General features: G+C 38.1%; 3 protein-coding genes and 1 pseudogene across 4 annotated transcripts; 3 read left to right on the forward strand and 1 right to left on the reverse strand.

The window, feature by feature from the left end:
* Positions 1-15850: 15850 nt before the first annotated feature.
* LOC306645755 (olfactory receptor 1J21-like) lies at positions 15851-16789 on the reverse strand (the record flags this gene model as incomplete). The annotated part of the gene is made up of 1 exon (XM_079113842.1): positions 15851-16789. The coding sequence occupies one exon, from the start codon at positions 16787-16789 to the stop codon at positions 15851-15853; it is 939 nt and encodes a 312-aa protein (XP_078969968.1).
* An 11181-nt stretch (positions 16790-27970) lies between these two features.
* LOC306645580 (olfactory receptor 1J21-like) lies at positions 27971-28977 on the forward strand (annotated as a pseudogene). The gene has a single exon. The product of its transcript is annotated as an olfactory receptor 1J21-like (transcript).
* Positions 28978-47415: 18438 nt separating this feature from the next.
* On the forward strand, positions 47416-48354 carry LOC306645754 (olfactory receptor 1J21-like; the record flags this gene model as incomplete). Its single annotated transcript, XM_079113841.1, has 1 exon — positions 47416-48354. One exon carries the CDS (start codon positions 47416-47418, stop codon positions 48352-48354), a length of 939 nt encoding a protein of 312 aa, XP_078969967.1.
* Positions 48355-67498: 19144 nt separating this feature from the next.
* On the forward strand, positions 67499-68437 carry LOC306644903 (olfactory receptor 1J21-like; the record flags this gene model as incomplete). The annotated part of the gene is made up of 1 exon (XM_079112157.1): positions 67499-68437. The coding sequence occupies one exon, from the start codon at positions 67499-67501 to the stop codon at positions 68435-68437; it is 939 nt and encodes a 312-aa protein (XP_078968283.1).
* Positions 68438-72089: the final 3652 nt, after the last annotated feature.

Raw genomic sequence — 72089 nt, forward strand, 5'->3', positions numbered from 1 at the left:
GCACAAAGCACCTCCCACACTAGCTACTAGATATGGACCAGCTTATTTTATCAATGGCAAGCCCTGGTGATTAAGTAAGGATAATCTGTAAGGTTACTGTTTCTCATAATCTTTCGGAAAAAACAATTTCTGCCTATGCTTTGGAAACTTCTTTGATTTTATAGTCACAAGCCTGTCATGAAAGCCTGAAGAAAAATGTATATAAACCCAGCCTTCCCCAGAATAAAGTGGGAATGATTGCACCAGAACTAGAGTCTGTGTCTTCCATTCTCCATCCATCGCCGACGCTGTCTCCCCATGCCCCCTTACCAGTGTGGAACCCATGGACCCCCTGCTGGGGCTGGACCCCGGCAACAGCATAGTAAGGAAAGAAAATACTTTAGCAGCTGAAGAAGAAAATAAAATAAGTAAAGGAAACAAAGTATCCCAGTACCCAGAAAACTACCAGGGTGCTACAGCCAGGAACCATCTGGGTAGAACCTTTCTGGCTAAATTTGGACTGCTCCAGGGGTCAAAACCCCCTGAATATTCCCATTTCTGAGACCCCACAGATATCCACTGCCCTGGCTCAGTGGGGTAGCTGTGAGACGAACAAAATTCAGCTCTGTAGAGTAATGGCACAAACCCACTGAGAGTACTACACTCGAGGGAGCAGGTGTTGTGTCACAGGTGGGACAGAGGGTGCCGCCCACAGCAACCAGAGGATTGGGAGCCTGCCCTGCAAGACAAGAGGCATGGTCAGTGACGTGGGGCTTCATGCAGGTGCCAGTACTGAGGGCAGCTATACGCAGCTCTCAATGCCCTGCTCTCAGAAATTCAGATGGTATCTGTCTTAACAAGGCAGAGAAAGAACTGGGTGGTTTCCCTGATCCCCAGTCCCCAGGGGCCTCCTGGGCAGTCTTGAGCACAGCCCCACCTGTGGCTGTCAACCTGTCCACAGGGCACCCAGCTTAAAAGGTCTAGAGAGAAACTTCCTGGTACTAATGTGTTCCTCTCCTGGCTGCTCCTGCAACTACGTCAGCTGGGAGAATTCTGCCTGGCTAAACATTAAAGGAATTTACAATAGAAAGCCTGCACTACCGAACATTTTCAGCAAAATACTTCATGAGGAGGAAGTGAAAAACAATAATACAGGTCACCAAAGGGAGGAACTACCCTAAAGGAAAAACCAATTAAAGGAGAAACCAAGTCAAGTTAAAAACCAAAAATAAGTCAAAATGACCAGAAATACAAATCATATCACAATAATAACCCTGAATGTTAATGGCCTAAACTCAATAATCAAAAGACATAGACTGGCAGATTGGATTAAAAAGGAAGACTCAACAACATGCTGCCTTCAAGATTCATCTCATAGAAAAAAACATCCACAGACTAAAGGTGAAAGGATGGGGAAAAGCACACCATTCACATGGACCCAGTAAAAAAGCAGGGGTCTCCATCCTTATATCAGATAAAGTGGACTTCAAACCTAAGACAGTCAGAAGGGATAAAGAAGGATTTCGTACTGCTTAAGGGATGCATAAATCAGCAATCTCAATTTTAAGAATCAAATAGACCAAAACACAATAATAGTGGGTGAGTTTAACACACCTCTTTCACCACTGGATAGATCCTCCAAACAAAAATGAAACAAAGAAATTACAGAACTAAATAATATAATCAATGATATAGACTTAATGGACATATACAGAGTATTTCATCCATCATTGAGTGAATATACTTTCTTCTCAGCAGCTCATGAAATCTTTTCCAAAATAGACCATATGCTATGCTACAAAGAAGCCATTAGTAAATACAAAAAAATAGACATACTACCTTGTAGCCTATCAGACCATAATGGAATGCACTTAGAAATCAACAATAAAATAACAAACAAAAACTACTCCTACACCTGGATACTAAGAATTATGCTATTAAATGATGAAATGATAACAGAAGACATCAGGGAAGAAATAAAAAAATTCTTAGAGGTAAACAAGAACAATGACACAACATATCAAAATCTCTGGGACACTCTGATAGCAGTACTAAGAGGAAACTTCATTGCATTGAGCTCATACATTTAAAAAAAAAAGTCAACGACTAAATGACCTAATATTACATTTCAAAGCCCCTAGAAAAAGAAGAAAGAGCAACACCAAAAATAGTAAAAGACAGGAAATAATTAAAATCAGAGCTGAAATCAATGGAATTGAAACAAGAGAAACTATTCAAAAAATTGACAAAACAAAACGTTGGTTCTTTGAACCAACAAACGTTGGTTCAAGTAAAAAAATTGATAAACCCTTAGCCACACTAACGGAGAGGAGAGAGAAAACTCAAATTGCTGGAATTCATGATGAAAAAGGAAAGATCATAACAAACACCATTGAAATACATAACATAATTAGAAGCTACTTTGAAAATCTATACTCCAAAAAAATAGAAATTATCAAAGACATTGACAAATCTCTAGAGACATATGATCCCCCCAAGATGAATCAGGAAAACCTACACAATTTAAACAGATTGATTTCAAGCACTGAAGTAGAAGTCATCAAAACCTACCAACAAAGAAAAGTCCAGGACCAGATGGATTCTCAGATGAATTCTACAAGACCTTTAAAGAAGAACTAATACCAATACTCCTCAAAGTATTCCAGGAAATAGAAAAGGAGAGAACCCTTTCAAACTCATTCTATGAAGCTAGTCTCACTCTATACCAAAACCAAATAAAGGCTCATTAAGGAAAGAAAACTTTAGACCAATATCCCCAATGAACATAGACGCAAAAATCCTTAACAAAATACTGGCAAATTTTATACAAAAACATATTTAAAAAGTAGTGCACCATGGTCAAGTGAAGTTATCCCAGGGATGCAAGGTTGGTTCAATATACAGAAATGAATAAATGTAATTCATTGCATCAATAGATTTAAAGTTAAGAATCATATGATTATTTCAATAGATGCTGAGGAAGCATTTTATAAAATACAGCACCCCTTCATGCTTAAAACACTAGAAAAAATAGGAATAGTAGGAACATACCTCAACATTGCAAAGGATATCTATGCTAAGCCCACAGCCAACATCGTTCTTCATGGAGAAAAACTGAAAGCATTCCCTCTAAAAACTGGAACAAGACAGGGATGCCCTCTTTCACCACTTCTATTCAACATTGTCCTTGAAACAGTAGCCAGAGCAAATAGACAAACCAAAGAAATTAGAGGAATACAAATAGGAAAAAAAGAAAAACTGTCACTATTTGCTGATGACATGATTCTATATTTAGAGGATCCAAAAAACTGTACTAGAAAATTTCTAGAACTAATAAACAAAATCAGCAAAGTAGCAGGACATAAAATCAATATGCATAAATCTAATGCATTTCTATTCATAAGCAATGAATCCTCTAAAAGAGAAATTAGGAAAACTACCCCACTCACAATAGTCTCAAAGAAAAAAAATACTTGGGAATCAATCTAACAAAAGAGGTGAAAGACCTCTACAATGAAAACTACAGAACACTAAAGAAATAAATTGAACAGAGAAACAACATGTATCCCATTTGTTTACAATAAGAAGAAAAAAAAAAGAAAGAAATTGAAGAAAACCTTTGAAGATGGAAAGATCTCCCATGTTCTTGCATAGGCAGAATTAATATTGTCAAAATGACCATTCTACAAAAGGTGCTATACAGATTCAAGGCAATTCCAATTAAAATTTCAATGACATTCCTCACAGAAATAGATAAAGCAATCATGAATTTTATGTGGAAGAATAAGAGAACTCAAATGGCCAAAACAATCCTGAGCAGAAAAAGTGAAGCAGGAGGTATCACAATACCAGACCTTAAACTATACTACAGAGCAACAGTAACAAAAACAGCATGTTATTGGCACCAAAATAGACAGGCAGAGCAATGGTACAGAATAGAAGACACAGAAATGAACCCACATAAGTAAAGTCACGTCATACTAGAAAGGAGCCAAAAACATACAATGGAGCATAGATGGCCTGTTCAACAAATAGTGCTGGGACAACTGGAAATCCATATCAGTAAAATGAAATTAAATCTGTATCTCTCACCCTGCACAAAACTCAACTCAAAATAGATCAAGGACTTAGGAATTAGACCAGAGACCCTGCACCTAATAGAAGACAAAGTAGGTCCAAATCTTTAACATGTGGGCTTAGGATCAGACTTCCTCAATAACACTCCCAAAGCACAAGAAATAAAAGAAAGAATCAATAAATGGAATATACTCAAACTAAAAAGCTTTTTCTCAGTAAAGGATACAATCAATAATGTGCAAAGAGAGCCTACAGAGTGGGAGAAAATATTTTCCACACACACTTCAGATAGAGCACTTATCTCCACAATTTATAAGGAACTAACGAAACTTTACACCAAAAATACAAAGAACCCAATCAATAAACGGACAAAGGAACTGGACAGACACTTCACAGAAGAAGATATACAGGTGATTAATAAATATATGAAAAAGTGTTCAACATTTCTAGTAATTAGAGAAATGTAAATTAAAACAACTCTAAGATTTCATGTTACTCCAATTAGAATGGCTATTATCAAGAACACAAACAATAGATGTTGGTGTGGATGTGGGGGAAAAGGCACACTTTTACATTGCTGGTGGAGTTGCAAATTGGTGCAGCCACTCTGGAAAGCAGTGTGGAGAATCCTCAGAAAACTTGGAATGGACCCACCTTTTGACCCAGTTAATCCCACTCCTCGGTTTATACCCAAAGGACTTAAAACTAGCATACTACAGTAATGCAGCCACATCAATGTTTATAGCAGCTCAATTCACAATAGCTAGATTGTGGAACCAACCTAAATGCCCTTCAACAGATGAATGAATAAAGAAATTGTGGTATATATACACAATGGAATATTATTCAACCATAAAGAAGAATAATATTATGGTTTTTGTAAATAAAGGGAAGGAATTGGAGAATATCATGCTAAGTGAAATAAGCCAATCCCTAAAAACCAAAGGTCAAATGTTTTCCCTGATAAGTGGATGATGATACATAGTGGGAGTCGGGTGGGTGGGAGCAAGAGAAGATTGGAGGGACTTTAGATTATGTAGAAGGAAATGAGAGGGTGGGTATGAGAAATGGTGAAATGACACAGACATCATTACCCTATGTACATATATGATTACATGAATGGTATGAATCTACATCATGTACGACCATAGAAATGAAATGATGTCCCCCATTTGTGTACAATGAATCACAATGCAGTCTGTAAAAAATATAAAAATGAATAATAATTTTCAAAATAAATAATAATAACAAACCTTGAGATAAAAAAAGAAATAAAAGCGTCCAGCCATGTCCCATTAGAAATCAACCACAGCAGAAATTTTATTTGTGAAAATACATGGATACTAAACAAAACACTTCTGAGTAAACAGTGGGTCACTGAGGAAGTCACGTGGGAAAATCCCTGTACAAAAAATATTTGACAAACCTTAACTAGGCAAACAAAAAGTGAATGCAGACTCAAATAAAAAATAATAGAGGTGACAGGGGAGACATTAAAACTGATGAGAAAGAAATTCCAGGGATGATTAGGGGTTTTGGAAAAAAATGAATTCTGAAAAACTGGAAAGTCTAGAAGAATTGACAGATTTCTGGATATATATGACCTACCAAAATTGAATCGAGGATATAATAACCTCAATAGATCAATAATAGTTAATAATCAAATCAATAATTTAAAGTTTTTCTTTGATACATCACAATTATACATAATAGTTGGATTTATTCTGCCTTATTTGCACATGCACATAACATAATTTCATGAGTCTCATTTCCCAGTACCGTCAAAGGCTCCCAACAAAAAAAATCCAAGCTCTCGAGGCTTCACTGCAGAATTTTACCAAACTTTTGAAGAACGACTACCAGTGCTTCTCAAAACATTCCATAGAATTAAAATAACCCTTCTAAATTTGTACCAAGGTGAGCATTACTGTTACCAATCATGAAAAAACAACAAAATAAGATGAATATTCTTGATGAACATATATGGAAAAATCCTCAACAGAGTACTAGGAAATTGAAAATAACAGCACATCAAAAAGGTCACACACCATGATCACGTTGGTTTCATCCCAGGCATGAAGCATGGCTCAACAAACACAGAAACAGTAATTCCTCATATGAATAGAAAGAAAGATAAAAATCATATGATCATCTCAACAGATGCAGAGTAAGCACGTGATAGGATGCAACACCAATTCATGATAAGAGACCTTATTATGATGGGTACAGAAGGGTCACACCTCAACAGAATGAAGCCTGTGTACGACAAACCTTAGCCAGCTGCACACTGAGTAGAGAAATACTGAAAACACTTCCTCCAAGAACAAAAGTGCGTTTGCCACGCTCACTACTAATTGCCAGAGCAATTAGGAACAAGAAATAAATGAAAGTCATGCCAATCCTGTTTGAAGATGATGTGATTCTGTACATAGAAAAGCCTGAAGACTCCACCAAAAGACTATTTAAACTGATAAATAAATTCAGTAACGTAGCAGGATATGATACTGACATAGGAAAACCACCAGCTCTTCCATACACCAACAACAGAGGTACTGATAAAGATGTTATGAAAGTGATCCCATTCACAATCGTCACAAAAAAACGTAATAAAACACCAAGGAATAAACTCAACTAAGGAGGTGAAAGAGCTCCACAGTGACAATTCCAAAACGCTGAGAAAGCTGAGAAACACTCAAAGCTGGAAAGTCTCCCATGTTTATGGATAGGAAGAGTGGACACAGTTAATGTCCAACTTTACACAGTGATCATTGATTCAATGCTGTCTCTAGCAAACACCAATGGCATTCCTCACAGAACCAGAAAAAAAAAAACTACTAAAATTCCTGTTCTAATACAAAGGAGCCTGATAGCCTAAGCATCCTTGAGGGAAAAAAAAAAAAAATCAAATCTGAAGGCATCACAATAGCTCATTCCAAGACATACTATAGAGCAGTACTAAGTCATCGAACGTGGTATTGGCATAAAGACAGACACATACACCAAGGAGACAGACCTCAGAAGTAAACCCATGTGTCTAAGTCAACTGAGATGCAACAAAGGTGCCAAAACACAGCACTGGAGAAAGGATGGCCTCTGCAATAGGAAGTGCTAGGAATCCTGGCATCCTCGTGCACACACACCCACACAGGACAAGACAGCATCACACACGCACACAGGACAAGACAGCACCTCACACATACACAGGACAAGACAGCATCACACACGCACACAGGACAAGACAGCATCACACACATACACATTTTTAAAACTGTATCTGATATACATTATTTTGTCTATTTATAATTTCAATATTTTTAATAAATCTCTAATAACACCAGTTAAAAGTGCTTTGTTGTTTGAAAAACATTCAAGTGACTTATAGGTCTCAGAATTGGGCCATGCACACATGTAATGTTTAAATTCCACTCCCCCGAATATTGCTAGCATAGCAGCACTTGACTAGTTATTACATCCTTCTTAATCCGAATTTCCTCCTTCACCACCAAACTCTAGATTTATGGAAAAAAGAAATACAAAAATATCTGTCACCATATCAATTTATAGCAATGAAGTTCAACTGCCTTGAACAGAGGCAGTTTTCTCAAAAACTAAAGACAAAATCTTACCATTTCATAATGGAAACACAGGATATTACATGTATGTACCTGTATGTACTTGGCCAAGGAAGAGTCTTTTTATATTTTAAAATAAAATACAGTTGGATTAAACTGAAATGAAGACAAGCTTGAAATCATTTCAGGGTTTCCTAGAGCTCCTGCATCCCTGCCTGGCCATTCTCCAGTCCACACCCAGAAAGGTCGAGCCGTAAAGAATGGACTGCCCGTGCAAATCACCACCCAGATAGACCTTTAAAAGTCTCTCATTGCTGTATCACACGTCCAGATGACCTTCCGAGGATCTGGACATCTCCTGTCACAGTTTGTTCACTGCTGGGGACATGGGTCTCTTCTGTCTGGGACCGTTGTCCTGGCCTTTTCCAGGAAGACAAATCATTCCAATTGTGCCTGTGTCCTCTCAGAAAGAAAAAAGTTATCATCATCTAACACAACCTAAAACACAGAATTAACAATGTGTAAGACAGTAGGAACTGCTTGGGAAAATAGGCAGATAGGGATGGGGAAATGTTGGTTAATGAATACCAGTTATAGTTGTATAGGAGAAATAAGTTCTTGAATTCTATTGCACAGCAAAGTAACAACAGGTAATAATAAAATGATATATATTTCAATAAACTAGAAGAAACTATCTGAACAATTTGACAGAAAGAAGGTATGTATGTGAAGAAACTGATGTCTTCCTTTATTTCAATATTATGCACTTGTATACATAAAACTAAATGTCACATGACCCCATATATATGTATATATGTCAACATTTTATGTGTGCACTAAAAATATATATAAATAAATAAAAATGAATAAAAACAAAATTAAAACTAGGTTTCTAACTAAAGTTACTCAAAAAACTAAATTGGCTTTTATTACAAAATTACACACAAGGAGATTCAAGATGGCGGGACTAGATGGGTGCTGCGTTTCGTGTGCTACAGGACTCAGGACTCAAGAAGAGGAGATATAGAGAGCCTTGGGACCAACTCAAAGCAGCCGGGCGAGAATCTCCCACTGGGCAGGCGCCCCGGACGGGGCAGGAGTCCTGGATGGGGCGGTAGCCCCAAAAGCAGGATCTTTGCAAAGTAGAACGGCCGGCGAGGCGCCCCTCCCCCCGCCGGAAGCAGTGATCGCAGACAGCTGGGAGCATTGAAGAGGGGGCTGCCCAGAGGAGAAGGAGAAATACGGGCTCGGCACGTCGCTTGGAATTGGATCAGCTGCGCCAGGGCTCCGGGCGGCTATCCGGAGGAGCAGCGTGGACTCAGGACTCAAGAAAAGGAGATATTGAGAGACTTGGACCAACTCAAAGCAGCCGGGTGAGTGTTTCCCACTGGGCAGGCATCCCGGATGGGGCGGTAGCCCCCGGACAGGGCGGTAGCCCCCGAAAGCAGGATCTTTGCAAAGTAGAACTGCCGGCGAGGCGCCCCTCCCCCCGCCGGAGCAGTGACCGCAGACAGCTGGGAGCATGGAGAGGTGGCTGTTCCCACAGCGCTTGGACCGGCGCAACCCCCCCGCGCCCTGGGAGGGCTGCCCAAACGAGAAGGTGCTTGGTGAGCTGTTTGGACTGAACGTGACCACCCCCTGAACACAGGGGGCTGCCCAGAGGAGAAGGAGAAATAGCGGGCTCGGCACGTCGCTTGGAAATTGGAACAGCTGCGCCAGGCTCTGGGCGGCTATCCGGTGGAAATCAGCGTGGTGAGTGGTTTGGGTCCCAGAGCATCCGCTCATGAACATAGGGGGTTGTCGGAGAAGGAGGAGGAGCGCGGCGGGGTGCTTGGGCTCGAAGTGACTGCACAGGGCTACGGGAGGCAGTCGGGACAAGAAGAGTGCACAGTGAGTTCTTGGGACTCGTGACGCACAGATCTCTGGGGTAACTGCCTGGTGGAGAAAGTGGTGCGTGGTGGGTCACTGGTCTTAGAGCGACCGCACGGAACAACAGGTGGCTGCCAGAGGAAAGGGCGTGTGGCGGGTCACTGGGACTCGGAGCGATTGTAAGGGGCTCCAGGTGCTGCTCAGAGGAGGGGCCGCATAGCCAGGCGAAAAGTGCAGAGCAGGGTCCCTAGACGGCTTCTTGGTGGAAGGGCCCCACAGACAAACTGAGGGGCGGAGCGAAGGCTCCAGGACTGCAGCAGCTTCTCTGAGGAGAGGCAGCCGAAGGAGATTCGTTGTGAGGGGTGAGGCTTCCAGGCGCAGGAGGTAGTCCGGGTCCCTGGGATCATTGCAGAAGAAGGCTGCCTAGCCCAGGCGGTAGTTGTGAATTGAACAGAACCTCTGGGAGGAAAACCGACCAGCGAGACCTCCCCACCGGGTGACTCCTCCCTGTTGGGTGAGGTTCTCCCAAAAGGACCGTTAAAATCAGAGACACAGGCCCAAACTGGTCTGCATCAGCCCACAACCTACTTCCCTTCTGGATTGACCATTCATCAGCAAGTGAAGGTACCTCTGCCCACTAGCAGGGAATATACCCCACCAGAAGGCCACCACCCCTAGGGAGTCAGCTCCCTTGTGGAGCACTGCATTATCAACTTCCTCCAAGATTTCAGGCTACTGAAGAATAAGAGGGGCTATAACAGAAATCTTCAGGGATATTATAAGACAATAGAGGAAATCTGCAATATCACAGCGGTCAACTGATACCTGAACAATATGAGAAAACAAGGAAAGAAAATGCTGCAAACAAATCTAGATGTTACATCAATGAAACCCAACGACAGCATGGCAGAAGAAATGACAGAAAGGGAGTTCAGAATGTACATAATTAAAATGCTCAGGGAAGCAAATGACGAGATGCAAGAGCAAATGCAGGCACTGAATGATCGCACCAATCGACAGTTAAAAGAGCAAATACAGGAAGCAAAAGATCACTTCAATAAAGAGTTAGAGATATTGAAAAAAAAACCAAACAGAAATCCTTGAAATGAAGGAAACAATAAACCAAATTAAGAACTCCATAGAAAGCATAACCAATAGAATAGAACACCTGGAAGACAGAACATCAGACATTGAAGATAAAATATTTAACCTTGAAAACAAAGTTGAACAAACAGAGAAGATGGTAAGAAATCATGAACAGAATCTCCAAGAACTATGGGATATCATGAAGAGGCCAAATTTGAGAATTATTGGAATTGAGGAAGGCTTAGAGAAACAGACCAAAGGAATGAACAATCTATTCAATGAAATACTATCAGAAAATTTCCCAAATCTGAAGAATGAAATGGAAGATCAAGTACAAGAGGCTTATAGGACTCCAAATATACAAAATTACAACAGACCCACACCAAGGCACATTATAATGAAAATGCCCAACATACAAAATAAAGACAGAATTTTAAAGGCCGCAAGAGAGAGGAATCAAATTACATTCAGGGGGAAACCAATACGGATATCAGCAGATTTTTCAATCCAGACCCTAAAAGCTAGAAGGGCCTGGAACAACATTTTTCAAGCCCTGAAAGAAAATGGATGCCAACCAAGAATCTTATACCCAGCAAAACTTACCTTCAAATTTGATGATGAAATAAAATCCTTCCATGATAAACAAAAGCTAAAAGAATTTACAAAAAGAAAGCCAGCATTACAGAACATTCTCAGCAAAATATTCCATGAGGAAGAGATGAAAAACAAAGAAACAAATCAGCAATGGGAGGAACCATCCTAAAGGAATTGTCAAATAAAGGAAGAACCAAGTCGTCTCAAAATAAATAAATAAATAAATAAAATGAACCAAATGACCGGGAATACTAATCATATCTCAATAATAACCCTGAATATTAATGGCCTGAACTCATCAATCAAAAGACATAGACTGGCAGATTGGATCAAAAAGAAAGATCCAACAATATGTTGCCTGCAAGAGACTCACCTCGTAGAAAGAGATACACATAGACTAAAGGTGAAAGGATGGGGGAAAACATATCATGCACATGGACTCAGCAAAAAAGCTGGGGTATCCATCCTCATTTCAGATAAGGTGGACTTCAAGTCAAAACTAGTCAAAAGGGATAAAGAAGGACATTACATACTGCTTAAGGGAACCATAAATCAGCAAGACATAACAATCATAAACATCTATGCCCCAAACAGTGGCTCATCCATGTATGTCAAACAAATCCTTCTCAATTTCAGAAACCAAATAGACCATAACACAATAATACTAGGTGATTTTAACACACCTCTCTCACCACTGGACAGATCTTCCAAAAAAAAATTGAACAAAGAAACCATAGATCTCAATAACACAATCAATAATTTAGACTTAACGGACATTTATAGAATATACCATCCAACCAAGAGCGAATACACTTTCTTCTCAGCAGCACATGGATCCTTCTCTAAAATAGACCATATATTATGCCACAAAGCTAATGTTAGCAAATACAAGAAGATAGAGACACTACCTTGTATTCTATCAGATCATAATGGTTTGAAGTTAGAAATAAATGAAAGAGTAAAAAACAGAAGCTACTCCAACACCTGGAGATTAAACAATATGCTATTACATGATGAATGGATAACAGAAGATATTAGGAAGGAAATTAAAAAATTCCTAGAGGTAAATGAGAACAAAGAAACATCATATCAAAATCTTTGGGACACTATGAAAGCAGTACTTAGAGGAAAATTTATTTCATGGAGCGCATTCAATAAAAGAAGTAAAAATCAACAAATAAACAACCTAACACTTCAGCTCAAAGCCCTAGAAAAAGAAGAACAGACCAACACCAAAAGCAGTAGAAGACAGGAAATAGTTAAACTCAGAGCTGAAATCAACGAAATTGAAACAAAAGAAACAATACAAAAAATTGACAAAATAAATAGTTGGTTCTTTGAAAAAATAAACAAAATTGATAAACCCTCAGCCACTCTAACAAAGAGAAGACGAGAGAAAACCCAAATCACCAAAATTCGGAATGAACAAGGAAATATCACAACAGACACGATTGAAATACAAAACATAATTAGAAGCTATTTTGAAAATCTATATTCTAACCAAATAGAAAATTTCGAAGACATCAACAGGTTTCTAGAGACATATGAATTGCCTAAATTGAACGAGGAAGACATACAAAATTTAAATAGATCAATTTCAAGTAATGAAGTAGAAGAGGTCATCAAAAGCCTACCAACAAAGAAAAGTCCAGGACCAGATGGGTTCTCAGCCGAGTTCTACAAAATCTTTAAAGAAGAGCTCATTCCAATACTTCTCAAAAGTATTCCATGAAATAGAAGAGGAGGGTACCCTCCCAAACTCATTCTATGAAACCAATATTACCCTGATACCCAAGCCAGACAGAGATAAATCGAGGAAAGAAAATTTCAGACCGATATCATTAATGAACATTGACGCAAAAATTCTCAATAAAATTTTAGCAAATCGCATACAAAAATATATTAAAAAGATAGTGCACCACGATCAAGTGGGTTTTATCCCAGGGATGCAAGGTTGGTTCAACATCCGGAAATCAATAAATGTAATTCACCATATCAATAGACTTAAAGTCAAGAACCACATGATTATTTCAATAGATGCAGAAAAGCATTTGATAAAATACAGCACCCCTTCATGCTCAAAACACTAGAAAAAATAGGGATAGTGGGAACATTCCTTAACATTGTAAAGGCCATTTATGCTAAGCCCATGGCTAATATCATTCTAAATGGTGAAAAACTGAAAGCATTCCCCCTATAAACTGGAACAAGACAGGGATGCCCTCTTTCACCACTCCTATTCAATATCGTTCTTGAGACTCTAGCCAGAGCAATTAGACAGACCAAGGAAATTAAAGGAATACGAATAGGAAAAGAAGAACTCAAACTATCCCTATTTGCGGATGATATGATTATATACTTAGAGGAACCAGGAAATTCCACCAGAAAACTGTTAGAACTCATAAGTGAATTCAGTAAAGTGGCAGGTTACAAGATCAATGCCCATAAATCCAATGCATTTTTATACAGAAGTGAGGAATCCTCAGAAAGAGAAATTATGAAAACTACCCCATTCACCATAGCATCGAAAAAAATAAAATACTTGGGAATCAATCTCACAAAAGAGGTAAAAGACCTCTACAATGAGAACTACAGAACACTAAAGAAAGAAATCGAAGAAAACCTTAGAAGATGGAAAGATCTCCCATGTTCTTGGATAGGCCGAATTAATATTGTCAAAATGGCCATACTACCAAAAGTGCTATACAGATTCAATGCAATCCCAATTAAAATCCCAATGATGTACCTTACAGAAATAGAGCAAGCAATCATGAAATTCATCTGGAAGAATAAGAAACCCAGAATAGCTAAAGCAATCCTTCGCAGGAAAAATGAAGCAGGGGGTATCGCAATACCCGAACTTCAACTTTATTACAAAGCAATAGTAACAAAGACAGCATGGTACTGGTACCAAAATAGACAGGTAGATCAATGGTACAGAATAGAGGACACAGACACAAACCCAAATAAATACAACTTTCTAATACTAGACAAAGGCGCCAAAAATATGCAATGGAGAAAAGATAGCCTCTTCAACAAATGGTGCTGGGAGAATTGGAAATCCATATGCAACAGAATGAAACTAAACCCATATCTCTCACCCTGCACAAAACTCAACTCAAAATGGATTAAGGACCTTGGAATCAGACCAGAGACCCTGCAGATTATAGAAGAAAAAGTAGGTCCCGATCTTCAACATGTCGCCTAGGACCAGACTTCCTCACAGGACTCCCATAGCACAAGAAATAAAAGCAAGATCAATAACTGGGATAGATTCAAACTAAAAAGCTTTCTCTCAGCATAGGAACACTATCAGTAATGTGAAGAAAGAGCCTACAGAGTGGGAGAATATCTTTGCCAATCATACTTCAGATAGAGCACTAATCTCCAGAATCTATAAAGAACTCAAAAAACTCTACACCAAGAATACAAATAATCCAATCGACAAATGGACTAAGGAAATGAACAGACACTTCACAGAAGAAGATGTACAAGCAATCAATAACATATGAAAAAATGTTCAACATCTCTAGTAATAAGAGAAATGCAAATCAAAAACCACCCTAAGATTCCATCTCACCCCAATTAGAATGGCGATTATTAAAAATACAAGCAACAGGTGTTGGCGAGGAGTGTGGGGAGAAAGGTACACTCATACACTGCTGGTGGGGCTGCAAATTAGTGCAGCCCACTCTGGAAAGCAGTGTGGAGATTCCTTAGAAAACTTGGAATGGACCCTCCATTTGACCCAGCTATCCCACTCCTTGGCCTATACCCAAAGGATCTAAAATCAGCATACTACAGAGATACAGCCACATCAATGTTCATAGCTGCTCAATTCACAATAGCCAGACTATGGAACCAACCCTAGATGCCCTTCAATTGACGAGTGGATAAAGAAACTGTGGTATATATACACAATGGAATATTACTCAGCCATAAAGAATGACAAAATTATGGCATTTGCAGGCAAATGGATGAAATTGGAGAATATCATGCTAAGTGAGTTAAGCCAATCTCAAAAAGACAAGGGACGAATGATATCGCTAATAAGTGGAGGATGACACATAATGGGGGGGAGGGAAGGGTTAGTGTTAGGGTTAGAGTTAGGGTTAGGGAGGGGCGCAAGTATGGAGGAAGAAAGTACTGTATAGAGGGTAAAGAGGGATGGGAGGGGTGGGGGGAAGGGGAAAAAATAACAGAATGAATCAAACAACATTATTGTATGTGGATTTATGATTACACAAATGATATGCCTTTGCGCCATGTACAAACCGAGAGACAACATGTATCCCATTTATTTACAATAAAAAAAAATTACACACAAAAACGAAACATGAAGTCACCAGAAGATATATTTTTGTTATCTTGAGAGAGGAAGAAATTGATTTGAATGTCTATATCTGCACAAAATGACAAATGTATAAAGATTTAAAGTGTCTACAGGAAAAGGGTACTATGAGAAAAGAAAGAGTGCATAAGTTGATTTGTTGAGAACTTTCCCATGATTCTCGTGACCAATAAGACAAACACAGACAGAAACTATATCCAAGATGAAATAAACGCTGAGAGGAGAGTGCCACATCAAGATTCACAAACAGCAATTCAGGGAGAAAAGAAAGCATGCATGGAATTGAGGTCTTGTGCCCAATTTATAAAAAAGACAAGTCCCATCACATAGAAAAGGCTCCTCTCCTGAAGATGTTTCCCAGAGCTCCTTTCATATCCCGATTCCTCAGACTGTAGATGAAGGGATTCAGCATGGGTATGACCAGAGTGTATAACACAGACACAATGACATCTTTGTCTTTAGTGTTTTTGGATGAGGGGAAAAGGTAGAGCCCAATAATTGCTCCATAGTACAGAGAAACCACAGACAGATGGGAGCCACATGTGGACAAGGCTTTGCAGATCCCCTGGATGGAGGGTCTTCTCAGGATGGTGGCCCCAATGTGACCATAAGAGACCAGAATGCAGATGAATGGCACAGCAATGACCACTGATCCTACAGTGAGGATGACCAGCTGGTTGATGGTGGTGTCTGAGCTGGACAGTTTGACTAAGGCAGAGAGGTCACAGAAGAAGTGATGCAGAGTGTTGTCTCTAAGGAAAGAGAGGCGGGCTAGGAGGAGAGTTTGCACAAGGGCATTGGCAGAGGATAAAACCCAGGATACAATTACTAACAGAAAGCAGAGGTTCTGACTCATGATTCTGGGATAATGCAGTGGGTGACAGATGGCCACATACCTGTCATAGGCCATTGAGGTTAGAAGAAAGCTGTCAAGATCTGCAAACAATACAAAGAAAAATTCCTGGGAAATGCACCCAGCATATGAGATGGACTGAGTCTGCATCAGCATGTTCATGAGCATCTTTGGACCTGTGACTGAGGAGAAGCAGATGTCAGTGAGGGCCAAGTGGCTGAGGAAGAAGTACATGGGGGTGTGGAGGCGAGAGTCCAGCCTGATGAGCAGGATGATGAGCAGGTTCCCCAGCACCGTGGTCAGGTACATGGCCAGGAACAGGGCGCAGTACATGCCTTGTTCCTCTGGCTGGATGGGGAGCCCCAGGAGGAGGAACTCAGACACACTGCTCTGGTTCTCCCTCCTCATGCTCTTCTTGTTACCTTTATCTGAAGAAAAGAAAGAGATGGAAATGAGAAAGAATGAGAAGTCACTGGAATATTTTACAACACAATCATGGTTTTGGACTAGTCAGTAAATGCATTTGAACCTGAATATCTTGAGCTTGTGGTCACTCTAATTGTCTAGCGATGGTCGGGACAAAAGATTTCATTTGTCTCCCTACAAAACAACTGAGCATCCTTTGGAGACACCATGAGACATCTGAATGATTGTCAGATCCTCCCAGGTTCAGCTTGAGGAGTCATAATGAAAATTTGAGATCCAGGTGGAAGACCATGTTAGTAACAAACTAATAAAAAAAACTAGTAGATGATCTCTATGGTTCGTTGGCCTCATAACCTTCCCCATACCTCTGCAACACACTTTCACTTTTGTTTTCATGCCTTTGATCAAGATGAGAGAACACAGTGGGCTGCTTTGGATTTTCAAGAGAGCGGGATCTGGAGAACTGAGGGAAGAGTCATCTGCGGTGGTGAAAACAAGGTGTTCAGGAGCATGAATGGCAGCCAAGAACAAAATATCTAGTGACAGATTTCACAGTGCACCCGTTGCTCATTCCTTTAAGAAGAGACTTCCCCAGTAAACATTTTCAATGCCCTGCCATCCTTTCTCTGGGAATTTTCATTGAATGTGCAGCAATAGTAGGTTCTCTTTCAAATCCTACTTCCTATATTCCCTCAAATCAAAGCAGGTCATTTTTATGGAAGTCAACACAACACTTGAAATACTTAACCTGCCGAGCCATGTCTTGTACCTGTGAAAGAATTACTCTGTCTGTCTAGCAAAAGCCAATGATATTTTCTCCTTTTTCACATTTCCTCGCCTAGGTTTTATGCTAAAGACTCTTAGCCTGTATTTATTGGTCGGGTTTCTAACATTTCTTCTATGTTGCTTATACTATCATTCCTCTTCCTCTCCTTCACAACAGACCTATCCATGAAAGCAATCACAAAGAATAGGAAAACAGAACATGATAACTCAGCTACTAAGAAATAGAATCCATATCTATATAAAGACTCGTTAAAACTAAAGGAAATTGTTCTTTGAGAGCTAAGATGTCTTACTATCTCCCTCACCCCTCCTTTGGGTGATTAACTAAAATTTATATCAACATACTAATTCTCCCAACTTGATTGAAATCATCCTTAAAACTCCTACAGGAGCCTATGTTTAAAATCCTGTTAATGTGATCTTGTAACCTAGATGGATTATACATTCAGCTATGTTACTGATTACCATGTTGGTAAAATCAGTTTGTCACAATGAAAATGATAATGGCCTGTTGGTCATAAAGGTTGTTTATAAAATTTTGCTATTTCCAAAAATATTGTAATAAACCAAATTTTTCTTGTGCATTTTACTTACTAGCAAATATATCTGTAGGATGAAGTCTTGGAAATGAAATTGGAGGTATCACTGTTTTGATAGCCTGTGAAATTACAAGAGACATGGATGAGAAAACCAATTGTTTATGTGTTCACCAAAAGGAGTCCTTAATAGAAGAACCTATTATAGGAAGATTATCAATAATAGGCACTCTTATTGAGTGTCTGGAGAGGACAGGGATAGGGCATCTGAGGAACAGAGAAAACTCCACACCATGATAAGCCTGGGATTTATGACTTGGAGAATTATGAAGAAGCCCAGTATGCAAGGCCTTTTCTGTTATTTGTTATAGAACAAGAGTAACTAAACACAAACAAGGATTAAGTAATGAGGTGCCTAATAATTTCACAACACTTCCTTTCTACTCAGTAGAGATCAAATTATAGCAAGGTGAAGAATGTCAGCAAGATTCTGAATGGGAGGTACTCCAGTAATTTAATACAAAGTACATATTTGTTGCACCTGGATGGGACAGTAGAGATGGACAAAATTATAGAAATACATAAAAAAAACCCAACAACACAAAATGGGGCTAAAAATAAGAAAAGGAGGTTTAATTTTTGTACCTTCCTTTCAAAAATTTGATGTAGAATCAGTGTGAGACAAATGATGCTACATGGAGTTTTATTTCATTTTATTTTGTTGCCCTGTCTTCACAATTTGGATAGATAATTATTCAAGTTAACTTACTCTCTGTGGAACTGTCTGCCATAGTATGATGTGATGAGGGGTAAAATCTAGGGATTGGTAGCACATGTACACACACACACTTGTGCACATGAGCACAAAAACACATGCAATCGTACGACTTAATATGAATTCAACCCCTGCTCTGTCATGGCCATTGGATGATAAGCAGAGACACCTTCAGCTACAAGTCATGCAAAGGTTCTTCTGTTTCTCTCTAGAAGGTACAAAATACAGTGAAGCAGGTGAAGTCTCTAAGGCACTCAAAGTTCCATAGCAACAGACAGAAAAGCTGTCCATACAGAATCAAAGAAGGTAGATACATACAGTTGGTTCACAGGTCTTGAGAAATCTGGGTGAGTTTCAGTGTTATAAGCCATGGAGAAGACGTAGGGGCAATTCTCCATCTGAGCTCTAAATTAAAGCAAACTAGATATAATTACTTCATCACCTTTGGCTCCCTTGGGTGAAGAACCACTTGTTGAAGCAGGCATAAGAGAGTTTGCCCTTGAAGGAATAATAATAATCAGAAGGCCTCAATTAGGAACTTGATGATTCACCAGAGTTTTTGTCTTCTCAGTTGACCTTGGGGAAAGTACAATTCAGGTTTCATAATAAGCCAAGCTGGAGTTGGATGTGGTAACCAAAGTCTCTTGCTTTTGACCCCATTTGGACCCCATTGGCATCAAGAATACCAAGTGGTCTGTGGATGTAGCTCAGTGGTAAACCACTTGCCTAGCACACATTCAGCTCTGGGTTCAATCCCCACCCCTCCCCTCCAAAGAAAAGAACACCAGAAACACTAACACCCAACTCTCTGAACAAAAGAGTACGTGTGGAAATATTTTTAAAATCATGCTATATAGCTACATGCAACACAAGGTTCAGATACTAATGAACTAGTGAATTAATTTGGTAAATTTGTATCAAGGCATAAAGCTCTAACATCACTCCAGAGAGGTCCCTGGCACACCTAGTAAGATCATCCAGAAGTGACCACTAATCTTGTGTATTAATGGTGTGTTCATGCAGTTCTACAGGAGACTGTATTGCTGGCACTGGAGCTGGAATTTCCACTGGAGCTATCTCTACCACCATAACTAGTGCTAGCCTGGGGCTGTGATGTCTCTAGTTTGAAACTGGTGCTACCTGCAGTTGCATCTTCAATCCTGGATCCAGATCTAGCTAGAGAGCTGGTGGTAGAGCTGATACTATAGACCCCACCAATTTTGTAGTTGACTCTACCTCTGGTGCTGATGCTGGAGCTAGAACTGGACCTGACTTTAACCCTGAACTGGTCATATAGCAATCACTTCAGCATTGCACTGCATTGTAGAGATCCCCCAGTCACGAATCCCACCTCCAGAGAGACTTCTAAGACAACTGTGCACCCAAATGAATGGTCTTAGGCAATTTCCTCATAGTGTAGCCTGGCCCATCTTCTGACATTTTCACATGCATACACCCACTTCTCCTAACCCTCTGGTTCTGCCTTAGTGGGCTCCAGGTGCTACTGCTGATTCAGGAGATGGGGACACGGCGCCTCCTGCAGCCTTCATGGACAGATGTGCCACATTCCTGTCATCTCCTCCTTCCTGGGGCATCCACTGAGCTTTAGTGTCACAATCACAACTTCGTTCATCACCTTCTAAACACTGCCATGGAATTTCAAACCTGCCAGAGATTTCCTGGCATCCCAGGCCTCCTTTGAAACCTCAGTGGAAACCCCCATGACCTTGTTATCCCTGCATTCTTCATACCTGCAAAACCAGAGCCACATTGATGATGCCAAGGCCTGCAAGCAGATTGAGCAGAATCCAGACCCACCTGAAACACGGCTACAGGGACTCTTAGTGTCTGGACAGTTGGTCACAGTGAAATGAATCCTGGGCTTTCTATGTGGGGTGATGGAGTAGGGCACCCTGCCTCTCTTCAAAGCAATGTCTTTCATAGGAGTTTTCACTTCCAAACCGTTGAATCTGGGGTGGGTGGTGTCTTGACAATTGCTAAGGTGCCCTAAAGGCATCTTTTCGATACTCCAGGTGCAAAGTACTTGGCTTCTTCATCATGGTGCTAGTCTTTTCAGCAACTGTACCTTCCATGGCCCCAATTTTACACTGACTTTTTTCCTGTCCCAACTGTAAGTGTTTAGAATCTTTCTCCTCTGCTTCCTGTTGTAAACCTGCCTAAATGCTGCCAGCCATACCTACTGATAGCTCTACTGCCTTGAATTTTCCTCTGCTGGATTAATTTGCCCAAGACATCCTCACACAAATTCTCAGGTCAGGACAAAATGTAAATAAGTTCTTTACCAGAAGATCATGTGGATGACCTCTAGTGCAGTTTCCAATATATTTTGTTTCCATCTGAAACCTAATGTGTCTCTTCTTTCAGTATTCTGTTATTAAAAGTTCACACGAGAATTGTCCCTTATTTTTACTTACAACATTATAGGGTTTTTTCTAGCCTGCATCTCCAAACATGTACAAATTCATCTCAAACCAGTTACAAAGGCTTCTGAAACACATGGTCAGGAACAGTCACAGCGATAACCTCACTCTTGGTACCTATTTTCTGTGTTAGTCAACTTTAGCATCTCTGTGACAAAATGACTAAGAAAAACAGCTTAAAGTATGAAAGATTTATTTTGGTTTATAAATGTAGTAGTTTGAGTCCATTGTCAGTGGCGAACTTTTGGAACTGCTCCCCTTGCCATGGACAAAATATGTGCTCCAAAGGCAGACCCCAATGACCAATGCCCTTCAGCCACACCTACCTGCCTACATTTATCACCCAGTTAATTCATTCAAGCAGATTAATGCACGGATTAGGTGAAGACATTCATCATCAAATCATTTCATCTCTAAACTTTCTTGCATTGTCTCACACATGAGTTTTGGGGAACATCTTATATCTAAGCTATAACATTCATGTTATATCTAAACCATAACATTCTGCCCCAGTCCCCAAAATCTCATTGCCATCTCCCAATGCAAAATATATTTAGTTAATTTCCAAGAGTCTCCATAGTCTCAACACTTCTGAAATTATCCAAAAATTTGAGTCCAAAGTTTCTTCTGAAACTCAAGGCAAACTCTCAGCATGAGCTGAGTAAAAATCAAAAACAAGTTACATATATCCAATATATAAAAGAACAGAGTAAAAATTTCCAATCCAAAATGAAGAACTAGGGGCATAGAAAGAAGGAATGGGGCTAAAGCTAGATGAAAATCCAGCTGGGAAAACACATTCTATAGATTTGAAATCTTGATGGAAGTTTCCATGAACCCATAACTCCAGCTTCCCACAATCCTGCAGAACCAGCACTGTGTGCTTGACACCAAGATATGCTACATCTCGAGAAGTAGCCAAGCCTCCAGGGACCAAGGCTGCAGTAGCCTCTGAGTGCCTGAGCATCTGATCTGTGTAAATCAATCTCATAGCCTCCTTTTGCAAGAAAGTCTCCCCACTGGTCTCTGCTCAAGGGAATTTTTTTACTTTTATACCCTTGAGCTTGAGGTGGGTATGGTCTTGACAATTCCTGAGGCACCCTTGATCTATCTTTATTATTGGCGAAGTATCAATATTTCTGTAGTGGCTGTAATGTCCTGAACAACCACACTTTCCTTAGCCTCAGTTCTACTTGCAGTTTTCTGCACGAACTGCAAGTTTCTCAAATCTTTCTGCTTTGCTTTTTGCTCCTGATTATCAACGTAATCTTATTTAAAAGCTGCCAGTGTCCTACATGCCACTTCCTGAATACTATACTGCCTAGAAATTTCTTCCACCAGATTAAGAAGTCCATCACCTTTAAATTCGGTCTGACAGAAAATCTCAGGACATGGGTAAAATGGAGACAACGTCTTAGCCAGAACATAACACAAATGCTTTTAGTCCAATTTCCAGTAGAGTCCTCTTCCCCCTCTGAAACTTCATGAGCCCAGTCTTTACCATCCACAGTACTATTGGCATCATTGTCTTCTGAACTCCCACAAGAATTGCCCATTAAGGTCCAGTGACAACATGCTAAAGCTTTTCCAGCTTTCATCACTGAAGGAGTTAAAAGCAGCATACTACAGTGACTGATGCTACCACATCAACGTTCATAGCAGCTCAATTCATGGTAGCTAAACTACGGAACCAACCTAGATGCCCTTCAAGAGATGAGTGGATAAAGAAAACGTTATATATATGTATATATATAGATATAGATATAGATATATACTTACACACATACAATGGAATATTACTCATCTTTAAAGAAGAATGAAATTCCGTCGAATGCTGGTAAATGGATGGAGTTTGAGAATATCAAGGTAAGTGAAATAAGCCAAACCTAAAACAACAAAGGCTGAATGTTTTCTCTGATATGTGGAAGCTAATTCACAATAGCAGGGGAGACGCGGATAGGTAAGAATAGAGTTACTTTATATTAAGTAGATGGGAGTGAAGGGAGGGGAGGGAGATGGGGAAGGATGAGAGTAGATTGAAACAGACATTATTATCTCATGTACATGTATGACTGCATGATCGATGTGATCCTGCATTATGTACAATCAGAAAAATGAGAGATTACACTCTATTTATGTATGCTCTATCAAAATGTATAAATGCATTCTACTGTCATGTACAATTAACTAATTTTGTGAAATAAAAAAATTTATAAAAGAAATATTTTCATATCATTATGTAATTCTACTTCATGTTTGCAAAAAAGCAGCTGTGTAAAAATATATATTGCATATATTACAAAAAATAGGACATCTCGTCTAATGTACCTAATAAGAGTAAATTGTTTTCACGTGGAATTTTAAATCATTCCTTCTAGGCCTGAAAATTCTTAAAATATACGCAGTTGACTATTTTTAGTGTAATGTGAAGTGTAAAGTCATTTAATCATTTTCAAATGTTAATAATGAAGTATTTAAAATTAATTTTTATAGTGTATCCTTTCCACACTGCTCTCTTGGGCCAATTGTAACATATATATCTGATTTTTGTAGATGTATCCATTGTTTCTAATGTAGCTGTTACATCCATATAGTCCTTATACCATATTTTAATTTTTAATATGCATTATTACCCTCTTAAAAACTTTTAATTTAGGATAACTAAATTAGGATTTATTTACATTTAATTTAGGATAACTTTTAACTTAATTTTTAATTAAATTTAAATCCTTTTAATTTAGGATAACACTTATGAGGCAAGATGGCTAAAAAGCATCGTATACCCTATGATTAATCATTTCTACTGCTGGCTATAAAGACATGAAAACTGAGTGCTTGTCCTCAATACTTTGAATATATAGAATTGTTTTTACTTTTTAAAATTTTTTTGTCCTTTTTTATTCACTCTACACAAATGGAGTTCAACTTTTCATTTCTCTGGTTGTACATGATGTAGAGTCGCATCATTCATGTAGTCACACATGTACATAGGGTAATGATTGATTGTCTCATTATAATGTCTTTCTTTCCCCAACCCCCACTCCTCTCCTCATTTTCCTCTACACAATCCAATGCTCTTCCATTCTTTCAAACACCCCCTTATGTAACAGTATCCTCTTATCAAAGAAACAATTCAGCCTTTGTTTTTTGGGGATTGGTTTATTTCACATGCCATGATATTCTCCAACTCCATCCATTTACCAGCAAATGCTATACTTTTATTCTTCTTTATGGCTGAATAATGTTTCATTGTGTATATATACCAGTCTTTTTATCCATTCATCTATTGAAGGGCATCTAGGTTGGTTCTACAATACAGCTATTGTGAATTGGGCTGATATAAACATTGATGTGACTGCATTAGTGTAGTATGCTGATTTTAATTAACAACATTTATAAATATTCAATATCTTCACTTTGATATTCTTTTTCTACCAGCACTGAAGAAATGGAGCTGGGAATGTACAAAATGTATTAGGGATCAGTTTTGTAAGGAACTGAGTGAAAGGCAAGCATTAAAGATTACTTTATGGTATTGTGAGAAATGTGTACCAATAGAATGCTTTTAAGGAAGACATTGAAATTTATAGAAATGATATTTCATTGGGTAATAATGAAATTTAATGTCCCAAATTATTCAGAGTGATGGTATTTGAGTATTTCTGGTGTTCTTGAAATAATATGGGGTCAAAGGCAAGAAAATTTGATTATCACTTTTCACCTCCAACTTGGCTTGTTATGGAATCGCAATCACACTTTCCCCAAGGTCTAATGGCTGACTTGTGGTTATTGTCATTATTCCTCCAAGGGTGAACTCTCTCTTGCCTGCTTCAGCCTCTTTCCCCAAGGGAGCAAAAGGCAATGAAGCAATTATATCTGGTTTGTCTCTAATTTGGATCTGAAGTGGGGCATTGCTCTCCCTGCCCATAGGTCCTCTCCATGGTTTGTAGTCAGAGTTCACAGATTTCTCAGGAGCTGTGAACAGATGCGTATTCATATCCCTATCCTGGATGGTTCTGAACCAACTTATCTTCTGTTGCAATGGAACTTTGAGCCCCTTAGAAGTGCCACCTGCTTACTGCATTTTATGCCTTCTAGAGAAATTGGAAGAACCTCCTTATGACGTGTAGCTGAAGGTACCTGTGTTCAACATGTAAGGGACTATGTCATAGCAGGTGTAGAATTTCAATTCAGTAATATAATTCTTTATGTTCTGGGTCTATGTGGGTTTGTCCAGTGGGTACAACTGATCTCTAAATCCTACCTCTCACATAACACACTACAACAGGCAGCTCTATGTAGAGTAATTAATCTTGACTTGAGTTTGGGTCCACAACCTGATCTAATAGGAAAAAATGTCACAGTATAGTTTATCTCAGAAGGATATATCTAACCCTTGAGAAAGAGGTGGAAAAACATCTCTTTTTCTTAACTCTAACTCCATTAGGTCTTGTGGGTTTTTCTGCAACTTGTATGCTAAATCTCTTTTATTTTCTTAATCTCTGCTGCCATAATCCAAGTGCAGGAGGGCATCAGTTTGTACCTGAACTGCAACAATCACCTCCTATTCAGATTCCTGCTGACACTTTCTCTTTGGTATCATCTGACCTCTACCTAGAAGCCAGCGAGATTAGTCACTTCTTACCTAATCCTTTACTTGAATGCACTAGTGTTCTGAAATAGATCGAAATTTCTATGACAATGTAAATTGCTAATCAATAATTCTGACTCCTACACTTCCCAGAGTGACCATGGTCTGGAGTTTTCTGTTCCTCAAATGCCCTGGCTCTGTTGTCTCCAGATACTAAACTGGAGTGCCCATTCTCATTGTCTTCTGGTGATGGGTTCTTCTGTGAAGGACTCTTTTTAGACTGTAAAAAGAATTGGCTTCCTTATCACCTAAGAATTGGCTTCCGAAACACCTCTGGTATTTTGACACTCTATCAAGCCATGAATGTTTTCCCTCCAATTTAATTTCAAAGAATTTATGTTACAGATACATATGCTGGTGTGAAAGATGATATAAGAACAATGTTGTTTACAATATTGATGGAAATAGCAAAATATTAGAAACAACCTACATGCCCAACTAATAGCTAATTACTGTTTTCCTTGTGATAAACTGATTGTTACCAACTGATTGATAAGTAACAACCAAAAGTATAATCTATGTCAGCTCACAAGGTCACATTAATATAATATTTAACTTAGTGTGCTGAAGGATATAAGAATTTTAATGGTGATTTCAATCAATTCATGTGAGAGTTGGTACATAAACTTTAGTTAAAACCCCAAATTACTTTAAGATAAATTAGATAGTGAGACCCTATCTTAGCTCTCAAATGCTATTTTCCTTTACTTTTTTCCACATTTTTATTGGGCATTATTATTGTCCATATTAATGGGATTTGTTGTTATACGTTTGTCCGCCCACACAACATAAGAATATAAATTGGTCAACATCACTCCCCAGCAATTTCCTCTACTTGACATATCTTTACAAAGAATATGAATTTCATTTTTTAGTAGAGAGATTATAATCTGTTTTCCTATTATTTGTGATAGCTCACATGGATAGATCTCTAAGACTCACTGACCTGAAGGAGAGGAGAGGAATGATAATAGATGCAATGTAGAAAAATATTGGAAATATGACAAAAATACTGGTTAAGAATCTGGTATACCATCAAAGAATGAATGGATAAAGAACACATAGTATGTTATTAACATGTGTGAATATGCCACAGTGAAACCCATTATTAGGTATAATTAAAATGTGCTAATTAAAAAGAACCTTTGACATCAAATCTAAGCTAAGAATCATGAAGAAGAATGTATGGTTTGTTTTTGTTAGGCAAACACAAAGAAACTCTTTGGCAGATTCAAGAAGTGACCAGAAAAGTCAAGTATTCCCTTGTGTTATAATGAATTCTATAGGGTGAATCGGTCTGAGTTAACCCAAAGTGTTAATTTTGGGTTTTCTAGGTGGACAAATAATATGAAACAGAAGTTTTATCCGCATCCCTTGAAAATCCTTTTAGAAAAAGAGATTGAAGTTAAGATCATTGATTAGGAAAGCACTTTCTTAAAGGAAGAACTGATAGATGCATTGCAAGGTATGTCATTATATTTAATGTTACAGACATTGATTCATCCCTTAACACCCATGCCTCAGCCTGTCCATATGATTTCCACCAAGCCTCCAGATCTTAATCTTCTCTACATCCAAAGCAGTCCACTGTGTTTGCTTGATTCAACCCATGGAAATAAAGCATTAGGTAAAGTATATTTCAGAGGCATGTGAAGGTTGAGAGAGGCGGAAAAACCATTAGACATCACATTACCAAATAGATTTCCATTAGATGTTCACTGACCTCCTCATGAACGCTCATTCCCTAATCTCAAATTTCCATCCTGAACTCCTCAAGTTGGGACTTGGTCTGATTTACTAATCATTCTGTTGTTTCATGGTTTCTCCAAAGATGTTCACTTGTTTTATAGGTGGACTCACATCTTTTTTCCAGACCATCACTAGCCCATTAGTGGACAAACAGTCTGAGATGTTCAGGTTAAAATGCACATACTGATTAATTAAAGACCATGATATTATTACATAATATTCACAATGATTTCTCATTCTCTAACATTTCCATCTCTTTTTCATCCTCAGCAAAAGAGAACTTGAAGAACATGAGGAGGGAGAACCAGAGCAGTGTGTCTGAGTTCCTCCTCCTGGGGCTCCCCATCCAGCCAGAGCAGCAAGGCATGTTCTACACCCTGTTCCTGGCCATGTACCTGACCACAGTGCTGGGGAACCTGCTCATCATCCTGCTCATCAGGCTGGACTCTCACCTCCACACCCCCATGTACTTCTTCCTCAGCCACTTGGCCCTCACTGACATCTGCTTCTCCTCAGTCACAGCTCCAAAGATGCTCATGAACATGCTGATGCAGACTCAGTCCATCTCATATACTGGATGCATTTCCCAGGCATATTTTTTTCTATTATTTGCAGATCTTGACAGCTTCCTTCTGACCTCAATGGCTTATGATAGGTATGTGGCCATCTGTCACCCCCTGCACTATTCCAGAATCATGAGTCAGAACCTCTGTTTCCTGTTAGTGGTTGTGTCCTGGGTTTTGTCCTCTTTCAATGCCCTTTTGCACACTCTCCTCCTAACCCACCTCTCTTTCCTTAGAGACCACACTCTTCACCATTTCTTCTGTGACCTCTCTGCCCTACTTAAACTATCCAGTTCAGACACAACCATCAATCAACTAGCCATCCTCATTGTAGGATCAGTGGTCATTACCCTGCCATTTATATGTATTCTGGTCTCTTATGGTCACATTGGGGCCACCATTCTGAGAAGACCCTCCATCAAGGGGATCTGCAAAGCCTTGTCTACATGTGGTTCCCACCTCTCTGTGGTTTCTCTATACTATGGAACAATAATTGCACTCTATTTTGTTCCCTCATCTGATAGCACCAATGACAAGGATGTCATTGTGTCTATGTTATACTGTCTGGTCACCCCCATGATGAATCCCTTCATCTACAGTCTGAGGAATCGGGATATGAAAGGAGCTCTGAGAAATATCCTTAGTAGAAGAACAATTTCAATGTGGTAGACATTGTCTTCCCTATCAAGTATATCACTCTTTTTTTAATATTATTTAGCCTTTCATGACAGTGTTTTCCTTCTCAAATAAATCATTTCTTTTCCTAGTTTCATGATTTCATCATTTGTGTTTACTTTTGTAATTTTCTGTGAATTTATTTTTGTGTGTAACCTAAATTAGATTTGCTTTTGGTATTAACTTTATATATTTTTAATTTTTAAATTTATAAATAAAAATGGTACATATTCATAAAGTAGTATATGATATTTCTATATATGATGTCCATAGTTTCTAATGTTTAAATCAAGGAAAGCATATCTTTATCCTCAAATATTTATGACTTCCTTGAATGAAATTTTTTGTAAGTATTTCTTAGCTTTTAGAAATATGTAGTATTGTATCATTATCCATAGTCACCATACTGTGCCATAGGACACAAATATTTCTCTTATCTAAATGTAACTTACTAGTCATTAACCAATAGTTCCCCATGCTCTCTCTTTAAGAATTTGTAGGTGATTATGATTTCATATCCATTTTCCAAAAACATTTCTTTAGGGTTTTTAACGAAGGGGTGTTAAATTTTGTCAAAGTTTCGTTTTTAAACTTTATTTATTTATTTTTTTCTTAAGGTAGTACTGAGCATCAAACCTAGTGTCTCATACATGCTAGGCAAACTACTGCTGAGCTACAACTCCACCCAAAGGTCTTTTATTGATCATGTAATTTTTTATCTTAATTATATTTATGTGGTATATTATGTTTATTGATTTGTATATGTGAACCATCCTACATCCTGGAGTGAAACCAATTCAATCATGTGCATATTTTTAATGTATTGTAGAATTCTGTTTGTCAGTATTTTATTAAAATCTTTTCAATCTGCTTCTCTAGGATATTGGTCTGGAATTTTCTTTCTTTCACATGTCTTTATCCAGTTTTGGAAGCTGGGTTATACTGTATAGGTCATATGAGTTTGGAATCATTCCTTCCCCCTTTTTTTGTGGAATATTTTAAGGAGGCTTGGCATTAGTTCTTCTTTAAAAGTCATCTAAATTTCATCCATGAATCCATCTTGTTCTGGACTTTTGTGAAGGTTGGGGAGAATTTTTATTACTAGTTCCACCTCATTGTTTGGTATTATTCTGTTTAGGTTTTCTATATCCTTTTGGTTTGATTTTGGTAGATCATATTAACCTAGAAATTGATTCATTTTTTCTAGATTCTTCAATTTATTGTAACATCACTTTTCAAAATTGTCCCAAGTGAATCTGTGAGTTTCAGTGGAATTTGATAGAATATCCTATTTTTTATCTCCAAATTTTAAATTGTTTTTCTACATCTTTTGTTAGTTTAGCTAAGGTTTTTTCTATCTTGTTGATCTTTTCATAGAACCAACTCTTTTGTCATTGATCCTTTGTGTTTTTATAAATTCTCTATTTAATTAATTTCAGCTGTGATATTTATTATTTCTTTTAGTCTACTGATTTGGAGATTGGTTTGTTTTTGCTTTTCTAAGATATTGAGATGAATCATTAAGTTATTTATTTGAAACCCTTTTGACTTTTAAAATATAGGCTCTCATAACTATACATTTCCCTCTTAGAACTGTCTTAACTGTATTCCACATATTCTGGTATTTTGTGTTACTATTATCATTTGATTCTAAGAATTTTAAAATTTCTTCCCCCATTTCTTCATCAACCCACCTCATTATTCAAAAGTTATGTTTACTTTCCTCATTTTCCATGAGAATCTATAATTTGTGTAGTTTTGGTTTTGTTTTGTTTTTGCTATTGATTTCTAATCTCATTCCATTTTGACCTGGTAGCATACATGAAATTATTTTTTTTTAACTTTTGAAGACTTTGTGGCCTAATATTTGATCTCTTTTTGATAAAGTTCCATAAGGAGCTGAAAAGAATGTGTCATTGGATGAAATATTCTTTAGATGTTTGTTGAGTCCACTTGATCTAAAGTATAGTTAATGCTGTAGTATGTTTGTTAATAGTTTTGTCTAGATGATCTATTTGTGAGATGTTATATTAGAGATGTTATATTAGAGAGTGTGCAACACTATTATTGTGTTTTGATCTCTCTGTCTCTTTCCTTTGAGCAGTGTTGGTTTTATACAATTTTGTACATCAATGTGTGAATAATTGATATTAACAGCATGTGTATCTTCTTGTTCAATTGTTTCCTTAACAAATATATAATTAGCCTCTTTGCCTCTTCTAATTTTGTCTTGAAGTCTTCTTTACAAATATGTGAGTAGCTAGCTACTCCTGGTTGCTTTTGATTCCATTTGTATTGAGCAAAATTCTCATCTTTTCAAGTAATCTGTGAATATCTTTGCCAGTGAAGAGTATTTCTTGAAGAAAACACACAGTTGGGCCTATCTTTTTAATCAACCTGCTAGCCTATGTCTATTAGTTGGAGAATCAACAATAAATAACCAATTCATTGTTATTCTACAAGGGTACATATTACTTCCTGTCACTTTGCTCTATTTATAATGTTTGATTCAATTCTGATTCTCATTTGCTTATCCACTATTCCAATGAGATCTATTTTTTTCCCAAGTTCTCTTAGTTGTTTTTATTTTCTTCTCTATGTAACATTCCTTTAAGCATTTTCTGCAATGCTGGTTTAGTATCATTACTTTCTTTAATTTGTGTATATCTTTGAATTTTTTTTTTTTACTCCGTTGATTCTAAAGGATTACTTTGCTAGATGTACTAATGTAGGTTGGCAGTTATTTTCTTTCAAGCTTTGAAATATGTTGTTCCATGCCCTCCTGCTCTTTAGAGTTTCTATTCAGAAACTTGCTACTATTCTGATGAGTTTATCTTTATAAGTGACTTGGCATTTCTCTCTTGCTACTTAAATTTTTTTCTTATACATCATGGAGATAACCTTTTCTGATATTATCTATTTGGAATTGTAAATGCAACCAGTATCTGAATGTCCATCTTATTCCTGAGGTTTGGATTTTTTTTCTGCTATTATTTTACTGAACTGGTTATCAATGCTTTAGCCCATGTTCCTTCTCAAGGTCTTTGAATCTTAAGTCAGAGCTCTTAAAATTATCCAAGACTTTTTGTATATTCTTCTTATACTCTTTTATTTTTGTGTTCATTATTGTTTCAACATTCTAGTTAATTCACCTAATCTTCAAGAAATGAAATCGTGTCTTTTACTTGATCTAGTCTTCTGGTGAGATGTTCAACTGAGCTTTTATTTGAGTTATTGAGCTTTTCATTTCCAAGACTTCTGCTTGTGTTTTTTTCAGAATCCACATTCCTTAGTCAAATTTCTCATTTGTATTCTGTATTATCTTCCTTAATTCATTCAGATGTGTATTTGTACCTTCTTTGAATCCATCAATCATTTTAGTAATCAATTTTTAAATTTTTTGGCATTTTACTCAACTCTTTCCAGATCACATCATCATGATCTCTTGCAACCAAGTCACTAGGCCCTTCCTTTACACTGAAACTAAGTCACAGCTGCCAATCACCCAGTCAGCTACAACGTCAAGACCCTTGCAAAGAAAGCTTTCTGAGGACTACACAAAAGGTAATAAACCAATGAAGGCATAGAAAAATTGAAACAAGAATAAAATGTTCAATTTCCTTCAAAACTCCAATATGTGAGAAACTTACCATCCTCTTTTCAAGGCAGTCTATAGTTCCTATGCTGTATATTTGCCTTATTTCTCATTCAATTAAACTTGTGGCTTACTACTCCAAATTTTGCTTGAATTCTTTCTAATGTATTCACAAGAACCAGCATTCAAAAACTGGGATAGCTGCCTTGGCTCTGCCTGTAGGACCTAGCCTTGTAACACTTGAAAAATTATCAGTTGTAGTAAACTCAATACTGAAACATATAGGAAGTAATGGGCAAAGGAGGAGGAAAGGGAGACCAAGGAAGAAATGAGGAGAAAGAACAAAAAAGAGGAGAAAATGGAAGAAAAATGAGAGAAAAAATTATTGAGAAAAATCCAATTGATTGAAAAATACACACTTACAAAGAAATATGAAAAAATAAGAGGAAAAACAAAATTAAACACCTTAGGGGAAAAAAGTCTATGCAAAACCAAAACATACTAAGGTTTATCCCGGCTGATGTAGTTAAGACACTTACTTTCAGCTACATTTTATAATCATGTAGCTATGGGGAAGCATGTGGGATGCATATAAAGTTTAATTTGTTCCTTCTCAGTTCCAACTCCAATAGGCCAAACCTGCTCAGTGAAAAGCTCCACCCATCCATGCCCACCTACGTCTGCTGCAGAGCTAAATTAGCCCTCATTAGCACTGCTTTTTGTACCTGGTTACACGGACATTGCTGTGGTAGGAGCCACAGACTCTGTGGGCTGATCTAATTGTACCACCTCCCACCTCCCAGACCCTCATTCCATTCGCTTTGGGGAAAGTGGCTACTGTCCAGGTTGAGCAGCAAATCCTCCAAATGCCTCTGGGCATGGAAGAGGTGGCTGGCGTGGGCTCTGGCTGGAGTGGGGTGCTGTGGACAGCACACTTCCCACTAGACCCAGGTGCAGCGCTGCCGTACCCAGGGCCTCCGGCATCCACACCCAGCCTGTCTGGCCTGTGGTCACAAGGCTCAGGCTGCCTGTGTCCAAAGGACACGCACTCCGCCTTCCTCTGCTTTGCAAATCTACACACTGAACCCACAGCTCCTGCCGCCTAGAACTCCCAACAGTGGTGTTACAGACTTGGGTCCAGCCTGCCTAGAGAAAGAAAAGGTAAAGTGGACATTGGGTTTATACACACACACACACACACACACACACACACACACACACACACTAGAAGAGGGAGAAGGAGAAGGAGGGGTAGGAAAAAGAGGAAGAAGAGGAGGAGGAAGGGGAGGAGGAGAAGCCATGGCAGGGGTTCCTGATCTTAACAGAGAACAGTCGATAAGCCTGCCTTAAGGTAGTTCCCCTTCCCAACTCTCACTGAATCCAGAGGAAAGTACAGGGATTTTCTTCTGCCATGCCTGTTCACCATGCAGGGTACGACCTCCTATCTGCTCAGATTGCGTATTTCCCAGTAGCAGAGCTTACATTTCTTGAAATCCCTCTCATTCCTTTGGTTGCTGAAGGGGGGTTCCCCTCCCTCACTGCACTGCCCTCTGCCTGATCCTGGGGCAGTCTGCTTCTTTCTAAAGTTCTCTTGTTATCCTAAAAACCAATGTTTCTGGTTTCCCTGGTCACCGACTGAGTTGCAATCCAGTGCAGAATCCAGTTCCAAGCCCTCCTGCCTCCTCATGCAGCCTCACAACTGTTGATCTGATTTAATATCAGTGAGTAGATCGTATCTCCTGGATGCCTCTAGTCTCCCATCTCCTGGGCTTCCCAAACCATACAATTTTTTTTTAATTGTAAACAAATGGGATACATGTTGTTTCTCTGTTTGTACATGGAGTCAAGGCATACCATTTGTGTAATCATAAATTTATATAGGGCAATGTTGTTTGATTCATTCTGTTATTTTTTTCCCTTCCCCCCACCCCTCCCACCCCTCTTTTCCCTCTATACAGTCCTTCCTTCCTCCATCTTGCCCCCCTCCCTAACCCTAACTCTAACCCTAACACTAACCCCTCCCTCCTCCCATTATGTGTCCTCATCCACTTATTAGCGATATCATTCGACCTTTGGTTTTTTGAGATTGGCTTATCTCACTTAGCATGATAGTCTTCAATTTCATCCATTTGCCTGCAAATGCCATAATTTTATCATTCAAACAATACATTTTATTTCACATTAATTACTTCAGTAGAGAACCCGTCTTCAAATATAGGGAGTTAGGAAGCAGAGAGAGACTCCACTCACCATATACAAAACATATACCCCAAAAACACACTTCCAGGGTCCTACCTCCTCCAGCCACATCCTACCTGCCTTCTGCTACCACTCAGTTAATCCCATCAGGGGAATAATTTACTGATTGAGTTAAGGGTCTCATAACCTGGCCCTGGCCACCAAAAGATCATGACCATCTCACAGTGCAAAATAGATTTTGTTCATTTCCAAGAGTCTCCATGGTCTCAACAGTTCCAAAATTGCTCAAGGTTTAAGTCCCAAGTCTTCTCTGAGATCGAGGGCAAACTTGCATTGTGAGCTCCTACAAAAATCAAAAAAATGATTTACAAGTATCCAATATCTAAAGGTATAGAGTAAACATTTCCATTCATGAAAATAGGGGCATAGAAAGAAGGGATAGGACAAAAGCAAGACTAAAATCCAGCTGGGTAAAAAAATCCTGTAGTTCTGTGGCTGACATCTGGAGCACATGACATCATGATGTCATGTGTAGATCTGCCCCTGTGACCTCGTTGGTTGCATCCAAGTGGCCTTTCTGTTGGCTTGTCTCTACTTAATTCCTTCAGCTTTCCCCAGTGGACATTCCACTGAATTGATATTTCTTAATCTTGGGTGTCTCCACTGAAGCTTAGGCTTCCTCTTCACAGCTCCATTCACCCCCTCTCAGGGGCTGTCTGCAGGGACTCCAACAGACATTGCTGCATTTTGCCTTGCCTCCCTGGCCTTCCTTTGAAATCGTGGTGGAAACCTCCATGTTCCCTTAACTCCAGTGTCCTACATTCCTGCAGAACCAGCACCATGTGATTGATGCCAAGGTCTGCCAGCATCTTAAGCAGTAGTAAAGCCTCCAGGGATCATGGCTGCAGCAGCCTCTGTGTGGCTGAGCATGTAGTATAAACTTCCTAGGCACCCTTGTTCAAGAAGGATGCCCAATTGGTCAATTCTCAAGAGAATTTGTACTTTACTCCCTTAAGCCTGAGATGGGTGTGGTCTCGCCAGATGCCCTCACATCATTTTTCTTATTGTCTCTAGGCAAAGTCTTTAGCATTCCTGTAATGGCAGTAACAGGTTTAACAACTGCAACTTCCTTAGTCACAATTTTACTTACACCTTTCAAGTCCAGTTTTTCAAATCTTTCTGCTCCAAATTATCATGATAAATTTGGCTGACAGCTTCCATAATATCCATGCCACTGCTGGAATATATGCTGCCTAGACGTTTCTTCTGTCACATTAAGGAGTCTATTGCTTTTAAAATTAGAAAGTTTCAGGACATGGGAAAAATGCAGAAAACTTTTCAACCAGAACCTAACACAAATGGCCTCTAATCCAATTTCCAACACAGTCTTCCTTCTATGAACCCTCTTGAGCTCTGTCTTCACTGTCCATAGTCCTATTGGCATTCTGGTCTTCTGAGCTCCCACTAGTGAACTCTTCTTAAAGATCAGGATCAGGTCCTCATTCCCCCCAGTGTTGAAGATTAAACACCCAAGAAATGCTGAGGCAAAAGCAACAACTAAATTGTATTTAAGAAATGAGAGCGAGAGAGACAGAGAGAGAGAGAGACAGAGACAGAGAGAGGGGGGGGGGGGAGACTCCTCTCAAGAGGAGGGAGGTCCAGAGCTGGTGCCTGTAGGAGAGGGTATATCTTGCCCTTTTATAGATTTTAGGTTTCCTTTCTTCTAGTGCCTCCTCCCATCCTTCCTACATGACCAAAAGGTGGGAATAACCAAAGGTGGGATAGAAGTCACCCAGGGGCACCTCTCCCTATTTTCCACATATGTCCAAATAGGCAAGAAAGAAGTTGCCCAGGGAGTATTCATTAACAACTCCTTTCTGAGATGAACAACTTCTGGAGCCATATAACCTAGCGACAGGTTGTGAAGAGGAGGAAGTATTTTGGCGGTATTAGCATTTTATTTCCCTTTGAATTAGCCCCCATCTTACTGACCCAATCTTTCATTATCTATACTATCTGCCCTTTGCCCTGGTCTCACCAGAATCAACCATTAAGTTCCACTTACAACAATCCAAAGCATTTCCAGCTTGCACTGCTAACCATCTCAAAATTCCTCCCCCAAATTCCAAAAAGCTCCAAAAGCTTCTGAATCACATGGGCAGATTAGTCATAGCAATGACCCCACTTCTATGCCAATTTCTGTTTTAGTCAGCTTTTTCACTCTTGTGACTTAAAGACACAACAAGAACAATTTTAGAGGTAGAAATATTTATTTGGGGGCTCCCAGTTTCAGAGGTCTCAGTCCATACATAGAAGTCTCCATTCCTCAGGGCTGGAAGTGAGGCAGAACATCATGGTGAAAGTGTGTGGTGGAAGGAAACAGCTCACATGATCAGGAGGTGGATAAAGTATCCAGTCACCAGATACAAAGTATATACACCAAAGCCATAACCCCTAAGGACCCACCTCCTCCAGCTATACCCTACAAGCTCCTTCAGTTACCATTCTGTTAATCCCATAAGGAAAATAATTCACTGTGTGGTTAAGGCTCTTATAACCCAAACATTTCTCCTCTTTATATTCTTGCTTTGTCTCACACATGAGCTCTCAGGGAATACCTCATATCCAAACCATAACATAATGGGTCCCTTACCTAAAGATATTTGAAAATATTCTGTATTCAGAGTTTTTGTCTCCCTACTCCCATTTTATAATATTTTTCCTTTTAAAAAATAACTGAAAGCTTTCTTCTGGTAAGTTTGCAATCACCCTTTTGTTTATAATTCAGTATTTTTGAAGAATTACTTTTTCTTTAAAGATTTTTAAATTACTTTTTCTTTTAAGTTTAATAAGAAATATAGATTTATCTTTATTCATATTCATTATTCATTGATTTATTTTAACTTCCACATAAAAATATGCATATTCATATTGTGCCATGTGATGTTTTGATAACATGTATATGTTGGGTAATGTTCAAACAATGGTAAGCATATTTACTTCAAACATTTTTCATTTCTTTTTGGTGAGACATTACAAAACCTTTATTCTAGCTTTCCTGAAAACTATAGTATAGTAATAGTTGACATATATTGACAACTATAGTCAATGTACCATGGAGTAGGACAAAAGAGCTTTTCCTCCTGACTTATTTAGTACTCAGTGACCCTTCTCCTTCTTTCTGTTCTCCCCAATTGTTGGCAATTTCTTAATTATTGTCCTAAGTTTTTTTACTGGTGCTCTTAGAGTGATGATAACCAGGTGTGTGACTTTTTTTTCAGATAGAGTGGCCTTTGTCACTAATTGAGAAGATGGTTTTCTGTTAAAGACCAACCTGATGGTGCACATAGACTGGGCATAGGGCTCAAGTAGTGAACAGAAAGTTGACTGGAGTCCTCCAGGTCCTACGGGGGCCACATGGGTGTGAAGCAGGGTACCGAGAGTGATGGTTGTTGAAAGGCCTTTCAAGTGGTGATGTTATGTGGGAGGTGGGCCCATTTCAGTAAGGAGTTCAGCCTCTCTGGCTGGAGACTGGAGAAAGGCTGGGCAGGAGGTCAGGAAGTCCAGGCATGCAGGGGGCTCAAGCAGGTCTTCATTTTAATTTAATTCAATTATATTTTATTTAAAAATGAAAACAGTTACTTTCTAACCCAACTAAATAAATGCAGGGTTCTATGTTTCCATCAGAAATGGCCAAGTTTTATCTTAATTCCTTGAAAAACTGCCTCTGCTCCAGGCAAATTTACTTTAACCCAATGCTATAAGTTGATTACTCTGACAGATGTTTCTGTATTCCTTTAACTCTGGTATTTGGTATAAAGGAGGAAATTCAGATTTAAGAGAGGTTTAGTAACTAACCTTGTGCTAAAAAGCTGCTTATATTTAGTTGAAATATATTCATATTGGGTATGAGAAGTCAAAACCTATTTGAGACCTATTAGCCACTTGAAATTTTTTTCACACCTGTGCAATCACTTACACATTTTTACTGGAAGTTTTACTTTAATCTTTAAAAAAAAAGTATTGAAATAAAATACATAAAATATATAGTTTAACTATGTCTATGTGTATTCATGATGTTGTAATGTGCATATATGTGTTTATGTGTTCTTGATTGTGATGTATGATCATATTTTAAATAATTTTAATAGAAATGTTCATTGAATAAACTGTAGGCTTAATAAAAAACTAACAATATTGTTGAAGGTCCTTCAGTCCTTCCTCAATTGCTTCTTCGTTTTTCTTGAAATTACCAGGTATTTTCACTGTTTTCAATATTCACTTATTTCTCATCAGAGTTTGAGAACTCTTGCAATGATCCTTAAATTCGTCTGCTCTAAATGTACATATAAATTAATGAAGACTGCATATATTCTCCTACATATGGATTTTGTTGTCTTCTCTTGCCTTTGTGAAATTCATCTATGTATTTTCATTTTCCACTGCAAAACTATAATAAACTTATCTACTCTATTTTCATGGTAATTTATTTTGCTTTCAGCATTTTGCTACTCTGAACAATACTAATCTTAACATTGTAGTACATGCATCCAATGTATAAATCAGAGACATTCTGCAAATTTTACACACAGAAGAAATACTGGAGTGTACAGCATGTGTATATCCTATTTAACTATCGTCACTAAAATTTTCTATAAAATTTCTATACTTACAAGCCCTTCTGAAAAGTCTACACAGATTCCAACTATATGGTGTCCTAGAAAATGCGATGCAACAGAGATAGTAAAGCATAGGGAAAAGGAAGGTATGAATGAATAGAGCAAAGGGGATTCATATAAGGCAGAGAATTTATTCTATATGGTGCTTTAACTTTGGACAGGTTTTTAGTTAAAATTCACCAACAAAACAAATTGTTTTTTAAAAAAGAAAAGATTGTCCATAATTGAAGGAAGTTTGTGAATTTGGAAAATAAAAGTCAGTTGAGCCCCTTGAGTGAATAAATGCACCTGACCAAATTAATAATATGCTTAGAAACTGAGCTAGATGTCATCAGAATTTATAATAGGAGAATATCAATAGTATATGATTTTATAACTATTCAACAGGACCCATTTATTATACCACATGGATATTCTATTTCCAGGTAGAATTTTGTGCTGGTATTGGCTAATAAATAACACAATTTACATTGTGTAAACCAAATATGTCTGAATTTTATGAAACAGAGAACTCCCTTGTCCTATGTACCTAATGATAGTATGCCATATTTTTATGTAAAATTTTAAAGTTTTTCTTTCAGACCTTGAAAGGAATACATGGAGTTAGTTAATTTAAATGTAATTTGAAGTAGAAGTTAATTTCAATATATTTCTATTTGTAAAGCATTTAACATTAGTTTTTAATAATTTATTATTTTACTACTTGTCTACAATGCCAATGGCACAAATGAAGACATTTTTGTACATGAGCAAACTGCTTCTTACATGGGTATACATCTCTATTCTCCGTAGACCACACTCCCATTGTTTATATGCATCGTTACCGTATTTACTGAGAAGTATGGATTTATTGTGTCTTAATATGTAGGATGACAACTGGATCTGAACAAAGTATGCCCTGTACCTCATCATGTCTAGTCCTGACTATGTACCATCAAAACTGGGTGCTTTTGCTCAATATATGTCATGCATGAGAATGTTTTTAGAAATTTTATTACATACAAATATAATTACATAAATGATTATTTACACAAATATATGCAATAAACATTTTTTGTCTAATCAACAGACAGTTCAGTTTGTTCTTTACCAGAGCATGCACAGTCTATTCTTTTCTTATTTTTTAAAAATTTGTTCCTTTTAGATATACATAACAGTAGAGTGTATTTTGACATATTATACATACATGGAGTACAACTTATTCTAATTAGGATCCCATTCTTGTGCTTGTAAATGATGTGGAGTTTCACTAGTGGTGTATTCATATACAAATAGAGGAAAGTTATGTCTGGTTCATTCTACTGTCCTTCCTATTTTCTTTTTGACAGCAACATGTTTTCAAGCATATCATATGATATTATTAACTAGAATTTTTATTAATCTTAGACAAAAAACTAGAAATACAGAAACATCAGAGTATCCATTGGTTGTGGAATGGTAATTAGATTGTCATCTGTTCACACTGTGGAACAGGACAGGGCAACATAAAGGAGTGAACTCCTAACACATGCAGCAACATGGATCAACTGCTCTCATAATGTTAGCTGAAAAACAGTCTAAAAGATCACATACTTTGTGAGTCTAATTAAATGTAGTTGAAGAGCATGCAAAATAAAACAGAGCTGGTAGAGGTCAGCATATCATTTACCCTTGGGAGACTACAGAACATGAGGAGAAGAGGAAAATATTCTCTGAGGGTGGAAATTGTCCATATCCAGCTGAGTGATCATTCTGTTAATGTATAAGAATGAAGAGAAACAAAAACATTGATATTTAAAATTCATGTGCTAAAAAATGTATTTTTAAATTATACCTCAATACAAAAAATTAGGAAATATCACAATTAAATAATAAGCTTCTATGTAATACAGATGCTGAAAATTAAACACAAATAACTTGAAATTGGAAAATGAATGGTATGGTATTGCAGAGGAGGTAAAATTTTGTCTCTAACATGTTAGTGACTATCAACTGACCTGAGGATTAAGATAAAACAGATTATACCATAAACCCAAGGGATTTAACAGAACTTTGCAGAACATTTCATCCAATAATGGCAGAAAAGAATTTGTCATATAAGCTCATGGAATATTCTCCAGGGTAGACCATGTATTAGTACAGAAAACAAACCTTAATGAAGTGAAAAGAATAAGAAATAATAGCATGTATGTTCTTTAACCACAATGGAATAAAACTAGAAATCAGAAACAAGAATTAAGAAATGGTATTAATACATGGAAATTAAACAGCATTTAATTGAATGTTCCAGGATTAATGAAGGAATCAAAGGGATATTAAATAATTTCTTGAAACTGATGAAAATTAAAATAAAACATACCCTGATATATGAGCAATAACAAATGAAGTAATAGGAGGCAAGTTTACACCAACAAATGCTGTGTAAAAGAGAGAAATTTCACATGAACCACCTAAGGATACAACTGAAAGAGGTAGAGGGAGCGGGGTATGAAAAATGGTGGAATGAGACCGACATCATTACCCTGTGTACATGTGTGATTACACAAATGATGTGACTCTACATCGGGTAACAACCATAGAAACGAAATGATGTATCCCAATTGTGTACAAAGAATCAAAATGCAGTCTGTAAAAAATTTTAAAAAAAAAGAAAGAACTAGAGAAGAATAAGCATATTCACCATTAGAAGTAAAACAAAGATCAGAGCTATAATGAATGAAATAAGAGACAAAAAAATACGAGAACTTAACAAATGAAGAGCGTTGTTTTTGAAAATTTAAACAAAATACTAGCTAGAATAAGTAGGAGAAAAGGAGATTCTAATACATAAAATAAGGACATTCATTACTTCTGGTACCTGAGATACACAAAGGATCATTGGTGGCTATTATGAGCAAGCGTATGGCAACAAATTGAAAAACCTAAAAGGAGCAGACAACTTCCTGGGCACATATGCCAATCCAAATTGAACCACAGAGGCTTACAAAACCTGAACAGACCAACAACCAGTAATGAGATCGAATCTCTAAAACTTCCTTTTAAATTCCAACAAGGAAAAGCCTAGAACCAAGGTTTCTCTGTTGAATTTTACCCAGATTTCAAAGACCAATTTCTCATTCTATGGGGTAAGCATCACCCTGACACTAAACCAGACAACTCACACACAGAGAGACACACACAGACACACACAGACACACACACACACACAGTATAGGCCAATATCACTCATAACTTAGATGCAAAAATTCTCAACAAAATGATATCAAAATAAATCCAATAGCACATGAAAAAAGGTGTGACTGGGAATGTAGTTCAATGGTAGAGTGCCGTTAACATGCACAAAGTCTGGGGTTCAATCCTGAGCACGACCGAAAAGCACAATATGTTATCATCAAGTGGGATCCACGAACCCAAGGATGATTCCATACACACAAATCATAAACATAATAATACAGTATCTCAAGAGAATGAGGGTAAAAACCATATGAGCCTCTCAACAGATGACTAAAAACATTCAATAAACTTCAAAATCCTTTATGATATAAAAGCTTAATAAATCAGCTATAGAAGGAATGTGTGTCGGCACGAGGGCTGTATAGGGCAGGCACACAGCCTGCATCACTTGGCAGGGAAGGCTGAAATAATTTCCTCTGAGATCAGGAGTAAGACAAGGATGTTCACATTCATTACTATTTGATATTGAATGCTTACATAACTGAATTCTTAGAGAATTAAGGCAAGAAAAAGAATTAAAGGGAATCCAAACAGGAAAGGAGGAGGCAAATATTCCTGCTTTCAGACACTCTGATTTTATGTGTAGAAAAATCTAAAGGCTCCATTTAAAAACTCTTAGAATTAATAGACAAATTCCCTAAGGTTGCAGGATACAAAATTTTAAAACAATTGATAGCTATGTTATATACCAATGAGAAAATTTCTCAGAGAAAACTTAGGAAAGAAATCCCATTAACAAGAATTAATAAAATATAATATCTGGGAACCACATTAATCATGGCAGCAAATGATTTCTATAATGAGAATTTTTTAAAAAACACTGATGAAGAAAATTAAGACAAGAAATAGACAATCTGTGTTCATGAATTAGAAGAATCAATACTGTAAAAAGAATAAAAGTTTAAAAAAGAATCAATATTGTCAATATTACCCAAAGTGATTTATAGACTCAATGTAATTCCTATCAAAATACCAATTGTATTATTCACAGAAATTGAAAAAAATCTTTCCTAAAATTTTATGGAATCCCGCAATTGCCTAATAGCCAAAGGAACCTGGCAGATAAAAGGACAAAGTGGAGGCATCACAATACCTGACTTCAAAGCATAGTAACCACCACAGAATGGAACTGGCAAGGAAATAGACAGACAGAGCCAGGGAACAGAATCAAGGGTCTGGAAATAATTCTAAGGGAAGCCACTTCTGCTGATTCCCCCCACCCCCACTAGGTGTGAAATTTTCCAGTTTCACACAAACCCAAGCAAGTGAGATAAGCAAGTGCTTTGAGAATCTACCTAGAACTTCAGTCCTTGAGCCCAGCTAAGTCTGGGACTGCAGTATGTCATTCTCCAGGATTTTGGTAGAATAATGTCCATGGGAAGATGAACCTACTCATGGCACTCACAGAGTAAGGTAGTATGTTGTCTCATAACTATGGGTTGGCATGCCACTGAGCACAAGAATAGATTCTGTTTGTAGTTTAATCCCTCCAACCTCAAGGAGAGCCCTACTCCACTGCAAGCCAGTATATCATAATGAATAGAATAGATACAACCCTCTTGTGTTCTCAGAGTATTTATATTCCAGTGAACAAGGAACAAGAATAGACAAAGAAATATGTCAACCTTACAGACAAAGGGACAAATTAGTGAGACTGTTTATCAAAGGCTCCCTCCAAGAGGCCCTTTGGCAGCCCAAGTTCAGTGTTCAGACCTACCAGTGTTGGGGCAACTGAATGGTTATGGTGTAGGGCTGAGGGAAATTTCTGGATTCCTAGGAGCCCGGCACATAACTGGGTGTCATAGGGGGCAGTGTGGAAGAAAATACCAGGCCTCATTCTCCTGCTGTCGTTATAATCCCCAACCTTTCTCCCCCATCTCAGGCCTCTAGCTGTACCAGTACTCAGAGAATGTGGTGGCCCACCTGCAGATCAGTCTGTCTGGTTTGGACTCAGATTGACACTTCCACCATCTCCTGGCCCAACTGGAGCATCTGGAGCACCCTGAAGCAGTGCCAGAGGGTAAAGAGGACTTGGAGTAATTCAGGTGAGTACTTAAAGAAAGGAAAGGCTGGGTCACACTAGGAGGAGGCTCCAGGGTCTAATGTTAGACCAGGAGTAAAGCATAACTTCAGACCAATCTTTTGGGATGACTGTCTGCTAAGGCTACCTGGAGGGGGAGTTTTTGATAGCAGGTTCTTCAAAATGGAGAGCAAGTTTCCAGTGCCAGCTCTGTAATCAGCTCTTGAGATATATCCAGTTTCATTGGCAGCCTCAGAATTAGCACCACAGCTATAATCAATCACAGAGCTAGAGCTAGACCAGTTCAACCACCAGCTCCCTAGAGAGATCCAGATCCAGATCTCAATTCAGTACTGACACTTAGCTGCCACCTGAAATTGAAGCTAACATGTTTCAAGTTAGAACCACACACGGCGTCAGGTCTAACAACGGCAGTGGAGCAGAAACAGCTTTGGTGAAAATTCCAACTCCAGTGCCAGAAATAGACACCTCCAGAAACACATTAACATATTGTTAACCAAAACTATTAGAGGCAGCTCCTGGGTGTTGGAAGGGACTCAGAGGAACTCACTAGAGTGATGACAGTACCCTAGGTATTGATATGTATCTTCCAAAATTGATGGACTGGCTCATTAGTATCTGAGTATATTGTTGCAGGTCGTTGTGTAATGCAACTTAAAACTACAATTTAGAATAGCCATGTTATGGACTCAACCTAGGTGTCTATCAATAGATGAATGTGATATATGTACACAATGGAATTTTACTGGGCCATAAAGAAGAATGAAATTATGGCCTTCACAGAAAAATCAATGTAACTGGAAAACATCACACTAAGATTAGCCAGATCTTCTAAGAGCTCTGGTACCTGGGGAAATAGTATTGCCATTGCTTAGGCCAAGGAGACCCTTTTTGTCATACTATTTAACCAATTGAGATACATCAGAGTCATGATCTTCTGTATGTGTGCATGTAGTGCTGGATTGAATTTAGGGCCTTTCACATGTTGGGCAAGCACTCTTTCATAGAGCTGCATCCTCCATCCATGAATTATTATTTTTTTTAACTTCATGCATGCAGGGAAAGAAGGTGCCAATGAGGTTCTTCTGATCTGAGAAGGAAGATCTCTCAACCCTTAACTTCTATCCTAGGAAAACAGGTCAATTGGACAGGCATTGTCTTCAAGGAAACACATGATCAATGATGCTCTACAGGACCCAGAACCATTCCTGAAGTCCAACTATCTTCAGGATTTCCTCCCTCAAATACAAGTACAGGTTGAATGTATTATACAAAGAAACAAATAATAATACTTACAAATATTCATACATCATTACCTTGAATACAAAGCATGTGCAATTCATTTTCTACTAAGCATTCAAGAAATGGAGCTAGACATGTATGGGATTGATTAAAGATCAGTTTTGTAAGGGGTTTAGTGGAAACCATATCCTGAATTGTTTTTCTAAGCTTTTGTATGAAACTTGTACCAATGAAACGACAACTCCATTGCCTTTGGGCAGCTGAATGAGATTTATAGGAACTGTATTCCATTCCCATGTCCCATACTGATGATGAGATAGAAGAACACTGACTCTTTCATCAGAGAGTGGGGGAATTAAAATACGTTTCTGGTGTTCTTGAAATAGCATGGGGTTAGAAACAAGAGACTGGGTATTATTCTTACAATAATAGGCTTATTATAGACTGAATCATTCTTTGTCCAAGTTCAACAGAGAAGGCAAAAAGTTTTGTGGACCACCAACTTCCTAATATTGGTTGTCACTGTTATTCCTCTAAGGATGAACTCTCTTAGGGCTGCCTCAACCAGTAGTTCTCCCCCAAGGGAGCCAAAGGCAGTGAGGCAATTATACCTGGTTTATTTCTAATTTGAAGCTGGGGATGGCAAGACTGCCTCCTGGGTCCTTTCCTCAGTTTGTAAATTAGAACACACCAATTTCCCAGAAGCTATTGGTAAATGTTTATCAATATATCACTCTTGTTCCATTCTAAAATGACAAGTACTTTGCTGGCCACGGTAGAACGTAGAGCCACTTACCAACTCTATCTATTTCACTCTCTTTCCTGCTTCCCAGAGAGAAATGGATAACCGTTTCCATGGCTGGTGGCTGAAGGTATCTGTGCTCATCATCTAAGGGGCTAAGTCAGAGCAGGAGCAGAATTTTTCTTCAGTAGTATTATTATATTTGTTCTTATGCACATGATTCTACTACTCTCTACGTTAGAGTATGACAGACAGCTCTGTGTAATTTATCTTCAACTGAGTATGTATCCAAATTTTGGGATGTGAGGGAAAAACAAAACTCTAGGTAGAATTATTTCCTCAACATGATTCTCTAATTTCTGAGAAAAAATTGGATGAAAAACATTTCTCTCTTACTGTATCTTTAATTCTCATCAAGTCTTGCTGGTTAGTTTCATTTTCTAACTAATAGATGTCTCAAGTTTGATCTGAAGATTATTCAGATATCAGAGTTTGTCCAAAGATGTTGTAGTGTTTCCTGGGAGACAAATAATGTCTCCCACTCCCCGCCCGCCGGGAATTCATCACTAATAGTCCACCCTTCTGGCAAAAAGCTTGAGACGTTTTTAAAGTAAAATGCATATAATGATTATTCCAAAGTCATGTTTTCATTATGTAATAGTCAGAGTCACTTCACTTTTTCACATTTCCATCTTTTTCATCTGCAACAAAAGAGAAGAGCATGAGGAGGAAGAACCAGAGCAGTGTGTCCGAGTTCCTCCTCCTGGGACTCCCCATCCAGCCAGAGGAGCAAGGCATGTTCTACGCCCTGTTCCTGGCCATGTACCTGACCACGCTGCTGGGGAACCTGCTCATCATCCTGCTCATCAGGCTGGACTCTCGCCTCCACACCCCCATGTACTTCTTCCTCAGCCACTTGGCCCTCACTGACATCTGCTTCTCCTCAGTCACAGCTCCAAAGATGCTCATGAACATGCTGACGCAGACTCAGTCCATCTCATATGCTGGGTGCATTTGTCAGGAATTCTTTTTCTTATTATTTGCAAGTCTTGACAGCTTCCTTCTGACCTCAATGGCCTATGACAGGTATGTAGCCATCTGTCATCCACTGCACTACGCCAAAATGATGAGACAGAACCTCTGTTTCCTGCTAGTGGTTGAGTCCTGGGTCTTGTCCTTTGCCATTGCTCTTGTGCACACCCTCCTCCTCGTCCAGGTCTCCTTCCTCAGAGACAACACTCTGCCCCACTTCTTCTGTGACCTCTCTGCCCTACTTAAGCTGTCCAGCTCAGACACCACCATCAACCAGCTGGTCATCCTCACTGTAGGATCAGTGGTCATTACCCTGCCATTCATGTGCATTCTGGTCTCTTATGGCCACATTGGGGCCACCATCCTGAGAAGACCATCCATCCAGGTGATCTGCAAAGCCTTGTCCACATGCGGCTCCCACCTTTCTGTGGTTTCCCTGTATTATGGAGCAATTATTGGGCTCTACTTTGTCCCCTCATCCAGTAACTCTAATGACAAGCATGTCGTTGTGTCTGTGTTCTACAGTCTGGTGATCCCCATGCTGAATCCCTTCATCTACAGTCTGAGGAATCGGGATATGAAAGGAGCTCTGAGAAACATCCTCAGGAGAGGAGCCTTTTCAGTGTGAAGGACATTGTCACCTCTATCACTGCTTACAAGGTTTCCTCATTCCCACATATGTATCATTTCCTCTGAATTACCACTTTTTAGTGATTACCTGTTTGTTTATTGGTGGCACTTGGATTGTACCCTGGGGTTCTCACATGCTGGGTAGTCACTCTGCCACTGGTTACATCTCCAGGACTGTTTCTCAGCAACTCCTGATGTGATCTGATGCTCTTTTTTTAGCTGTGGTTCATTGGAAACACTGTTCTTTTCCTGTTTGTCTTGTTAATCTTAAAAATGTTCTTACAAACATACCAGTACAACTTCCATTTCTAAATATTTCCGTTTTATAATATATCCTTGTTCTAAATACATTGGAAATTTTTATAGTCACTGATTTTGTCTTTTCCCCACCCCTTTAGCAAAACATTTTTTTCCCTGAAGATATCTAAAATTTTTCTTTTGGTAGGTTCATTTTTCACTTTTGGGTGTAGTTTTATACTACTTTTTGAATTTATTTCTCTTTGCTTAATAAGAAATGTAGTTTTGTGTTTGTAATTTCATTTCTGCTTATTTATTTATTTTAATTGATACAAAGAAATTGTACATATTTATGTTGTCCAATGTGATATTTTGGTACATGTATACTTTGTCATGTTCAATTGGTGGTGAATCTATTTATTTCCTCAATTTCCCCCTTTTTTTTTTTGTTCTGAGACACTCAAAACATCTTTTTGTACCTTTCTTGAAGTACATAGTATATTACTATGCCTATTCAATATACTGTGCAACAGAAGAACTTATCCTGCTGTCTAACTTAGTACCCATTAACCAACTTTCCCCACCTCTTCTTCCATCTTTTCTCCCAAACTGTTGGTAATTTTCTTAACTTTTTCCGAATATTTTTTAACTTGTATTCTTAGAGTAATGGTATCTAGGCACATAATATTCTTCTCAAAGAGAGTGTCCCTTGGACATATTGAAGGAGATGACGTTCTGTAAAAGGCCAACCCAGTGGTCTACACAGAATGGGTGCAGGACTCACGTGGTGAACAGCAAGCCGACTGGAGTTCTCTAGGCCCTGCAGGGGCCATGTGGGTGTGAGGCAGGGCACTAAGTGACGGTTGTTGAAAGGTCTTTCAGGTGGTGATGTTATGTGGGAGATGGGCCCATTCCAGCAAGGGGTTCAGCCTCTCTGGCTGGAGACTGGAGAATGACTGGGCAGGAGGTCAGGAAGTCCAGGCATGCAGGGGCCTCAAGCAGGTCTTCATTTTAGTTTAATCCAACTATATTGTTTCAGTTTATTCCAATCATATTTTATTTAGAAATGAAAACAGTTACTTCCTAACCCAACTACATAAATGCAGGGTTCTATGTTTCCATCAGAAATGGCCAAGTTCTATCTTTAGTCCTTGAGAAACTGCCTCTGCTCCAGCAAATTTACTTTAACCCAATGCTATAAGTTGATTACTCTGACAGATGTTTTGTAATCCTTTAACTCTGGTATTTGGTATAAAGGAGGAAATTCAGATTTAAGGGAGGTTTAGTAACTAGCCTTGTGCTACAAATTTGCCTATATTTAGTTGAAATATATTCATATTGGGTATGAGAAGTCAAAACTTATTTGAGACCTATTAGCCACTTGAGAATTTTTTCACACCTGAACAATAATTTAGACATTTTTGCTGGAAATTTTACTTTGATCTTCAAGCAAATATTGAAATAACATAAAAATAACATGCATAGAATATAGAATATAGAGTTTAACTACATGTATGTATATCTACAATGTTGTAACATGCATGTATGCATTTATGTGTTCTTCATATGTGATGTATTATTACATTTTAAATAATTTTAACAGAAATATTCACTTAATAATCTATAGATTTAAACAAGAAAAAAATACCATTGAAGCCTCTTCCATCTTCCTCTTTTTTCTTGGAGGTACCCAGTAGCTCCACTGTTTTCAATACTCCCTTATTTCTCAGAATTTTAACACTTCTGCAATGATCCATAAATTTTGTCTGCTGTAGATATACATATAAATGAATAACTATGTGTGTTCCGCTACATTTGACTTTTGTTGTCTTCTCTTGCTTTGTGAAATTCATCTCTACATTTTCATCTTCCACTGTGAAACTGTAATAAACTTATCTGCTGTATTTTCATGGCCATTTTTGTGTTTACTTTCAGCAGTTTGCTATTATAAGCAATGCTAAACAAACATTCTAGTGCATGCACATATCAGAGAGAGTTTGTAAATTTTATGCATGAGAAATACTAGATTGTAGGGCATATGCATATCTTATTTAACTATCATTGCTAATTTAATTATGTTTCTATTAGTGCATTATACTTAAACATAATATTGGGGTTCATTTGACATCATCATACCAGCGTGGAATGTAATTTGCTCTGCTGCACTCCCCAGTACTTCCCCTTTCCCTCCCCTCATCCCTCCCCATTCTTCTTCCTCTACTTGTCTTCCTTTTTTATATTTTTAAAAATTAGTGCCATATGTATATGTGCATATATATTTTATATGATATATAACATATATAATGCTGCAATTCACTGTGGTGTATTCATACATGTATATACCATGATTTGGCAAATTTCATTCCACCATTCCTTCCTTTCCTCATTCTTTATTCCTCCCTCTATACCCACTTCCTCTGCTCTACTGTCCTTCCATCTGTTTTCATGGGATTCCCAACTCACCTTCCCCCATCCCTTACTGTGATCTAATTTCCCCATAAAGAGAATATATTCAACCCTGGACTGAACTTTCTGAGCCTGTCTTACTTTACTTAGCATGATTTTCTCCATTTTTATCCACAATTTTACCAGAAAATATTATAACTTTATTCTTCTTTATGGCTGAGTAAAACTGTATTGCTTACAGATACCACAGTTTCTTTATCCACCCATCTGTCAACAAGCCCCTGGGCTGGTTCCATAATTCGGCTATTGCGAATTATGCTGATATAAACATTGATGTGCATGTGTCTCTGTAGTATGCTGATTTTAATTCTTCTGGATAAATACCAATGAGTGGGATAACTGGGTCATATGGCAGTTCTATTCCCGTTTGTGTGTGTGTGTGTGTGTGTGTGTAAGTTCCATACATCTTTCTAGAATAGTTGTACTAATTTTCAGTCCCACCAACATTGTATGAGTGTACCTTTCCCCCATCCACACCAGCATTTACTATAAATACTAAAAACAGCATGGTATTGGTGTGAAGACAGATGCAAAGATCAATGGAATGGAAGACACAGAGACAAGTACAAATAGATATAGTCATCTGATATCTGAAAAAGAAGCCAAAAACATATGTTGGATAAAAGATTGCATTTTTAACAAAATGTGCTCAGAAAACTGGAAATCCATATGTAGAAGCATAAAACTAGATCCATGTCTTGCATCCTGCATGATCAACCCAAAGTGAATCTCAGACCTAGGAATTAGGGCAGAAACTTTGCAATTGCTAGAAATAAACACAGGCTTTACACTCTTACTGGCACAGACACCAACTTCCTTACGAGACACATAAGCTCAAGAAATTACACCAGAAAGTGGGGTGGCATCAAAATAAAAAGTTCTTGTACAGCAAAGGAAGCAACTAAGAGCATGAAGAGAAAGCCAACAGAGTGCAAGAAGAATTTTGCCAATTGTTCCTCCAACAGGAATTTAATATCCAGAATATATAAAAAACTAAAAATTCTTAATGCTCAATACCCCTAATTAATAAGTGGGCAAAAAATATGAAAATAAATGTTCAATGCTTTTAGCAATCAGGGAAATACAAATAAAAATTACAGCAAAATTACTCCAGCTAGAAGGGCAATCGCTGCTAAATTCTACTACAAATGGCTATACTAATAAATTGGTCTAAAAAGTCTACACAGTGGGTGATCCCAACTACATGACATCCTAGCAAATGCAAAACTATAAAGATAATAAAATGATCAATGTTTACAAAGGGTTTAGTGTAGAGGAAGGGGAGGGATGAATGGGTAGAATGAAAGAGGATTTATAAGGCAGAAACAAAACTAACATGGGAGCAAATGATCTCTTATGGCACCCTGATTTGGGATACCTGTTCCTATGTATTAGTCAAAACCCACTAACCAACCATCAAGACAAACAATAAAAACCCACACAAAACAAAAACAAAAAGATCTTTCATCATCGAGAGCTGTATATGACAAATGCTGAACCAAAGTTAATTGGAATGGGGAAATGCTGAAATCATTTTCTCTACCATCAAGAAGAAGACAAAGTGGTCCACATTTTCTACTATTCAATAAACTGTTAGAAGTCTTAGAGCAGAAAGACAAGAAAGAGAATTAAAGGGCATCCAAAGCCGAGAGGAGGTGGTCGAATAGCACAATCTTATACATAAAAAACCTTGGAGCTCTATTTAAAACCTTTTAGAACTGATAAAACATTCCATGAGGTTGCAGGATACAAAATTAAAACAAAAAAATTCCTTGTTGCATACCAATAACAACATTGGCAAGAAAGAAATCACAAAAGATTCCCAGTCACAAGAGTGAACAAATAAAACAGCTAGAAACAAACTTAACATGGGAGCAAATGATCTCTATATATCAGAAAATGGAAACCACTGGTGAAGACACAGGGAGAGAAGGACAGCACATGTTCTTGGACTGGAAGAATCGATATTGTCAAGATGACCATTCTTCCCAAAGCAATTAGCAAAGTCAGTGAAATTCCTATCAAAATACTAATCATGATCATCACAGAAATTGAAAAATACTTTCCAAGAATCTTATGGACTCACACAATCACCAAACAGCCAAAGCCATCTGGCAGAAGAAAGGCCAAAGTAGAGGAATCATAATTCCTGACTTTGAAACGCACTACCAAGAAATAGTAACCACAACAGCATGGAACTGGTAATAACAAACAAACAACAGAAAACAATAACAAAAAACAGACACACCCACCCACAGGACAGAATAGAGGACCAAGAAATAAAACCAAGGGAAGCCAGTTTTACAAAGCCGAGATCTGCTGAGCTCAGTGGTGTAGCAGTCTCCAATCTCACCCAGACTCCAGCAGTTACAGGGAACAAGTTTCCTGTGAACTTCAGCCCTGTGGGCCCAATTGCTTGTGTGGCTAGAGCAGGTCCTTCTCTGCCCTTTGTAGAATAGTGGCAATGGGAAGATGAGGCTCATTCATGACACCCAGTGAATAATGCAGTACATTTATCAAAACTATAGTTCCATGTCCCACTCAGGCCTTGTGAGCACCAGAGTCCATGTGTTGCTTCATCTCCACAGCGTTCATGCAGCCCTCCTGCAAACCAGTATATCAGAAAGGAGATGCAACCCCCCACCACTCTGTTTTTAGGGTAATTATGTTCCAATGAAGAAGAAACAAGAAGAGTCAGGAATTCTCTGCCAACCCTACAGATAAAGGGACAAATTGTTTAAGCAATTTATCAAAGTTTCCCTCCAGTGGAGATGCTTTGCCAGCCCAAGCTCAGTGTTCAGGCCTACCCAGTGTCTGGGCAACCGAGTGGGAGTGGTGGGTGAGTGAAGCAAGCCTCTGGAAGACCAGAAAAAAGCACAGGAGCACAGCACCCAGGCAAGGTGTCACAGGTGAGCAGTGTGGAAGGAAATACCAGGCCTCTGACTCTGTGCTCCCCTCATTATCACGCTTGCTATCTCTTCCAATTGAGGACTCTGTACCAGTACTCAAAATGTCTGTGAGTCCCTGAACTTTATTGTTCTAGAGCAGGTGGTGGCCTCCATGTAGATCAGTCTGTCTGGTTTGAACTCAGAACACAACTTCCACCATCTCCAGGCTCAGCTGAAGCAGTGCCAGAAGGTAAAGAAGACTGGAGCAATGCAGGTGAGTATGTAAGGATAGGGCAGGCTGGGCCACGCTTGGAGTGAATCTAACGTCAGGCCAGGAGTAAGGCATAACCTCAGACCAATTCTGTGGGATGCCTTTGTCTGGTGAGACTACCTGGAGGTGGAATTTTTGGTAGCAGGCTCTCCAAAATGCAGAGCAAGGCTCCAAAGCCAGCTGTTGAGGTAGAGCCAGCTTCTTCAGCAACTCAAGTCAGCACCAGAGCTATAATGATAGAGCTGGAGTCACTATCAGTTCAACTACCAGCTCTATAGAGAGACCCAGATCCAGATCCAGATTCATTATTGACAGGTAGGCTGCCTCCTCCAATTGAAGCCAACATGTTTCAAGATAGAACCACACACAGCATCAGGTCTGACACTAGCTATGGAGCTGGAGACAGCTTCAGTGAAAATCCTAGCTTCAGTGCCAGAAATAGACTCCTCCAGAAACACATTAACAGACCATTAGCCAAGGAGATTAGAGGTCACTCCTGGGCCATATTGTCTTGGAAAGAACTCAAAGGAACTCACTAGAGTGATGACAATACTTTAGTATTGATATGTATTTGCCAAAATCAATAAGCTGGCTCATTGTATCTGAGTATACTGTTGTGTTTATATACTTAAAAAAAAAAGTTCAGAGTAGCCAAGTTATTGAGGTGACCTAGGTGTCTGTCAGTACAAGAATGGATAAAGGAAATGTGGTATCTGTACACAATGGAGTTTTACTGAGCCATAAAGAATGAAGTACAGCAATCACAGGAAAATGAATGGAACTGGAAAACATCATGCTGAGATTAGCCAGACTCAGAGAGTCAAGGGCCATATGTTTTGTCTCAGATGCAGAAGTTGGAGAAAGAAAGGGGAAAAAGAAAGAAAGAAAAGAGACCTCATGAAAATGGAAGTAAGAACAGTAGAGAAAGGGAATCAGGGGAAGGAGAAATGGAGGGATAGAGGAGGTGTGGGGGAATGAAACAGACCCATTTATGCTCTGTGCTTGAACAAGTGCATCACAACAAATCCCACTGGTAGGTGTCTTAGCTCCACCAACAAAAACACATTGCAATAAAATTGTGGGACACCACAAAAAAAGGAGACTTCAATCTCATTTTATCTTTATGAGGTAAAATCAGTCAAGAGTTATTGTGGTATTACAGTAAGAATAAGATTTACTTTTAGAGGGAATGACTGGGAGGGGCATTATTGATGATTATTTGTCAGGCTGATAATTACTTAGTTGCATCTCTCTAACGATAATATGTCAAGTTATGAACTTCATTCATGCTCATTTCTGTCTGTTATACTTCCATTAAAGTATTGATGGGATGAACATGTGGCTCAAAATGAGCAAATTATATTACATGCTTTTATGAATATGTCAAAATGAACCTCACAATTACAAAAAACTGCAATGAACTAATAAAAGCATAAAGAGTGATATTTATTTTTAATGTTTTAATTAGTGCATTATAGTTATTCATAATAACTGGGTTCATCATGACATAAACATACACGTATGTGATATAATTTGCTCCATTTCAATCAAGAAATATTTATTTTTAAGAAAACACTGTTGGTTTCTACTCTCTTGTTACCCTTCATGAGAAAATGATTAGGCTGAATTTTGTGGTTTTGAGTTCACTGATTTTTTTTTTTAAATTTTATTCCTATGTTCACACATATCTAAGATAGCTACACATATTTACACATACATACTCAAGTATACACTTTGGATTGATGGGCTGCCATAACAAGATACCAAACGCTGAGTTGGTTTAACTGAAATTCATTTGCCCAAAGTTTGGGAGAGTAGAAATCCAATATGGAGATTCCATCTGATTGGTTTCTTACTGAGGGCTCTCCCTGGCTTGCTATGTCCTTATATAGCAGAGGAGAGAGTAAAAAAGAGAGAGACAGAGAGAGAGGGAAGAGCACCAATGTCTTTTCTTAAAAGGTTACTAATCCTTGAGTCAGGCACCTGTCATCCGCCATTTGCCTGCCTCTCGCCTGTCCATTGCCAGCCTTACACCTATCCATCACCCAATGCACGAGGTTAACCTCCCGATCGTCTGACAACAGTCAGCAAACTTATTGCTGATTGCCAGTGGAGCAGGAGTTGCCTGCTGTTGCCTGGAAGTTCACTGTTACAGTACCTGCAGGTTTGATTACACGTGGCTGCCGCCATTTTGAGACAACAGCCAGGCCCCCGTAGGACCCCTGGCCGGATTGACTGAGCCCCATCTCCAGGATCCCTCAGCCTGACCAATCACTCCCTGCCTCTGGGGCCCTCACATCGACTGACTGCTCCCTGCCACAGGACCCCCAGACAAAATGACTGTGCCCTATCACCGGGACCCCAGACTGACTAATTGCAACCGGCCTCTAGGATCCCACAACCACACCAAACACACCCAACCTCCAGGACCCCTGCCTGACCAACCGCATCCCGCATCCAGGACCTCCTGCTAACCACGGCCACACCCCGAGCTGCAGCTCCCCATTTGCGAACACATTTCGAAGCCAGAGCAGCCATCTTGGCTAATCCTGGAAGCCATAGCTCCGATCTTTAGGTGGGGCAAAACCCATCCTGTGATGCCTGCTGGAGGCTTGAAGCTCATTGTCAGGTACCTCTCATGCATCAGGCTACTGAACACTGGGAGGTTTCATTAATATATGACTGTTATACTGTAGATTTTCTTTTTTCTCCTTATTGAAAAAATTTAAGTTTTTATTTCTTTACTTTTCTTGCTCTCTTTTCCTTTTGTTTACCTGTTCCCTCAGAGTCGCTTTCTCCCTTTTTTGTATGCTAACATCCAATTTCTTTTGATTACACTGTCATCCTTTCTGTTATCTAGAACTTCTGTATATTCTTTTCTTATCCCATTAACAGCCACATTATACATCCCTCTGCATCCTCTTTGTCCTCCATTTGAAACTGCAGACCTTATTGCAAATCTGTTTGTTTTACTGAAGATAATATTTGAACTCATTCTGTTTATTATGACAATTTTGTTATTGTCCTCATAAGGGCTATTTGGTCTAGGATTGCATAGTGTCTGAATTGGGCTTTGCTAATATTGATCTCCCCTTAAAGAAAGGGTTCTGGAAACCTATAGGGGCACTATAAGCCTATAGGGGGAAATCTGTAATACCCCAGATCTGCACTGCTACAGGGGAAGATACATGAACAACATGAAAAAACAAGGGAAGAAAATGATCCAAACAAATCTAGATTCTATATTAGTAGAATCCAATGACAGTATGTTAGAAGAAATGTCAGAAAAGGACTTCAGATTATACATGATTAAGATGATTCGTGAAGCAAAGGATGAGATAAGAGAGCAAATGCAGGCAATGAATGATAATACCAATAAGCTGAAACAGCAAGTGCAGGAAGCAAAAGATCACTTCAACAAAGAGATAGAGATTCTCAAAAAAAAAAAATGGAAATCCTTGAAATGAAAGAGACAATAAACCAAATAAAAAACTCAATGGAAAGCATCACCAAAAGGCTAGACCACTTGGAAGACAGACAATGAAGACAAAAAAATATTTAATCTTGAAAATAAAGTTGCCCAAACAGAGAAGATGGTGAGAAATCATGAACAGACTCTCCAAGAACTATGGTATATCATGAAAAGACCAAATTTAAGAATTATTGGGATTGAGGAAGGCACAGAGATACAAACCAAAGGAATGAACAACCTATTCAATGAAATAATATCAGAACATTTCCCAAACCTGAAGAATGAAATGGAAAATCAAATACAAGAGGCTTACAGAACACCAAATGCACAAAATCACAACAGATCCACACCAAGGCACGTTATAATGAAAATGCCTAACATTCAAAATAAAGATAGGATTTCGAAGGCTGCGAGAGAAAAGCATCAGATTACATATGGGGCGAGACCAATACGGATAGCAGCCGACTTCTCAACCCAGATTCTAAAAGCTAGAAGGGCCTGGAACAATGTATTTCAAGCTCTGAAAGAACATGGTTGCCAACCAAGAATTCTATACCCAGTAAAACTAACCTTCAGATTTGAAGATGAAATAAAAGCCTTTCCATGATAAACAAAAGCGAAAAGAATTTACAAATAGAAAGCCTGCACTACAGAATGTTCTCAACAAAATATTCCATGAGGAGGAAATGAAAAACAACAATGGAGGTCAGCAAAAGGAAGAACTACCTTAGAGAAAAACCACTCAAAGGAGAAACCAAGCCAACTTAAAAAACAAAAATAAGCCAAATGACTGGCATTACAAATCATATCTCAATAATAACCCTGAATGTCAATGGCCTAAACTCATCAATCAAAAGACATAGACTGGCAGAATGGATTAAAAAGAAAGACCCAACAATATGCTGCCTGCAAGAGACTCATCTCATAGAAAAAGACACCCACAGACTAAAGGTGAAAGGATGGGAAAAAACCTACCACGAACATGGACTCAGTAAAAAAGCAGGGGTTTCCATCCTTATATCAGATAAAGTGGACTTCAAGCCGTAGTTAGTCAGAAGGGATAAAGAAGGACATTTCATACTGCTTAAGAGAACCATAAATCAGGAAGACATAATGATAGTAAATACTTATGTGCCAAACAATGGTCCATCCCTGTACATCAAACAAATCCTTCTCAATTTCAGGAATCACATAGACCAAAACACAATAATTCTGGGTGACTTTAATGCACCACTGTCACCACTAGATAAATCTTCCAAACAAAAACCAACCAAAGAAACCATAGAACTCAATAACACAATCAATAACCTAGACTTAATAGACATATAGAATATTCCATCCATCAACGAGCAGATGCACTTTCTTCTCAGCAGCACATGGAACCTTCTCAAAAATAAGCCATATGTTATGCCACAAAGCAGCCCTTAGGAAATGCAAAAAAATAGAGATACTGCCTTGTGTTCTATCAGATCATAATGGACTGAGAATAGAAATCAATGACAAAATAAAAAACAGAAATTACTCCAACCCCTGGATACTAAATGATATACTATTGAATGAAACATGGATAACAGAAAACATCAGGGAGGAGATAAAAAAAAATTCTTAGCGGTCAATGAGAATGACAATACAACATATCAAAATCTCTGGGACACTATGAAAGAGGTACTAAGAGGAAAATTCATTGCATGGAGCGCATTCCAGAAAAGAATGAAAAGTCAACAATTAAATGACCTAACATTACAGCTCAAAGCCCTAGAAAAAGAAGAACAGAATAACAGCAAAAGTAGTAGAAGACAAGAAATAATTAAAATCAGAGCTGAAGTCAATGAAATTGAAACAAAAGAAACAATTCAAAAAATTGACAAAACAAATGTTGGTTCTTTGAGAAAGCAAACAAAATAGACCAACCCTTAGCCACACTAACAAAGAGAAGGAGAGAGAAGACTCATATTACTAAAATTTGTGATGAAAAAGGAAATATCACAACAGACACCACTGAGATACAGAACATAATGAGAAGCTACTTTGAAAATCTGTATTCCAACAAAATAGAATCTACCAAAGACGTTGACAAATTTCTAGAGACATACGCTCCTCCCAAACTGAACCAGGAGGACATACACAATTTAAACAGATCAATATCAAGCAATGAAATAGAAGAAGCCATTAAAAATCTACCATACAAGAAAAGCCCAGGACCAGACGGATTCCCAGCCAAGTTCTACAAGACCTTCAAAGAAGAACTCATTCCAATACTTCTCAAAGTATTCCAGGAAATAGAAAAGGAGGATGCCCTATCAAACTCATTCTATGAAGCTAATATCACCCTCATACCCAAACCAGGAAAAAACACATCAAGGGAAGAAAATTTTAGACCAATATCCTTGATGAATATAGATGCAAAGATCCTTAACAAAATATTGGGAAAATGTATCCAAAAACATATTAAGAAAATTGTGCACCACGATCAAGTGGAGTTCATCCCTAGAATGCAAGGATGGTTCAACATCCATAAATCAATAAACGTAATCCATCATGTCAATAGACTTAAGGATAAGAATCATATGGTTATTTCCATTGACGCAGAAAAAGCGTTCAACAAAATACAACATCCCTTCATGCTCAAAACACTAGAAAAAATAGGGATAGAAGGAACATACCTGAACATTGTAAAGGCTATTTATGCTAAGCCCATGGCCAACATCATTCTTAATGGAGAAAAACTGAAACCATTTGCTTTAAAAATGGGAACAAGACAGGGATGTCCTCTTTCACCACTTCTATTCAACATTGTCCTCGAAACTCTAGCCAGAGCAATTAGGCAGACCAAAGAAAATAAAGGGATACGAATAGGAAAAGAGGAACTTAAGCTGTCACTATTTGCAGATGACATGATTCTATATTTAGAGAATCCAAAAACCTCCAGAAAACTTCTAGACCTCATCAATGAATTCAGCAAAATATCAGGCTATAAAATCAACACACATAAATCTAAAATATTTTTATATGCAAGTGACGAAACAGCTGAAAGGGAAATGAGGAAAACAACTCCATTTGCAATAGCCTCAAAAAAATAAAATACTTGGGAATCAATCTAACCAAAGAGGTAAAAGATCTCTACAATGAAAACTACAAAACATTGATGAAAGAAATTGAGGAAGACCTTAGAAGATGGAAAGATCTCCCATGTTCTTGGATAGGAAGAATTAATATTGTCAAAATGGCCATACTACCAAAAGTGCTATACAGATTCAGTGCAATTCCAATTAAAATCCCGATGATGTACCTTACAGAAATAGAGCAAGCAATCATGACATTCATCTGGAAGAATAAAAAACCCAGAATAGCTAAAGCAATCCTTAGCAGGAAGAATGAAACAGGGGGTATTGCAATACCAGAACTTCAACTATACTACAAAGCAATAGTAACGAAAACGGCATGGTATTGGCACCAAAATAGACAGGTAGATCAATGGTACAGAATAGAGGACACGGACACAAACCCAAATAAATACAATTTTCTCATACTAGACAAAGGTGCCAAAAAATGCAATGGAGAAAAGACAGCCTGTTCAACAAATGGTGCTGGGAAAACTGGAAATCCATATGCAACAGAATGAAACTAAACCCCTATCTCTCACCCTGCACAAAACTCAACTCAAAATGGATCAAGGACCTTGAAATCAGACCAGAGACCCTGCATCTTATAGAAGAAAAGGTAGGTCCAAATCTTCACCTTGTTGGCTTAGGATCAGACTTCCTTAACAGGACTCCCATTGCCCAAGAAATAAAAGCAAGAATCAACAACTGGGATAGATTCAAACTAAATAGCTTTCCCTCAGCAAAGGAAACTATCAGATATGCGAAGAGAGAGCCTACAGAGTGGGTGAAAATCTTTGCCACTCATACTTCAGATAGAGCGCTAATTTCCAGAATATATAAAGAACTCAAAAAACTCTACATGAAGAATACAAATAACCCAATTAACCAATGGGCTAAGGTTATATGAACAGACACTTCACAGACGAAGATGTACAAGCAATCAACAAACGAATGAAAAAATGTTCACCATCTTTAGTAATAAGAGAAATGCAAATCAAAACTACACTAAGATCCCATCTCACCCAAATTAGAATGGTGATTATCAGGAACATAAGCAACAATAGGTGTTGGAGAGGATGTGGGGAAAAAGGCACTCTCATACATTGCTGGTGGGGCTGCAAATTAGTGCAGCCACTCTGGAAAGCAGTGTGGAGATTCCTTAGAAAACTTGGAATGGACCCTCCATTTGACCCAGCTATCCCACTCCTTGGCCTATACCCAAAGGACTTAAAATCAGCATATTGCAGAGATACAGCCACATCAATGTTCATAGCTGCTCAATTTGCAATAGCCAAACTGTGGAACCAACCTAAATGTCCTTCAATTGATGAATGGATAAAGAAACTGTGAGATATATATATATATATATATATATATATATATATAATGGAATATTACTCAGCTATAAAGAATAATAAAATTATGGCCTTTGCAGGCAATGGATGAAATTGGAGAATACCATGCTACGTGAGATAAGCCAATCCCAAAAATTTAAAAGTCAAATGATCTCACTGATAAGCAGATGATGACACATAATGGGGTGTGGGAGGGCGGCAAGAATGGAGGAAGGAGGGACTGTATAGAGGGAAAAGAGGGGTGGGAGGGGTGGGGGGGAAGGAAAAAATAACAGAATGAATCAAACAACATTACCCTATGTAAATGTATGATTACGCAAATGCTATGCTGTTACCCCATGTACAAACAGGAACAACATGTATCCCATTTGTTTACAATAAAAATAAATTGAAAAAAGAAAGTTACTAATCCTTTTGGATCAGGGCTCAAACCTTGTGAGTTCATTTAACATTATCTCATTGGAGACACTATCTTCCAATACAACCACCCCTGTGTCAAACCCCCAACATACAAATTCAAGCACAAATCTTCAATTCGTAAGAATGCACATACATTTATTTTTTTTTGTTCTGTGCTTTGTCATATTGTCATAGTTTTGTTTTTTCTTCTGTGATTATGTCTCTTTAATTCATCTATGATTTGGTACATAAATACTCTTCAAAATTTCTTAAATGTACTACAACTTGTTTAACTTACTTTTCTATTTTTTCCTGCTGTTATGAACAATGGTGCTGTGAACATAGTAATTTCTTTCTCTTTTTTTTTAACAGATAGATTTGTTTTTAACAAAGGAGTTAATTTTCTTTCAATCATATGTAAAACAATAGCAATTAAAAACTTCATTTTTGGAAGTAAAATATTTACATATGAACAAGTAACTGCGCAAACTTTACGTGAAAAAAATGGAAAGACAGGGATTTCCTAAAAGACAACATAAAAGGTGAAACAGTTCTCTGGTGCTGATAAACAACACTGATCAGCCTTCAGTCCACAAGTGCAGATTGAAGTCTAACATGAGGATCCACATGGAGAAAGCCCAAGTTTTACAGTCATAAAAGCACTATCAAAAGACATTTAATATAATAACCTGTGAAAATATAAAGAACCTATCTGTATATTTGTAACAAAAAATAGGTACAAAGAAGGAGCTTTGCTCTGGAGGTCTGTAAAGTCAGTCCACAGCTTGCTACCATCTCTTAGGAAAGTAATTATATTTACATGACCATTTTAAAATTATGTGCCAAAAATTACGTACAATTACTAGCAAAATACACCAAACATTTTCCAACCCTTGATTCACACTGAGAAATAGTCTTTTAGTGATTCTTTTCAACTTTGATTTTACTTAAGTTTTCACTTTTAGCTAAAAAACACAGCGCAGGTAAAATATATTTATGCTGAAAAAGCACTGTTACCTTGGAGTAGGACCATGTTCCTGCCTGGTAGAGGCCAGAAGCCAGCAAATGTGCTCATCATCTGTACAAATGTGCTCAGCATCTGTAACAAATGCATTGTATTTGGTACAATTTGTGAAGCTGTAAAATTTTTAAAAATTAGAACTTTTTCAGAATGAACATATGAACATAGTAATTTCTGTCACCAGTTGAACATGTGCAAGACATCTTTGGGGTACAAGTCTAACATCAAATTTGTGGTACACAATTATGCACATTATTAACTTGAATCATAATGTCACATTTTTTACTTTATTTCTCTTTTTAAATTTTATTTGTTCTAATTAGTTGTACATGATAGTAGAATGCATTTATATATTATGATAATCACATTGTTTTTGTTTTTTGTTACATGATTAAGATTTAGACATCATTACCCTATGTACATGTATGATCATACGAATGGTATGAATCTACCTCATGCACAACCATAGAAACAAAAAGATGTACCCCATTTGTGTACAATGAATCAAAATGCAGTCTGTAAAAATATAAAATAATTAAAAGGAAAATTTCTAACTATACAAACCACTGTCAGCAAAGAACACCCTCAAACTTAATTTTTTTCAATATTTTGATTTAAATTGAAACTTACCACAGTTTTGTCTTTCTTTGATTATTTTTGAAGTTGACCTTTTTTTTTTTTTTTTTTTAATTTGTTACTGGGGATCTAACCCAGGGCCATTCAACCACTGAGGAACTAGCCCTTTTTATTTTTTATTTTGAGACAGGGATCACTAAATTGCTTAGGGTCTTGCTAACTTGCTGAGGTTGACCTTGAACTTTCAAATCTCCTGTCTCAGCCTCCCCAGTCACTGGGATTATACGCATGTGCTACCATGCCTGGTGACCACTTGATTATGTGGTTTTTAGCTCGTTTGGTTCTTTTCTATGAAGTCTCTGTTAATGTTATCTTTTTTCAATTTTTTATATCTTCATATCTAAGTATATATTACTATTAATATGTTCGCTGTTATAAGGGTCAAGATTTGAATAAGACTCAGAGCGGTGGGAGACACTTGGTGTGGAAGAGGATATCGATGAAGGTCTTCTCAGAAACAGTCTCTGGTACTTGGAGAAATAGTAATATCATTTGTTGTCAAAGAGATCTTTTTATCATACTCTTTAACCAATTGAGAAATCTTGCTTTGTGTGTGTGTGTGCGCGCGCGCGCGCATTTGTGTGTGTGTGAGTGTGTGTGCGCAGGCAAAAAGTTTTGTGAACCACCAAGTTCCTAATAGCTGCCTGTCAGTTATCTCCATTCCTCAAAGGATGAACTCTCTTAAGGCTGCCTGAACTAGTGTCTGTCCCCCAAGGGAACCAATAGTGAAGAAGCAATTGTATCTGGTTTGTCTTTAATTTGGAGCTGGGATGGCAGGACTGCCCCCTGGGTCCTCTCCTTGGTTTGTAGAATTGAACTCACTCCAATTTCCCAGGAGCTGTGAGCAAATGTTTATCAATGTATCAATTTTGTTTCTTTCTGAACTAATAAGTACTCTGTTTGTCGCAATGGAACTCAACCCTTAGAACCTCCACCGGTTTCACTGTATTTCAAGCCTCCTACAGAGAAATGGAAGAACCTCCCAAGGCTTGCAGCTGAAGGTATCTGAGCTCATCATCTAAGAGCCCAAATCAGAGCAGAAATAGAACTCACTGTCAATAGTATCATCGTACTTGTGTGTGTGTGTGTGTGTGTGTGTGTGTGTGTGTGTGTTTCCAGTGCTTCTGACCTTGTGCGTCTACAGTTTTCACATTAGAGTATGACAGACAGCTCTGCATAGCATAATTTATCTTCAGCTGAGTACCTATCCAAATTTTGACAAGGCAATACCAAATCTCCACATAGAATTGTTTTCTCAAACCAATTCTCTAATTTCTGAAAATACATTGGAAAAATTTTCTCCCCTTGTGTATCTTTAGCCCCCATTAAGTTTAATTGGGATATCTTCCAAATTTTTTTATAAATCTCTGAGACTTTCTTCATTTGTCCTACCATAATCCAGGAGTGAAATGACCAGGAGATTTTATGTATCTAACCTGCTACAATAATCCATTTGGATTCCTGATGATACTCTGAACTTGTTATAATCCAATCTCTATAAACTTTTAAAAATCTTTGTCACTTGTTTACTTCAAACTACTCGATTGTGTTATTGCTCTGAAGATAGAATTGAAACATTCTATTATGTCAGAAAAGGCTGATACACCATGGCCGGTCGATAATTTTCCAACCCCTCTTTCCTTCCCAAAGAGACCATAGATTACTTTTTTCTCTGTTCTTCGAATGCCCAATGTTCTCTCCACTTAACTAGAGTTCCCATTTTTATTTTCTTCACGTGACAGGCTCTTCCCTTAAGGACTCCTTTTACAGAACATGTGCAAATCCAGTTCTTGTCATGCTGACCTGTCATAATTAGAAATCTTTCAAAATCATGAATGTACCTTTCCTCCAATTTTATTTCTAGGAATCTATCCAGTATACTAATGTCCAAAATGACATGGGATTAATGTTATTGATTACAACACTACTGGAAATTGAAAAATAATAGAAAAAAGCTACACATCCAGCGGACAGGCACTGTTTTCATCCTAGTAAACTGAAAGTTATTAACATGGTGATGAACAATATAATTCAACATATAATTTATCTCTGATGACAAGAGCACAACAGCATTTTTTTTTTACTTAGTGGATTGAAGTGTGTAGGATTTTTGAAGATGATTCCAATCAAGTTGGTAGAATTGGTATATTAATGTAAATGTTAGTTAACTCCTAAAATGAGTGATGAATCTCATCTGGAGATACCTGCCCAGTTCTCAAGTCAAAGACATTCAGATTAAATGAGTTATCTGTGGAATAAGGATTTAGTGTTCTCTTTTCTTATTGTTTTTTGGTTGTTCACATGGATTCATCTAAGAAAAACTAAACTGAAAGAAAGAGGGGGAGATAAGAAATGATAGTATTAGTCATTCAAAAGAAAAGTTAGAAATGTAACAAGAAAAAAAATCAGTTAAGAATCAGTGCTGCAAATCTTGGTTAGGTACCATGAAAAAGGTGAAGGTATTATTTGATAATGTCAGACAGACACAAAGAACTTCTTCAGCAGATCCAGAAAGTGAATAGAAAAGTCAAGTATTTTCTGCCTTTCCAAGGTCTTGAAAAAGCAGGATTTAGTCTGAGTGAAGGAAATACCCAAGAATAAATTTTGAAAGAAAAAACCCTTTCTGCGCCTCCCCCTACCCCCGCCACCTTCCATGGAAACTCCTTTAGAAAGAGTAGTGGAAATTGAAAAATGTGGAGTGGGAAAGAATATTATTAAAGGAAGAACTGACGGACTTATATAAGTATGTGACCTGATATTTTATATTGTTCAGCAGAGTTATGAACTAAGGCGCTCATCTCAACCTGCTCTGAAGTCTCTATACCCTTATATCTTGGAACTCCAAAACTACTGACTGGGTTCTCCCATCTTGATGCAATCTGTGGAAATAAGGGATTAGCAAAAGCATTTTGCAGAGCCAACAAGTTTAAGAGAAGCCAACAGAGAGAGAGATCATCTACCACATTTTGATTAACTAGTTCCTGACGTGGTCTTCCAGGTAATTCTTTAAACTCATTTTTCATAGTGGGCTCTTGGACTCTTCAGGTTTGATCCTGGTCTGTTCTGATGATCATTCCAATGTTTCATGTTTTCTCCAAAGATGTTGAGTTGGTACCAAGGGGACAAATAGTAACTTTGTCCCTAGCCCCTAGGGTGAAAAAAGCTCATGATATTCAGATTAACATGCACACACTGAGTATTTCAAAACCATTCTTTTGTTCCATAATAGTTACAGTGACTTCTCATTCTTTCCCATTTCCATCTCTTCATCTCCAGCAAAAGAGAAGAAGAGCATGAGGAGAGAGAACCAGAGCAGCGTGTCTGAGTTCCTCCTCCTGGGGCTCCCCATCCAGCCAGAGCAGCAAGGCATGTTCTACGCCCTGTTCCTGGCCATGTACCTGACCACGCTGCTGGGGAACCTGCTCATCATCCTGCTCATCAGGCTGGACTCTCACCTCCACACCCCCATGTACTTCTTCCTCAGCCACTTGGCCCTCACTGACATCTGCTTCTCCTCAGTCACAGCTCCAAAGATGCTCATGAACATGCTGATGCAGACTCAGTCCATCCCTTATGCTGGGTGCATTTCCCAGGTATATTTTTTCTTATTTTTTGCAGATCTTGACAGCTTCCTCCTCACCTCAATGGCTTATGACAGGTATGTAGCCATCTGTCACCCCCTGCACTATACCACCATCATGAGTCAGAGTCTCTGTTTCCTGCTAGTAATTGGGTCCTGGGTCTTATCCTTTGCTGGTGCGCTTGTGCACACCCTCCTCCTAGCCCGGCTCTCTTTCTGTGGAGACAACACTCTGCATCACTTCTTCTGTGACCTCTCTGCCTTACTCAAGCTGTCCAGCTCAGACACCACCATCAATGAACTTGTCATCTTTATTGTAGGATCAATGGTCATTACCGTGCCTTTCATATGTGTTCTGGTCTCTTATGGCCACATTGGGGCCACCATTCTGAGAAGACCCTCCATCAAGGGGATCTGCAAAGCCTTGTCCACATGTGGCTCCCACCTCTCTGTGGTTTCCCTGTACTATGGAGCAATTATTGCACTCTACTTTGTCCCTTCATCCAGTAACACTAATGACAAAGATGTTGTTGTGTCTGTGCTGTACACTGTGGTCACCCCCATGCTGAATCCCTTCATCTACAGTCTGAGGAATCGGGATATGAAAGGAGCTCTGGGAAACATCCTCAGGAGAGGAGAATTTTCAGCATGATGGGACTTGTCTTCTTAACTGGGTCTGAAAACTTCTCAGTCCCACAAATGCATCATTTCCTCTGTGAATTGTTATCTGTTATTTGATCTTATTGTGGACTCTCTTTACAGCCTGCATTTCAACGTATATGTAATTTTTCTAATTGTCATCTTAATCTGGAGAATTTGGGAAAAGATTCTTACAAACCCACCTGCACATTTTTTTTTCATATAGTATTCTTGTCCTAAAAAACATTTAAATTTTATTGTAGTCAGACATTTTCAACTTTTTAAAAATAGGATTATTTGTAGAAGTTCATAGGGAAGACTTTTCATTTCCTATGATTTCAAGGATATTTCTTGTGGTACACTCATAATTTCATTATTGCATTTAATTTTCTAATACTCATGAATTTATTTTTGTGAGGAAACAATTAGAAATATAGTGATGTTTGTTGTTTTAGTGTCTTTTTATTTTAATCACTTTAAATTTTATTTTTTAACTGGCACATGAGTATGGTATATATTTACTGGTTACTATGTGATGTTTTCATTCATGTATACAGTGTACAATGTTCACTTCAAGGAAAACATCTACTTCCCCATTTTTTACTTCTCGTTGTGAAAACATTTAGAATCCTTTCTCTACCATTGTTGGAATATGTGGTATTTTTTCATTATTTATAGCTACCCTACTGTGCAACCAAGCACCAAAACTCGTTTCTCCTGGGTGTAATGTAGTTCCCGCTGACTAACCTTTCAGTTCCTCCTCCCTTCTCTTCCCTCCTGTTTGCAACTCCTATTCCATTTTTCTTGATTTTTTTTTAATCGTATTAGATTGAGGGCAACTAGGCACGTGACATTTTTTTCCTAACGTGAGTGAGCCTGCTGACAAACTGAAATGAGATGGCCATCAGGGAAAGGCCAGCACAGTGGTCTAGATAGAATGGTCCAGGACCCAAGTGGTGAACAGAAGCTTGACTGCAGTCTTCTCTGTCCTCGCAAGGTAAGTGGGTGTGAGGCACAGCAAGTGAGGCTGGAGATGTTTCACTATGGCTTCCAGGTGGTGATGAGCCTAGGCGATCCATCCTCCTGATGTGATGGTTTGGCCTCTCCAGGCGTGGCCAGGAAATGGCAAGGCAGGCGTCAGGAAGACTAGGCCTTCTGAAGTGAGTTCAATTAGGAGTTCGGCACAGTTTAATCCAACTATATGTTGTTATAAACCTGCCCAACTACAAGACTGTAGTAACCTGTTTCCATCCAAAATAGGAAAGTTTTATCTTGAGTCCTTGAGAAACTGCCTCTGCTCAAGGCAAAGGTGATTAACGTCATTTTAAAAACTAATTATGGTGAAAAACATTTCTGTGTTTATTATTTCTTTTAACTCTAGTATTGGATAAAGAAAGAAATTCATATTTAGAAGGGGTCTAGTGGCTACCTGTGTGCCACTAAGATAGCATTATTTGGCACCATTGGAACTCAAATTACTGTGTGTGTGATGTCAGATCCTAGGACGTATAAGCTACTTATATGTTTTTCCAACCGAAACAATATTTTTATCCATTTTACTAGAAATTTTGTTTGATATTTACAAATATATTGAAATAACATACAAACAAAATGACATTTAATGTACAGATTAAATGCATACATGCATATATATGGTATCATATTATGCCTATGTATATATGTGTTCATAAACATGTGACATACCATCACATTTTAAATAATAATTTTTTTGGTACTGGGGTTTGAACTCAGGAGTGCTTAACCACTGAACAACACTCCTCCTTTTTCAGACAAGGCCTTGTTAAATTGCTGAGGCTGGATTTGAACTTGAGATCTTCCTGCCTCAGCATCTCGAGTTGCTGGGATTACAGGCATGCACCACCACACCCAGCTTATAGACTACTCTTCAAAGTATTCACTCATAAGCAATCTCTAGGCTTAAAGGATGGGATAACTAACAATATTGTTGAATCACCTTTGATCCCTCCTCAGGTGTCTCTTCTTTCCTCCTGAAGAAACCCAGTACCTTTATTGCTTTCAATATCCTATTACTTTTCATTAGACTTTTTATACTTCCCCATTAATTCTTCAATCTTGCCTATTCCAGAACTGCATATAAATGAAAGAATATTGAATTTATTCAGTTTCCTTTTGCTTTTGTAATTACTGTTGTTCTTGTGAAAAGCATATATTTGTTTTTATCTTCCACTGTAAGACTATAACACACTTATCCTCTCAATTTCCAGTGGCCATTTTTCACTTATCCTCTCAATTTTTTGCTTGCAAACAAATAATGCTGCAAACATTATTGCACTTGCATCCAGTGTGTATATGCAAAAATAGTCTGTAAATTGTATACCCCAAAGGACTACTGGGTTGCAGGGCAAGTTTGTATCCAATTTCATCATCACTACTGAACTCTTATACAAAATAGTTATACAAAAGGCCAGTCTTTAAAGACTACATAATATAGAACCCAACTATGTGACCTTCTAGAAAATGAAGAACAACAGAAAGAATAAAATGATCTGTGGTTACTAAGGGTTTGGTATAAGAGAAGGGAAGGGATGAAAACAAGGAGCTAAGGATATTTTTGGAGCAGAAAATGTATTAGTATGTGCTGTGGCAGTGCATACATATCCTTATGCATTAGTCAAAACCAACTAAACAAACCAACCAAAACAAATGAAATACCCGTGGAAACCAAAAGTGAAACTTAATGTAAAACATGGACTTCAGTTGATAATGTATCACTATTGGTTCAATTAAAACAGAAGTCATATGAAAATGCAACATGTAAGAGTAGGAACCATGTTCATATGAGGGTAAAGGAATATATGGATACCTGCAGTTTGATTTTTCACTAAACCAATCACTTCCCCCCAAATTGTCTATTAATTGTTAAATGCCACAGAGATTTAAACCTTTACCCAGAGTATGGGAGTTCCCCTTATGATCCTTCTTAAAGCACACTTGGTATGGACAGAAGATTTTTAATTTTTTTGGAAATGTAGTAAATGGCAAATTACATCTCTCTGTGGTTTTTATTATTTCCCTGATCATTAGTGAAGACACTATTTGACACTATCTTTACTGGCTATTTGGGACCTAGATGACTGACTGCCCACCCAAATTTCATGACCTGAGAAGTCGTCACTGGGAGGGAGTTGCTACATTTCATACTAATCTAGTATGAAAGTGACATGTTTTCCCCAGTGGAAGAGAAAGTCTGTTATCCCCTGACCAGGATTTTAAAGAAGCGTGTGGCTATCTTCTTCTACTGGGTGGAAGCAGATCACTTGCTGCTCACAGAAAAATTGAGGCTTGCTCCCACCAGATAGTGAAGAGCCTTCTACTGGCTAGGAGACATTCTCTAGACCCTGAGAACATTCATCATTACCCTTATTGCTATAGAATTTCTTCATGTGAAATACATGATCCTGTCTTTTTCCCTCTTCTTCATTATGTCTTGGTCTTTTATTTATTGCATGGTAGTCTTCACATAATCTGCAAATTAATTCTCTCTCCATTGTTTATATTGCAAATGTCATCCATCTTTTAAAGATGGTTACATTCCTTTTTTACCATTTACCAATGTCTTAGTTTTAATGTGCTTAAAATTATTAGTGCTCTTGATTAATATTATATATTTGTTCTTGACTGAA

Source organism: Sciurus vulgaris (genome assembly GCF_902686455.1).
Source record: "Sciurus vulgaris genome assembly, chromosome: 15".
Classification (NCBI taxonomy): Eukaryota; Metazoa; Chordata; class Mammalia; order Rodentia; family Sciuridae; genus Sciurus; species Sciurus vulgaris.